This window comes from Letharia columbiana (genome assembly GCF_014066305.1).
Source record: "Letharia columbiana isolate WasteWater2 chromosome Unknown Sc0000064_s0, whole genome shotgun sequence".
NCBI lineage: Eukaryota > Fungi > Ascomycota > Lecanoromycetes > Lecanorales > Parmeliaceae > Letharia > Letharia columbiana.
The window spans coordinates 159,430-231,518 of record NW_023501108.1 but is presented as its reverse complement, the minus strand read 5'-3'; the positions used below and the strand labels follow the sequence as shown (position 1 = coordinate 231,518).

The 72,089-nt window shown below is 22.7% G+C and overlaps 3 protein-coding genes across 3 annotated transcripts; 1 reads left to right on the top strand and 2 right to left on the bottom strand.

The window, feature by feature from the left end:
- Positions 1-32,535: 32,535 nt before the first annotated feature.
- HO173_011584 (uncharacterized protein) lies at positions 32,536-33,602 on the bottom strand (the record flags this gene model as incomplete). Its single annotated transcript, XM_037313464.1, has 3 exons — positions 32,536-32,717; positions 32,759-33,194; positions 33,444-33,602. The coding sequence occupies 3 exons, from the start codon at positions 33,600-33,602 to the stop codon at positions 32,536-32,538; spliced, it is 777 nt and encodes a 258-aa protein (XP_037159649.1).
- Positions 33,603-49,421: 15,819 nt separating this feature from the next.
- Positions 49,422-53,352, bottom strand: HO173_011583 (uncharacterized protein; the record flags this gene model as incomplete). The annotated part of the gene is made up of 4 exons (XM_037313463.1): positions 49,422-49,779; positions 49,906-50,373; positions 50,429-53,004; positions 53,050-53,352. The coding sequence occupies 4 exons, from the start codon at positions 53,350-53,352 to the stop codon at positions 49,422-49,424; spliced, it is 3,705 nt and encodes a 1,234-aa protein (XP_037159648.1).
- Positions 53,353-54,337: 985 nt separating this feature from the next.
- On the top strand, positions 54,338-55,642 carry HO173_011582 (uncharacterized protein; the record flags this gene model as incomplete). Its single annotated transcript, XM_037313462.1, has 4 exons — positions 54,338-54,628; positions 54,683-55,069; positions 55,122-55,314; positions 55,377-55,642. 4 exons carry the CDS (start codon positions 54,338-54,340, stop codon positions 55,640-55,642), a joined length of 1,137 nt encoding a protein of 378 aa, XP_037159647.1.
- Between the last annotated feature and the right edge of the window lie 16,447 nt (positions 55,643-72,089).

Sequence of the window (72,089 nt, the reverse complement as noted above, 5' to 3'; positions counted from 1 at the left end):
AAACTTCGTATTAAGTTTCTTCTTAATTCGCTAAATCTCGACTTTATTAAGATTAATAATTAAGATATTATCGATATAGAGCGCTATAATAATACCCTCTTTAAGATCTATAAATACGCTATTATTTAATTCAATAGAGAGAAGATTTAACTTCTTTATATACTTCGAGAAATATTAATATTAAACTTAAGAGAATTATTTTAAATTATAAAGTATCTTATTTAGCTTATAGATCTTAATATTATCTTTATTAAAGTTATTAAATTAGCGTATATAAATTTCTTTCTTTATATTATTATATAGAAAAGTAGTTTTAATATCTATTTACTTTAAATCTTAATTTAAAATAATTATAAATACGAAGATTATCTTATAATTTATAGATTTTATTATTAATATAAAAGTATTATAGTAATTATAACTCTTCTATTATTTAAATTCTTAAATAATCTAATATATCTTATAGCGAGTAATTTTCTTATTAAAACTTTATTTTAAAATATAAATTTATTTATCTCTTAAAATATAAGCTTTAAAAGACGCCTAAATAAGATATTAAGTATTATTATTTATAAAAGATTTATATTTATTCTTTATAAAAAATTCTTAATTTATTTAAAATAGCTAGTTAGATATAGTCTACTTATAAATAATAAACTCGAAAATATTCGACTTATTAATATAATTTATAAATAAGATAAATATTATAAAGGCTTTCGAAAGAGGATTAGGGAATAGATTCTATAGATTCGAAATTATAAGATTTGAGTAATTATATAGTACTCTTTAAATAGCGCTTAACTTATAATCTTTATAAATAGCTTATATAACTTCGATAATAGTTAAATCTAAACTTAAGAATAATAAATTTAAGTCTAAGAAAATTTCTTATATAAATATTATAGATTAAATTATTAATATAGATATAGATATAGTATTTAATCGAGTAATCTATATTAAAGATATTTAAATTAAAGACTCTCGCGTAATTAATTAAATTTATTATATTAAAAACTCTTATATAGATCTTCGCGAAGACGCTTACTTATTAGTTAATTAGAGAAAATTTAATTTTAATCTTATAAATATTAAAGATCTTAAAATTATTAAAGATTTAATAACTATTTTAGTTATAAATATAATATCTTCTAATATTTTTTTAAATTTAATATCTTTCGAAATATTAATAATATATTATTTATTTAATATCTTTTCTATAGCGAATATTAATACTATTAAATATTATTATTTATTTAAAGACTTATAAACCTCGATTTCTTCTTTTAAATTTATAATTAGAGATTATTTTTTTATAAAGTATACGCTATTAGCGCGAATAACTATCTTCTTAATAAGATTATATAGCTAAAAAATATACTCCCCTTTATATCTTAATAATATATACTTTTCGCTTTAATTTATAAGTTTCTTTTAAATTCGTTTTATCGCGTAAATAATAGAATTAATTATATATAAATAGAAAAGAATAAGCTTTTATTAATAGAAGGTTTTAAAAAAGATTATAATAATCTTAATATTAAATAATTATATTATTAAATAATTAGCGATAATAATAATTTTAAATTAAAAGAATTTATTAAGATTAGAGTTTAATAGAATAAGATATATTTTATATAATAAAGTTTATTTAAAATACTTAATTATATTATTTATCTAGAAATTATTAGAGATAATAAATTTTTATTTAATACTTAATAGAGCGAGATAATTAAGAAAAACTTTAGATATATATTTACCTCTATTATTAAGACGAATATAAGAGATTTTATAGCTATATAATTTAAGATAAATCTTAAATTATAAAAATATAGCGAAAATTTTACTCTTATAATAAATATAATAGACTTTAAAGTAAAAGATAAAATTATTTTTAAATATTATAAAGTATTTATAGCTATTAAAATTAATAGAGAATAAAGACTTTATAAAATCGCTATAAATAAATTCGCTTAATTATATATTAGACGTAATAGAATTAATATAAGAGATAATCTTTTAACACCCTATAATATAATATTTATAAATATATTTATTCGCGATATTCTTAATGAAATTTATATCTATTATTATAGCGAAGAGCTTATTTAAATTCTACTAATTTAAATAATCTATATAAATATATTAGAGTTAATAAATCGAGTTTAAAGAAATACTATATATTATTAAAATATTATTTAAATTATTCTAGAGGTTAAAAAAGAATAAATCTTAATTATAAATATTTATAAACTTTAGATTATCTTTAATTAGAGCGTAGTTAGTTTTATAAAAAATAATTATAATATTAAAATTTAAGAGTTTATTAATAAAAAGAAGATTAATATTTATATTAAGTATATATAAGACGTTAAGTAAAGTAATATTTATATACTTATTTTAAATGAAGTAATTTAAACTAATAATATCGCGATTAAGAGATTAAATTTAATTACTCTTAATACCGCGGATAGAATAAGAGTAAATCTTTTTATAAATAATAAATATTAAATAATTAATAAAGAAATAGTAAAAGTAGCTAGAGTTTATTATTATATAAGAGTATAGATTAACGAAGTTAGTAGTTATTAAGTTATACTTTAAATTAAAATTAATAATTATTAAATTAATAACTTTCTTATTATTAATTATATCGAGAATATTAAAATTATTAAAATTAAGATTTATATAATATATAGTTAAATTTAATTCTTTTAGAAAGATATAATTAATATTAAAATACTTATTCTTCTCTAAAATAGAGGTATTAAAGAGTATTTCTTCGATACGCTTACGCTTAATATTAAGATTCTTTTTTATATTATTAAAGTTAATCGCGATAATTTAAGTCTTCTTCTTCTTTTTCTTATTTAATATAAACTTTTTAAATTTTAAATAAGAAAACTTAATTTAATATTTAGCGAAAGAATATCTAAATTTATATTTAATAATCTTATATAGAGAATAAATTTTATAATTAGTTTTCGAATCGCTAATTTTATAATATTTAACGAATTACTTATTTTTATCTTTATTACTATTATTATAAATAATATATATAATAATATTATTATCTTTAAATAATAATAAATAGATTTCTTTATTTATCGCGATATAGATAATCTTATTAAATTTAATAACTTTATTATTATATAGCTTATAAATCTAGATATAAATAATTATAAAGATATTAAAAGAGTTTTTAAGTCTTATAAGAAAGAGTTAAATTAGAAAAGGTTTTAATAGAGTAAGCGATTTATATAAATTAGCGATTTTAATAATAATTTTATAAAAGTTCTTTTTATATTAGCGAATATCTTTTTTAAAAATAAGAATAATATTAAGTAATTAACGAATTAACTTCGTATAGAGTTTAAAGTCTTTAGATTTATAATATTTAGCGATAGCGTTTAATATTATCTAAGAATCTTTATTATTATAATTAATCTCGATAAGTTAATAATTATTATACTCGAGGCGTTAAAAAATAGTTATATAAGCTTTAAACTTTATAATTTTAATAAAGAGTAAAAAATTATTAAATATTAATTAATTTTTAATATCTTATTTTTATTTAATATATCTTATATTAAATTTTAGAATAGCGATAAAGATTAAAGGGAAATTACTCTTATTAAATTAAAATTAAGAGTATTAATTATAAAGCGCTATAACTAATTATTTAAATTTATTATTATTAAAAGATAATCTAGATAAAGATATATAAAATATTAATAGAGAGAGTAATAGCGGCGATAATAATGATAATTTAGTTATTATTTTAAATAAAATAATAAATTTAAAGAAAGATTTTAAGAGTAACTTTAAAGCGAATATAATAGACTTCTTAATATAAAGATTAAATAGCTTAATATCGTTTAAAGAATTAAGAATATCTTCGCTAGCTTCAAATTTAAGATTAATAAAACTATTATTTAATAAAGTAGTAGAAGTAGAATAGATACTCTAATCGTCGTTAGAGTTTTTAAAAATCTTATCGATATTAATTAACTATCGCCTTTAAACTTCGAGTTTTTATATAAAAAATAAAAAGTATTTATATATAGAGCTGTAATAGATATAGATAATATAATTAAAATAAAAAATACTTAATAATAAAAATAACTTATAGATAAAGATTAATTTCTAATAAGATTATATAGAGTATAGTTATTATAGATATATAAATCTCCTTCTTAAAGAGAGATTAGCACTCTTCTTATATTACTTATTTAGAAATTTAGACTTAAAATATTTATATCGCTAGCTACTATCGTAAGACTTCGAAGATTATTCTAGCTTTATAATTATAATAATAGAATATAAATAAATATAGAAATAGAATTCGATAATAAGGCCTTAGTCTTTTTCTTTAAGGGGCTTTTAAAAGCTTAGAAATTAATATTAATAAGATATTCTTATTATTTTAATCTTAATAAATTTATAAGCGTACTAGAAGATAGTAGTATTAGCTTTAAAATACTTTAAATTACGATTAGACTATTAATACTAATATCTAATTACTTTTAATTAATAACTATTAATTTAATAGTTAATATATAATTTTAAAGTTAATATTAATATAAAATAACTCTATTTTTAATAAAGTTAAGTATTCTAACTTAGTAAAAGTTAATAAGATTTAAAAGAGTCTTAATAATATAACTTAATTATATAACGATATAATTATATACTTAATATATTTAACGAGTTCGATATTTCGGCTAGAGGCGGTATATCTCGGCTCGCTTAGGGTAAAGGCGATAACGGCTTTTAGCCTCTTATATTATTAATAAATTATACTCGCTTAGATTTATAACTATTTTAAGAGAGGAAAATACCTCTATTAAGAAGGTTAAAAGAATATCTTTATTACTACTACTATCTTTATATAATAGACTTTAGATATTATAAGATAAATATTAAAAGTCTAAAAGTAGCCGTAGTTATAGAGGCGAATAATAGATATAATATAATAGTTATCGAGTAGAGCTCGGGCTTATAATCTATAGAAATATAAGGTAAGATACTTAGTTGTTTTTCTATGAAGTTACTATGGAGGAAAGAGCGACTAGATATGAATACGCTTAGGCGTATCACGTGACTATGTCACATGACCGCCAAGACGCTAAGAGTTACGTGATCCGAATTTCAATAATATTCTTATTATTTTAATCTTAATAGATTTATAAACGTATTAAGAGATAGTAATATTAGCTTTAAAATACTCTAGATTACGATTAAACTATTAATACTAATATTTAATTACTTTTAATTAATAATTATTAATTTAATAATTAATATATAATTTTAAAGTTAATATTAATATAAAATAACTTTATTTTTAATAAAATTAAATATTCTAATTTAGCGAAAGTTAGTAAGATTTAGAAGACTTTAATAATATAACTTAATTATATAATAATATAATTGTATACTTAATATATTTAATAAGTTCGATATTTCGATTAAAGACGATATATCTCGGCTCGCTTAAAGTAAAGGCGATAGTAACTTTTAGCCCCTTATATTATTAATAAATTATACTTATTTAAATCTATAATTATTTTAAGAGAGAGAAATATTCTTATCGAGAAGATTAAAAGAATATCTTTATTACTATTACTATCTTTATATAATAGACTTTAAATATTATAAAATAAATATTAAAAGTCTAAAGATAGTTATAGCTATAGAGGCGAATAGTAGATATAATATAATAGTTATCGAGTAGAGTCTAGATTTATAATCTATAAAAATATAAGATAAGATACTTAGTTATTAACTATAAAGTTACTATAAAGAAAAGAGCGACTAGATACGAACACGCTAAGGCGTGTCACGTGACTATGTCACGTGACCGCCAAGACGCCAAGAGTCACGTGATCTGAATTTCAACATTATCTCTATTTCTTTCCGATATTTCGATACTTCTTATTATAAGAATATAGTCTTTCTCTATTTTTTATAGATAATTATTATGAATTAATCTTTTATACTTAATATATCTTTCTAATTAGGCCTTAGCGCGCCTCTCTTCGTATATATATATTTATATATTATATAGATTAAATTAATTTTATAGTAGTAAAAGTAGATTAAAAATGTATAGTAAGCGATTAGAGTTCGATTTAATTTAGGGCTAGGGCTAAAATTCGTTTTAACTTAGAAAAATTCAACTTTATAAATTTAATTCATGGGTCTTTACTTGTCTATAATATAAGAATTAATAAAATAGCTTTTCTAAAGTAAATAATAGTAGGTAATTTTTTTAGATTTAGATATAAATATAATAAAATAACTTCTTTATTAGATATTATTAAAATAAGATTATATTAAAATAGTAATAAAATTAATAATTATCTAGAAGATAAGTGGATATAGCTTTTATCTCGAGGGCGTTTTAAAAAATAATAAATTTATTTAGATAAAGAGTCTTAATAAGTTTATTAGCTATTTATTTATTAATAGAAATATATTATATATTTATAATACTATTATTAATCTTTTTCTATATAAAATAATAGATAATATTAATATACTTAATATAAATATAAAATTAAATATTCTTTATGAGAATAATTACGCTTTAATTATTATTAAAAATAATAATAATTTTAAAGTCTATATTATTAAGATAAAGAAGTTAATTAAATAATTTTTTTAATTAAATCGCTTTCTTAATAATTTATATCTAATTAATATATTTTATTTTATAAATAAATAATATTATAATAGCTTAACGCTTAGATAATTAATTAATTATATTACTTTTTATATTAAAGAAATAATTAGATATAAATCTTTAAATCGTATTATTAATCTAATTAAAATCGATATAATTAATAAGCTTTTAAAGAGAGTCTTTATATATAAATTTATAATATACTATATTTCTTAGATATCGAAAGATTTAAATAATTATATTTTAATACGTTAAAGTCGAATTAGCTAAATAGCGATTTATTAATAATATTATATAAATAATATTAGAATAAATATTAAATATAATATATATAAGAGATCTTATCGCGAATTAATAGTTTTTTTATAATTTTCTTAAGATAATATAATTCTTTTTAATAAAAATTAAATAATATAAATCTCTTATTTTAGATGAAGAATATCGCTATAATAATTTCTCTTAATAATTATATTTAAATAGTAGATATATAATTCTAAATTCGATATATAAAACTTTATATTAAATTTCTTCTTAATTTATTAAATTTTAATTTTATTTAAATTAATAATTAAGATATTATTAATATAAAGCGCTATAATAATACTCTTTTTAGAGTTTATAAATATATTATTATTTAATTCGATAGAGAGAAAGCCTAGCTTTTTTATATACTTCGAGAAATATTAATATTAAATTTAAGGAAATTATTTTAAATTATAAAATATCTTATTTAGCTTATAGATCTTGATATTATTCTTATTAAAATTATCGAGTTAATATATATAAATCTTTTTTTTATATTATTATATAGAAAGATAATTTTAATATTTATTTATTTTAGATTTTAATTTAAAGTAGCTATAAGTATAAAGATCGTTTTATAATTTATAGACTTTATTATTAATACGAAAGTATTATAATAATTATAACTTTTTTATTATCTAAATTTTTAAATAACTTAGTATATCTTACGAGTAAAGGTCTATAAATTAAATTTATAATCATTTTTTTGATTAGAGCTATCGAGTAAATAGGTAAGCGATCTTTGAGGAGCGAACTTTGGTGAGCGGGCTGTCCGGCTGTCGAGCGAACTTTAGTGAGCGATATTTGAATTCCTTGCGCTTTAAAAATTATAAGACTAAATTTAGAAATTCATTTTTTATCTAAAATCCCATATTTCGTTCTATAAATTAAAAAAAAATTTAAAATTTTAATAGAAAATAAAAAAGTTATTCTAAATTTAAATAATGTATATCTATTTTTTAATTAGAGCTATTCGACTATATTTTTTAATAATTATAGATATTAATTTATTTACCCGCGATAACTTAGCTAATCTAATTAAAGAGCGTAGATCTAACGAATTAAAATATTAGCTATATATATAAATTTAAGATTTTCAAGCTTAGCTCTATCTTATTCTTTTATATATATTAATAGCGAATAATTTTCTTATTAAAACTCTATTTTAAGATATAAATTTATTTATTTTTTAGAATATAAATCTCGAAAGGCGTCTAGATAAGATATTAAGTATTATTATTTATAAGAGATTTATATTTATTCTTTATAAAAAGTTTTTAATTTATTTAAGATAGCTAATTAAATATAGTCTATTTATAAATAATAAACTCGAAAACATTTAATTTATTAATATAATTCGTAAGTAGAGTAAATATTATAAAGATTCTTAAAAGAGAATTAGAGAATAAATTTTATAGATTTAGAATTATAAGATTTAAGTAATTATATAATACTCTTTAAATAATATTTAATTTATAATCTTTATAAATAACTTATATAACTTTAATAATAATAAATAATAAATTTAAGTTTAAGAAAATTTCTTATATAAATAATATAGATTAAATTATTAATATAAATATAAATATAATATTTAATTAAATAATTTATATTAAAGATATTTAAATTAAAGACTTTCACGTAATTAATTAAATTTATTATATTAAAAACTTTTATATAGATCTTTATAAAAATACTTACTTATTAATTAATTAGAGGAAATTTAATCTTAATTTTATAAATATTAAAGATCTTAAAATTATTAAAGATTTAATAATTATTTTAATTATAAATATAATATCTTTTAATATTTCTTTAGATTTAATATCTTTAAAATATTAAGAAAATAATATATTATTTATTTAATATCTGTTACAATATTAGCCCCTTCGGCTATCGCATAATATATCGCGTATTATTAGGGCTAGTAATTATCAGCTATTATCAGCTATCTATTTTATATATATAAATATCCGTACATCTCATAAATTAATAATCAGTCTTTCAGTGATAATTATTCAATTTCTAATATGTTTAATATCCTACTTTTAACAGGTTATGAGCCCGGAAGCGGGCAGAATAGTATCGAACATCCTTGCACTTCCTAACATGGATATTAAACTAAGTCTTCGGTAATCGTTTATAAATAGATACACCTCATGGCGATAGTCCATTTTTTTAGCCCGTACTCACCGACGAGAGGGCTATCGCTATTTAATCCCTACACAAAAAATATCGAACTAAAATCCTTATTTTATCCGAGGTCTCGAAATAATACGGGCAAACCATCAAAACCCTCAGATCATTCCGAGGTCCCGAAACAATACAGGCAAACCATCAAAACCCTCAGATCATTTCGAGGTTCTGAAACAATACGGGCAAAACATTAAAAACTCTTATATTATTCCGAGGTCCCGAAACGGGTATTCAAAAACCCCGGCACTCTTCCTATTTTCCCTATCGGGGTTTTTTATAGATTTAACGAGGCCAGGCAAATAATCAATCCCGAATACAAAGCGTGGATTTGAAAAACTAATACATATGAAATACGATATACTAAGGTTTAGGGAATTAGCTTCTAGGGCTGTCGGGGAGTATTATAATATCAGCCCCCTTCGGCTATCGCATAATATGTCGCGTATTACCAGGGCTAGTAATTACCAGCCACCATTAGCCACCTATTTTATATATATAAATATCCGTACATCCCATGAATTAATAATCAGTCTTTTAGTGATAATCATTCTTTTCTAACATGTCTGGTATCCTACTTTCAACAATATCTTCTCTATAGCGAATATTAGTATTATTAAATATTATTATTTATTCGAAAATTTATAAATTCTAATTTCTTCTTTTAGATCTATAATTAAGAGTTATTTTTTTATAAAGTATACGTTATTAACGCGAATATTTATCTTTATAATAAGATTATATAGTTAAAAGATATACTCTCTTTTATATCTTAGTAATATATACTTTTTATTTTAATTTATAAATTTTTTTTTAATTTTTTTTATTATATACATCTGCAAATCTGAAAAGTTTCTGCAAAATTTGAAATTGCTGATCGCGCGTTTGTCGCGGAAATTACAAAATCCGCCGGATTAGTAACTCTGATTAGAATCCGCCCAAATTCCGCCGGTTTAGTAACTATCCTAACTTTTTCCGCCAGTTCTATCAATTTAGTAGTAATACGTATAAAAAAAGAAAAGTTTTAATAATCGATGTTGCGACGATAAGGTTCTATAATAACGAGTATCAACGTCAACTCAAATTTGACTACGGAATTAGATAATTTAATAAAATTAGTTACGTAGATAATGCTCTAATATAGCGTATAATAATACGCATATTAATAATGATATATATTGATATTATATATATATAGAATAGTACTTAGAGTATATTAGAGTGCATTACGTAAAATTTTTAAAGTTGCTGAATTTTTTTAAAGTTATTAAACTAATAGAATTGGCGGAAAGGATTAGATATAGATAAAGTTTGCTTAATAGACTAAATCGTGCTAAATCGTGCTTATGGTACGGACCCGGCGGAAATCGTACGAAAATTCACTTTTCAGATTTACAGATATAAGCGATAAAATCGATTATATTAGTATATATAAAAGAATAAGATAGAATTAAATTTAAAAATCTTAAATTTATATATATAGTTAATTATAAATTTAGATTCTATACGCTTTTTAATTAGATCGACTAACTTATCGTAGATAAATAAATTAGCGTTCGTAATTATCAAAATCTCGCCCTCCCGCGCCTTCCTTATTAAAAAAATAGATATATATTATTAATATATAGAATAACTTTTTTATTTTCTATTAAAATTTTAAGATTTTTTTTTTAAATTTTAAAGCGCTAGTTATACTTTTCAGATTTTTAAGAATTTTAAAATTTAATCTTATAATTATTAAAGCGTAAGGAATTTAAATATCGCTTATTAAAGTTCGCTCGACAGTTAGATAGCTCTAATTAGATATATATTATTTAATTTTAAAATAACTTTTTTATTTTCTATTAAAATTCTAAGATTCTTTTTTTAAATTATAGAACGAAATATAGGCTTTTAGAAAAAAAATTATTAAATTTAGTTCTATAATTATTAAAGTGTAAGAAATTCAAATATCGCTTATTAAAGTTCGCTTATTAAAGATCGCTTATCTACTTACTCGATAGCTCTAATTAAAAAAATAACTATAAATTTAATTTATAGACCTTTACTCGTATAAATAAAAAAGAATAGATTTTTATTAATAGAAAACCTCGAAAGAAGTTATAATAATAATTTTAATATTAAGCGATTATATCGTTAAATAATTAATAATAATAATAATTTTAAACTAAAAGGATTTATTAAGACTAATATATATAAAAGAATAAGATAGGGCTAAGCTTGAAAATCTTGAATTTATATATATAATCAATTATTAATTTAAGTTCTATACGCTTTTTAATTAGATTGACTAAATTATTGTAAGTAAATAAATTAGCGTCTATAATTATTAAAATCTCGCCCTTCTACGCCTCCCTTATTAAAAAAATAGGTATATATTATTAATATATAGAATAACTTTTTTATTTTCTATTAAAATTTTAAGATTTTTTTTTAATTTTTAAAACGCTATTTATACTTATCGAATTTTTAAATTTTTTAAAATTTAGTCTTATAACTATTAAAGCGCAAGGAATTCAAATATCGCTCACCAAAGTTCGCTCACCAAAGATCACTTATTAAAGATCGCTTACCTACTTACTCGATAGCCCTAATTAAAAAAAAAATTATGAATTTAATTCATAGGCCTTTACTCGTTAAAGTTTAATAGAATAGAATATATTTTATATAATAGAATTTATCTAAAACGCTTAACTATATTATTTATTTAAAAGTTATTAAAGATAATAGATTTTTATTTAATACTCGATAAAGCGAGATAATTAAGAAAGATTTTAAATATATATTTATCTTTATTATTAAGATAAATATAAAAGATTTTATAGCTATATAATTTAAGATAAATCTTAAATTATAAAAATATAATAAAGATTTTATTTTTATAGCGAATATAATAGACTTTAGAGTAGAAGATAAAATTATTTTTAAATATTATAAAATATTTATAGCTATTAAAATTAGTAGAGAATAGAGATTTTATAAAATTATTATAAATAAATTTATTTAATTATATATTAAGCGTAATAGAATTAATATAAGAAATAATCTTCTAATATTTTATAATATAATATTTATAAATATATTTATTTATAATATTTTTAATAAAATCTATATTTATCGCTATAATAAAAAGTTTATTTAAATTTTACTAATTTAAATAGCTTATATAAATATATTAGAGTTAATAAATCGAGTTTAAAGAAATATTATATATTATTAAGATATTATTTAAATTATTTTAGAGGTTAAGAAAGAATAAATTTTAATTATAAGTATTTATAAGCTTTAGATCGTTATTAATTAAAGTATAATTAGTTTTATAAAAGATAATTACGATATTAAAGTCTAAAAGTTTATTAATAAAAAGAAGATTAACGCTTATATCGGGTATATATAAGATATTAAATAAAATAATATTTATATATTTATCTTAAATAGAATAATTATTGGAATTCGAATTACGTAACTCTTAACGTCTTAGCGATTATATAATATAGTTACGTAATATATCTTAGTATATTTATATCTAATCGCTCTTTTCTTCTATAGAACTCTCTAATTAATATAACTAAGTATTCTATTTTATATTTTAATAGATTATAAGCTCAGACTTTATTCGGTAATTATTTTAGTTATTTTATAATCTATCTATTATCTATCGTAACTATAACTACTTTTAGCGTATTTATTATATTAATATTTATTAAATAATAATAGTTATAATCGCGAAGAATCTCTTTTATTAATCTTTATAATATAGATATTTTTTATTTTAAAATAATTATTCTAATTAGATAGTATATATCGAATATACTTTTAATTAAAAGAATAAGAGTCGCGAGTAAGAAAAGCTATATCGAAATTATTAATATATTAATATATTATATTAATAATTTAATATATAGACTTCTATATCGTCTTTAATATAAGATAGTTTTAAATAAATTAAAGTATATCGCATTTAATCGTATAATATCGAAGCTATTATTAGTATATATCGAAGAATAAGATAGAGCTAAGCTTAAAAATCTTGAATTTATATATATAGCCAATTATAAATTTAGAGTTACTACGCTCTTTGATTAAATTAGCTAAGTTATTATAACTAAATAAATTAGCGTTTATAACTATTAAAATCTCGTCTTTTCGCGCCTTCTTATTAAATTATAGATATACGTTATTCATAATAATAATAACTTCTTTATTTTCTATTGAAATTTTGAATTTTTTTTCAAATTTTAAAGCGCTATTTACGCTTTCCGAATTTTTAAGAATTTTTAAAATTTATCTTATAATCATTAAAGCGCAAGGAATTCAAATATCGCTCATCAAAGTTCGCTCATTAAAGATCGCTCACCTATTTACTCGATAGCCCTAATTAAAAAAAAAATTATGAATTTAATTTATAGGTCTTTATTGGAATTCGGATCACGTGACTCTTGGCGTCTTGGCGATCACGTGATATGGTCACGTGATACGCCTTAGTATATTCGTATCTAGTCGCTCTTTCCTTTTATAGAACTCTCTAATCAATACAACTAAGTATTCTATCTTATATTTTAATAAATTATAAACTCGAGCTTTACTCGATGATTATTTTAATTATTTTATAATTTATCTATTATCTATCGTAATTATAACTACTTCTAGCGTATTTATCGTATTAATACTTATTAAATAATAATAGTTATAATCGCGGAGGATTTCTTTTATTAATCTTCGTAATATAGGTATTTTCTACTTTAAGATAATTATTTAAACTAGATAATATATATTAAATACGCTTTTAATTAAAAGAATAGAGATAGCGAGTAAGAGGGGCTATATCGAAATTATTAATATATTAATATATTATATTAATAATTTAATATATAGACTTTTATATTATTTATAATATAAGATAATTTAAAATAAATTAAGATATATCGCACTTAATTATATAATATCGAAGCTATTATATACTATAATAGGATATTATATATCTACGAGTAAAGGCCTATGAATTAAATTCATAATCATTTTTTTTGATCGGGGCTGTCGAGTAAATTTTGGTGAGCGATCTTTGGTGAGCGGTATCTGAATTCCTTACCTTTAAATATCTATAAGACTAAATTTAGTAATTCTTTTTTATCTGAGACCCCACATTATACTCTATAGTTTAAACAAAAAAAATTAAAATTTTAATAGAAAACAAAAAAGTTATTCTAAAATCAAGTAATGTGTACCTGTTTTTTTTTTTGATCAGGGCTATCCGGCTGTCGAGCGAACTCTGGTGAGAGATATTTGAATTCCTTGCGCTTTAATAATTATAAGACCAAATTTCAAGATTCTTACCTACTTAGTTTCATGAGGAAACGCACAATACTAGGAAATGCGGAATTTTTAAATCCGATAAATCCGACATAGCTGGCTACCACTATCATAGCTACCATTACCACTTATTCAAATGGCTACTGCACCTCCTACGTCAGGCCCACTAAGATTATTATCGTTCGCTTCACTGAGGGCTCCGTCGTAGTCTTTATTGCAGTATCTTCGCAGTAATATATCTAGTAAGGTGGAAGAGGTACGATTTTTACGCGTTGGTAGACCGATAAGGCCTAAAAAATAATGATTTGGGTTCCTCGATGTAGAAGCCTTGATAGAAAGAAAGAACCAGAGTTATTGATCCTTATTATGCGGAGTTGCCATAGAATTTTGGTGAGAAGTAGGCATTTGAGTGTTGGATCGGACTTATCGGATTTAAGATTCCGCATTTCCTAGTATTGTGCGTTTCCTCATGAAACTAAGTATATCTTTTCGTTATATAGTCGCTATAACCGCTAAAATATTATTAATTTCCCTATATTAAATAAAATACGCTAAAAATAAAAGATGATATATTCTTATTCTTATATTTCGCTATATTAAAAGCTAATAATAAGCGATTAGACTCTAATATTCTATTATATAATTTCTATAATAAGAGCTAAAACCTAGTTTAAGATAATAATATAACGCTAAAAGAGAAAATAATTTATATCTCATATACTAAGTATATTAATATATATATATATATAAAAAAATATCGTAGCGATTAAAGAGTAATTATTCTCTATATTTATATAAATAAAGCGATCTCGCGAAGAAGCTTTAATTAATTTTAATAAGCGAGCGAAGTAAAATTATAAGTAATCTTATACTTAATCTTAATTAATTTCTTTAATAGAAAAGCTATTTAATAAATAATATTATATTATAAATATAATAAGAGATAATTAAGATAATCGCGATAATAATATAAGAGATAAAATTTAATTAAATCCCCCTTTAAGTATAAAGAAAGGCGATCTTTTATTAAATTATTATATACAGAGGTCTGCACCGAAAGTCCTGCACCCGCCAAGACTCTTGCGCTCAGACTTCGGATAACGCCCCACCTAAAGGGTTACCTGAACAATGCGTCTAGATTTCTTCGGAATCGCACCTAGCCCTAGCCAGGTTTCGGGGCTTAATGCCCCTATCAAGCCAAGAGAAGTACCTAAAGTCCGCTGTGAGAAGATATTTCTAGGCTTCCCCTCTATAGGGCCGCTTTCCGAAAGTAGGGTTAGGGCTGCACTAGTGCGGGTGCAGGACTTTCGATGCAGACCTCTATACTTATATTATATTTTCTCTTAATATTTATAAATTAAAATTTATTTTTTTAAGATATTATTAATTACGTTATAAATTATAATATAAGATTTTTTTTTAAATAACGCTTTAAATTATATCGAGCTAACTTTAGAACTTAATAAAATTTCCTTTATACGTTTTAAATAATTATAAATATTTTAAATATAAATAATACTAATAGCGAGTATATTCTAATTTCTTATATCGATTCTATTATTATATCGAGTTAATTTACTCTTAAATTATTATTAAAATTAATCTTAAATAAAGAGCTCTTCGAGTTTAGAGCGAAGCTAGTTTTATCGATATTATCTATTTTATTTATTTTATTAAACCTTACTATATCGTAAATCTTATTCTTAAATTTAAACTTTTATTAAAACTTTATTTTATTAAACTTTAAAAATTAAACTAATTTTTTATAAATAATATTATATCTAAATATATCGATATTAAGCTTTCGATTAATTTAAATTAATTTTATTAAATTTCTATACTTAAAAATACTTTTAATTATTATAAATAAAAGCGAGATATATAGAATTTCTTTATATTACTAGATCTTTAATATTATATTAAAATCAATATTATTTAATTAATCTCTTATCTAGCGATTATTATAAGAATAATAATTAATTAGCGATTTATAAGAAATACTTTTAAAATTATTATTAATATAGATATCGTAATATAAATTAAAGCGTATTATAAACTCTATACTATAATAAAGACTCGCTATAAAAATAATTTACGCGATTTTATTAAAAGTTATATTAACGTTATAATTATCTAGAAGGATTTAAAAAAATATAAACTCCGCGAATTAGATATTCTTAGTTCTACTATTTAGAGACTAAAGTCTCTTATTCTTATCGCCTATAAAAATAAGCTATAGATCTATATTAATTAATTTATAAATCTATTATAAGAGATTAATAGCTTATTTAAAAAATATCCCTTTATTATTAATAAGAATTAAAAAAATTATTATTTTTATAAGAGTCTAAATAATTAATATACTTAGTATTATAAGATTTATAATTAGAATTATAATCTTTATAATAAAAACGAATCTTTTAAATTTATATTAATTTATACTAGAATATAATAACTTAATATTATCTTTAATTTTACTATTTTTATTAAATTCTTTAATACTTATATAATAATTATCTATATTAAAATAAATATTTATACTCTTATTTCTATAGCGCTTATATTAGTTAAATATTATATTTAAAATAATATTAATTCTAATAACTCTTATATCTAGATATAAATCTATAAGTATTATATTATTTATAATAAGAATTTTTATTTTATTAAGAAATATCTTAAATAACTTAAGCGTAAGCGCTCTCGCGAAGAATTTTAAATTTTTAAAAGAGATTATAATAGTTATAGCGATTAAGATAAAAGAGATAATCGAAAAAGCGATAATATTAATATTAAATTTAAATTTAAAAAGTTTAAAGAAGAGAAGAATTAATCTTTTAGCGTTAAAGTAGTTATTATAATTATTTAATTTATAATAATACGCTATTTTATTACTTATATCGCTATTATATTTATTACTAATTCTTAAATCTTAAATAATAAAATCTATAAATCTTTTAAAATTAAATTCTTAGATAAAGTTTTTATTATTACACTTTTTATTATAATAATAATATCCTCTCTTTAATTTCGTAATTATATATATACTTAATATATTATTTATAATTTCTTAATCTTTAAGATCTTCTCTAAATTTTAAGAATCTTATTTTATTAATAAATTTATTAATAATAATTATATAACTTTCGACTTTAATAATATTAATCTTAAATATAAGATAAAAAATATTAAATATATTTAAACTCTTAATAATATCTAATATATATCTAAATATAATTCTATTTTTATTTTCGAGAAATAATTAAAAAAATAACGATACTCGCTTTCTTTTATTTTCGACGATCTTTTTATAAAAAAATAGTAGTTTTTCTTTAAATATATTTAAAGTCGTCTTTATACGCTTAATATTTAAAAAGATACTCTCTTAATTTTAATCGTTATTAATAGAGAAATTCTCGCTTATAATAAATTCTCTATTAAGTCTATAAAGCCCTCTAATTAGTAAAAATCTTAAATTTATAAAAAGACTTTATATATATAATATATCTATATAAATTATTTAGATATTTAAAATATTAAAAAGATAGCTAAAATATATATCGAAATAAATCTTTTTAAATTTTTTCTTAACGATATCTATAAGTTGTACTTCGTAATTAATCTTAAAATAAAATTTTATAAACGCTATATTATCTTCGAGAGATAGAAGAATAACTTAATTTATATTAATCTTTAAAGATTATTTAATACTTTTTATAATAGCTATATATTTATAATTATCTTTTTAAATAATTTCACTCTACGCTCTAATATCTATCTTTTATTAAATAAATTTAATAAATTTATTCTTATTATATTTAAGCTTTTTCTTAATAATATAAAATATAATAATTATTATTATACTCGCCTTCGCTCTAATTATAATATAAAATATTAAAATTATAAAATAAAAGTCTTTTATCTATTTAAAGAAATTATCTAAAAAGATATTATATTAAAAAATCTCTAAATAAATAATAAGTTTAAATAATTAAATATTATTATTTAGTATAAAGTTAATATAATATTTAAGAAAAGCGATCTATTATAAAAATATTAGATCGAATTTATTTATATTAAAAATTATTTATATAATTATTAATCTATAATTAAGCGAGATATTACTTCTTTTAAAATTTATATTAATTTTTTTTTCGATATTTCTTATCTACGTATTATTAAATAAATAGACTTTTATTAAATTATATTTAAAGCTATTAGTTAAAAGAAGTATTAAAATTATATAATTAAGAAATAACTTATAAACTATTAAAATTATTTTTATTATATACTCTTAAATAGCGGCGAGATTACTATTATTTTAAATATTAAATAATTTAATAATATTTCTTTTAAGTTTATATTCTTTATTTTAGAAGAGAATATACGCGATAATATTAAAACGATAGCCTATTATAACGATTATCGACTTATTAAAATTATTAATTATCTTAAGAGTTATCTTTTCTCTTTATTTATAGTTTTAGAGAAGAATCGCTAAAAGAGATAAATAACTTTCGTTAAAGATAAAGTTAATAACTTATTTAATTTTATTTAAATCTTTAAAAGAGCTTAACTAATAATTCTAATTAACTCGAAATCTTTAGAAGAGTAATTATCTAATATATTTAATAATAAAACTCTCTTTATAGCCTTTATAACGACGCCTTTTAGATTTATTACTCGCTTTATAAATAATTATAATTTAATTCTAGCGATAAATCGTCTATTCGATATTTTAAGAGTATATAAAAAACTCTCTTTAAATCCTTTAACGCTATTAATAAAAGCCTTCTCTTCTAAATTCTATAAATCTTAAATCTATAAGAAAATTATATTAAACTCTTATTATAAGATATATTAAGAAATTACTATAGAAAAAGAAGTTAATTTACTTATTATTAATAAAACTTAAATTCTAATAAATCTTTTATTAAATATATATATTTTAGAAGATTAATAAATTTATAAGCTTAAGCGTAGTCTCGTAAAGAAGATTATATAATATAAAGCTCGCTAGATTATTCGCGACTTTAACTTACGGGAGCTACTACATATGAATATTTACTATTAATAAAAAATAGATGAACTATTAGCGATAACAATACGATTTGTATAATAGGGACTACACACCGAATACATTTAGATCTTACGTTCTATATAACGTATATCAAATGAAGTTATATAAAACTTTCTATTTATAAAAGATTGAGTTGAATTTATTGTCCATAGATAGTTAATGGATAGTTAATGGATAGTTAATAGAATATAAGAGAGGTATCGATTTATTACTATTTTAATACTACGCTATAAAGTAATATATTAATATACTACTAATAGAGAATTTTTCGAAAATTTCTTTAAGTCCCACAGCCCTATAGGGCTAGAAAACTTACTTATAAATTAAATTTCGAGAAAAATCGAAAAATCGAAAAACAAATCACGTGACGTTGATAAATAGGCTATTATAAGCGAAGCGAGATACCCGAATTAGTGTAAACCTTAATATATAATAAGGGAATTACTAAATAATCATCTATTCATTTTCAATATCGAATAATTTACTATTATAGAAAATTTAATATTAATCTGAAGTTGATTGAAAGTTGACTGAAAGTTATAATCAACATCGAGTTAATGATATAGTCACGTGACATACCCTAATAATGTATTTCCTCTAAGGTAAATAGTAAAAAGAAATCGATTTTAATAAAATCTTTATTTTTATTATTAAGTCTATAAGTTATAAAGTAATCTTTATACTAATAACTACTTTAAATTAAAAACTTAAATAAATAAATGTTAAAACGATTTTTTATATAGCGATATTAAGAAAATAATTTATATTATTTAGTTTATTAGCTTCAAAATTAAAAACTAAAAGGATAAGATATATAAGCTTATTAATATACTTTATAATCTAAAATAATCTCTTAAGATTTAATATAATACTCTTATAATTTATTTAAAGAAATTAAATTTTAAATCTATTATTATTAATCTCTCTATATTTACTAATAATATTATTATTATTACTATTTATATAAATAATATTTTACTCGCGAATCTTAATAAAATTAAAATATAGAGTATTAAGAATAAGTTTAATAAGAAGTTTAAAATAATTAATTTAAAATCTTATATCTATTATCTTAATATAATAATTATTAAAAATTATATTAATTAAATTTTACGTTTTAATTAAAAAGATTATATTAAGAAATTTCTAGAGAAATATAATATATTAAGCTCTACGCTATTATTTACTTTTATTAATAATAATAAGTTTTATATCGTTAAAGATAATTTTTTCTTTATTAATTAGTCTTATTATACTTATTAGTTAATTATAAAATTACTTATATATATAATATTAAATACTTAATCTAATATCGTATTCGCTATTTCGATAATCTCTAGATATATCTTAAACTCGAATAAATCCTATTAAAAGATTATTAAGCGTATCTTTTAATATCTAAATAATATTAAAAACTAATAATTAATATTTAGAAGAGATCTAAAATTACTTATTAGCTATATAAACGCGAATTAGATAAATAATTAAAATACTTAATATTCTATCTCTAATTACGTCTTTAATATAAATAGTATTATTATTAATTAATTATCGAAATAATAATCTATTATAACGTTATTCTCTTATAAAATTAAATATATTAATTAGACGTAAACTATTAAGAAGATAATTTAATTATATAAATTTTTTAATTAACTTAATCTTAGCGCTAAGTATATATAGACTATTATTATCTACTATAATAATTAAGATACTATAACTCTTATTATTAGCGTTGATTTGGTGGAGTTACTCGGTATGGTCTCTCTCTATAAAGACCTTCGCGTGGTTCTCTGGATATATTCGGGCGTGAGTGGTCTACGGGTTCGGGTCCCTGTAGATTTCCAGGTGGGGCACCTCCGTCCAGGCGGCTTTTAGCTATACAGCCGAGTGAAATAAACAACTTTCAAAACAACTATAACTTTTATTAAAAAAATTTAATTTTATATATATACTAAGTATATCGATATTTAATATTACTATATACAAAAATAAGTTACTATTAATATTATTATTCTTAAATATATCTTTATCGAATAATAGATAGTTAATAAACTTATTAAAATATTATTTAAGAATAAATTTAAGAAATTTTATATATTAATTAAATTGGAATATCGTTTATAGTATCACTTATTTAGGGGAGCTAACTTCGACTTCGACTTTAGAGAAGCTATTCTATTAATCTTCGCAGTTTAAGTAATTTATTTAAGTCGCCCGCCAAGCCTCAGACTTAATACTCTATAAACTCGCTATTCTATATCGAAATAGCTATTTCTTTAGCGCTATTACCGCTATCATTATTAAATCTTTAAAACTCTTTTAAAGCACTCTTACCTATATTACTATTACTATTAACTACTATTATTAAAGAATTAAATATCTAGAATAATTCTATAGAAGCCTTACAGCCGATCATAACATATAGAATAGAGAATTTCTTCTAATTATTTTATTCAGTCACCCTCACGAATATTCTCCGGCCTCGAATTAATCGATTTTTAGTGTACACCAGATAGCCTAAAAATAAAATTTCCGAAAACCCGTTTTTTAATAAAAAGTGAAATTTAGAATTTAATATAGTCGTTTTTAGATTTCGACTTTTTACTTTAGTCACTAACGCTAAACTTACTTTAATTATCTAACTCTAACTTTACTTTAATTATTTAATACTAAATTTACTTTAGCTATTCGACTCGAACTTTACTTTAATTATTTAACGCTAAACTTACTTTAATTATTTAATTTAAACTTTATCTTAATTATTTAATACTAAAACTTACTTTAGCTATTTAACTTAAACTTTACTTTAATTACTTAATTTAAACTTTATTTTAACTATTCGATATTAAACTCTAGCGAAAATCGATTAAATTATTTTTATCTTATCTACTCGATTTTAATATTATTAGTATTAAACTTTATATCTATTAGATTTCGCGTATAAAAGAATATATATAAAGGGGAATATTGAAATTTAGATTATATAACTCTTGGCGTTTTAGTAATTACGTAATATAATCATATAACACGCCTTAGTATATTTATATCTAGTCGCTCTTTTCTTCTATAGAACTCTCTAGTTAATATAACTAAATATTCTATCTTATATTTTGAAAGCCTTTACTCGTACGTTATAATAAGATATTATATATCTATATCTTTTTATTATATAACTATTATAACCGCTAAAATATTATTAATTTCCCTATATTAAGTAAAATACGTTAAAGATAAGAGATAATATATTCTTATTCTTATACTTCGCTATATTAAAAGCTAATAATAAGCGATTAAACTCTAATATCCCGTTATATAATTTTTATAATAGAGGCTAAAATCTAGTTTAAGATAACGGCGTAACGCTAAAAGAGAAAATAATCTATATCTCGTATACTTAATATACTAATATATAAAGAAGAATTATCCTCTATCGTAGCGATTAAAAAGACGATCTCGTGAAGAAGCTTTAATTGGTTTTAATAAGCGAGCGAAGCGAAATTATAAGTAATCTTATACTCGATCTTAATTAATTTCTTTAATAGAAGAATTAATTACTTTAAGATCGATAGAGAGATTTTACTAATCATCTCTAGAGAGTCTTAGTAGAATTATATATATAGAATATTTCGACTTATATTAATAAGATATAGGATATAAGTAGCTATAGTGTAAAATAATATCGTATTTTATAGAGGTCCTAGGAGTATTTTTAGATTCTAGAAGATTTCTCACTCAGGACATCTCTAGATTAGAAGATCTTCTCGATCTTACCGCTAATGACTAAGCTATATTTTACATCTTAGCCTAATACTACTATAACCTCTTATTAGCCTATCTTACCCTAGTCTACTCTAGCTTAATTTATCTTATTCTAGCCTATTACTCCCCGTAAGGATCCCGAGAATAACACTCCCGCGAGAACTTTAGCTAAATCGCTTAAATCTAAAGTTAGAAATAAAAAAGTATAAATATAATTTATAATAGTTAGATTTCGAAAACGAGGCTTAATATTTATACTTATAAAAATATTTATAGAAGACTCGCTTTCTTAAAAGACTTTTAAAAGACTTTTTAAGTTACGATATTATAATATTAAAATATATCTAATATAAGAGAATTTTATAAGAGAATTTTAAAGTAGATATAATAAATCTTATAATAAATCTTTATTTATAAATAGTATATATAATATTATTATTATATAACTAGTTTATATAAATTATTATAAAAAAATCTCTATCGATCTTAATATAATAGAAGATATTATATTATAAATACGATAGAGAATAATTAAGATAATCGCGATAATAAGGTAGTATAAGAAATAGAATTTAATTAAATTCCCCCTTAAATATAAAGAGAGATAATTTTCTATTAAATTAATATATACTTATATTATATTTCCTCTTAGTACCTATAAATTAAAGCTTATCTCTTTAAAATATTATTAATTACAAGTAAAGGCTTATGAATTAAATTTATAAAGTTAGATTTTTCTAAGTTAAATCGAATTTTAGTCTTAGCTCTAAGTTAAATCGAACTCTAATCGCTTACTATACGTTTTTAATCTATATATAAATATATATATACGAAGAGAGACGCGCTAAGATCTAATCAGCAAGGTATATCAAGTATAAAAAATTAATTCATAATAATTATCTATAAAAAATAGAGAAAGATTATATTCTTATCATAAGAAGTATTAAAATATCGAAAAGAAATAAAGATAATATACTAATTAGTGGTATAAATCTTATATTATCTTCTATTATAGTAAAATCTTTCGAATAATAAAATAGCTATTAGAATAAGATATCGAATAATTTTAATTCGTTTAAATATATATCGTTCGATATTTCTTCTATAGAGATTTAATTAACTATAGTTATTATAGTAAATTCTTCTCTTATAACGTTATTATAGTAATATATTATATTAATATAATAAGAATAATAAGCTAAGTTATAGTAATATTCTTCGCTTATTAAGTAATAATTTAATATAAAATCGTAAAGAGTATATAATATGCGATCTTGAAGAGCTAAGTCGTGTTCTTAACGATAATAGTCTTATTGCCGCTTAATTTCTCCGTAGTATTCTCCGTAGTGTTCTCCGCAGTGTTCTCCGTAGTGTTCTCCGCAGTATTCTCCGCATTTATCTATTATAGTTTCTTCTCTTACGATATTTCTTCTATAGAGGCCTAATTAGTATATATAAAAGAATAAGATAGAATTAAATTAGAAAATCTTAAATTTATATATGTAGCCAATTATCAATTCGGGGTTATTACGTCTTTTGGCTAGATCGACTAAATTACCGCGAGTAAATAAATTAGCGTTTATAATTATTAAAATCTCGCCCTCCCGCGCCTCCCTCATTAAAAAAATAGGCGTATATTATTAATATATAGAATAACTTTTTTATTTTCTATTAAGATTTTGAGATTTTTTTTTAAAATTTTGAAACGCCGTTTGTGCTTTCCGAATTTTTAAGAATTCTAAAATTAAGTCTTATAATTATTAAAGCGTAAGGAATTCAAATATCGCTCATCAAAGTTCGCTCGACAGCCGGACATGTTACAATATTAGCCCCTTCGGCTATCGCATATATATCGCGTATTACTAGAGCTAGTAATTACCAGCCATTATTAGCCATCTATTTTATATATATAAATATCCGTATATTTCATAAATTAATAATTAGTCTTTTAATTATTCTAATATATCTAATATTCTACTTTTAATAGATTATAAGCTCGAAAGCGAATAGGGTAATATTAAAATATTCTTATACTTTCTAAGAGATATTAAACTAAGTCTTCGATAATCGTTTATAAATAGATATATCTTATAGCGATAGCCTATTTTTTTAGCTCGTACTTATCAACGAGAGGGCTATCGCTATTTAATCTCTATATAAAAAATATCGAACTAAAATCCTTATATTATTTCGAGGTTCCGAAATTAATATAAGTAAAATCCTTATATTATATAAGGACCCGAATTAATTAAAAAACTCTTATATTATTTCGAGATCTCGAAATAATATAGATAAACTATATAAAACTTTTATATTATTTTAAAATCTCGAAATAATATAAGTAAAATATTAAAAACTCTTAGATTATTTCGAGATCTTAAAGTAATATAAGTAAATTATTAGTCTCGAAATAATACGGGCAAAATATTAAAAATTCTTATATTATTTTAAGGTCTTAAAACGGGTATTTAAAAGCCCCGGCACTCTTTCTATTTTCTTTATCGAGGTTTTTTATAGATTTAACGAGGCCGGGTAAATAATTAATCTCGAATTTAAAGCGTAGATATGAAAACTGATATGAGATATAATATATTGAGGTTTAGGGAATTAGCTTCTAGGGCTGTCGGAGAGTGTTATAATATCAGCCCCTTCGGCTATCGTATATATATCGCGTATTATCAGGGCTAGTAATTACCAGCTACTATTAGTCATCTATCTTATATATATAAATATTCGTATATCCCATAAATTAACAATTAGTCTTTCAATCATTTCTAATATATCTAATATTCTACTTTCAATAGGATAGCCCTAATCAGATATATATTATTTAATTTTAGAATATCTTTTTTCTTTTCTATTAAAACTTTGAGATTTTTTTTTAAATTATAGAATAAAATGTGGGCTTTCAGATAAAATAATAATTACTAAATTTAGTCTTATAGATATTTAAAAGTAAGGAATTCAGATATTATTTATTAAAGATCGCTTATCAAAATTTACTCGACAGCCCTAATTAAAAAAAATGGTTATGAATTTAATTTATAGGCCTTTACTCGTTAACTATAATTATTATAGTAGATTCTTCTCTTATAACGTTATTATAGTAATATATTATATTAATATAATAGAAATAATAGATTAAGTTATAATAGTATTCTTCGCTTACTAAGTAATAATTTAATATAAAATCGTAGAGAGTATATAATGTGAAATCTTGAAGAGCTAAGTCGTATTTCTAATAATAATAATTTTATTAGCGCTTAGTTTCTTCGTAGTATTCTCTATAATATTCTTTATAGTATTCTCCGCATTTATCTATTATAGTTTCTTCTCTTACTTTCTAATATAGTAGAGATAATAAACTAAATTATAATAGTATTCTTCGCTTATTAAATAATAATTTAATATAAAATCGTAGAGAGTATATAACGTAAGATTTTAAAGAGCTAAGTCGTATTCTTAATATTAAGAGTTTTATTATCGCTTAATTTCTTTATAATATTCTTTATATTCGTCTATTATATTAACTTCTCTTATACTAGCTAAATAAATTAATATAAGATTATAAAGAGTAAGTCTATTATATTATTACTGCTAATAATTATCTTTATAATATTCTCTATAATATTCTTCGTATTCGTCTATTATAGATTCTTCTCTTATTTAATTAAGTGCGAGAGTATCGAGAGTAAATATATTTATATTAATGAAATTAATAGAATTAATAGAATTAATAGAATTAATAGAATAATAAAAGAAGAATAATTATATAAATAGATGAAAGAATTATTATTCGATCTCAAACGCGTCTAATATAATTATAATATTTAAATATTAATTTAACTTATTTATCGCTAACTTAAAAAAATATATAAAAGAGAATATATTCGTTTAAACTCTTTTTAAGAGTTTTCTAACGCGTTTATAAATAATAATAAATAGCTATTAAGCTCGCTTACGGCCTCGATTATTAATAATAATAAATTTATTAAGAAGTAGTCTAGAGGCGTTAATAAAGGCTTTAAGAACGGGTAAAAGAGATATATATATCTAAAGCGTTTGATAACGTTTCCGCGAGAAGTATTAAGAATAATTATATTTATATTAATAAATTAATAAAATAATAAAAGAAGAATAATTATATAAATAGATAAAAGAATTATTATTTAATTTCGAATACGTCTGATATAACTATTATAACTATTATATTTAAATATCTATTTAATCTATTAATAGTAAATTAAACTTTATAATTTTTATAGCGTTAGAAAGTATAAAGCGAGCTTTATAATTTAAGAAATTATAAAGTAATTATATATATCGTAGACTAAGTACTTTAAAGTATAAGACTTTTATATATAAATTTTTAATAAGAGAAACGCGAGAGAGCTAGCGGGCTAACTTAGATAGTCTAATTAAAAGATATAATAACCTCGAATTTATAATTAACTATATATATAAATTTAAGATTTTCTAATTTAGCTCTATCTTATTCTTTTATATATATTAATATTATAAATTATAATATAAGATCTTTTTTTAAATAACGCTTTAAGTTATATTAAGCTAACTTTAGAATTTAGCGAGATTTCTCTTATACACTTTAAATAATTATAAATATAGATAATATAGATAATATAGATAATATAGAAAAAAAAAAGATAATATAGATAATATTAATAGCGAGTATACTTTAATTTTTTATATTAATTTTATATTAATTTTATTTTATTTATTTTTAAATTATTATTAAAATTGATTTTAAATAAAAAGCTTTTTAAGTTTAGAGTAAAGCTAATTTTATTAATATCGTCTACTTTATTTATTTTATTAAATTCTATTATATTATAAATCTTATTCTTAAACTTAAGCTCTTATTAAAGCTTTATATTATTAAAAATTAAATTAATTTAATTTTTTATAAATAATATTATATTTAAATATATTAATATTAAGCTTTTAACTAATTAAAATTAACTTTATTAAATTCTTATATTTAAAAATACTTTTAATTATTATAAATAAAAGTGAGATATATAGAATTTCTTTATACTATTAGATCTTTAATATTATATTAAAATTAATATTATTTAATTAATCTCTTATTTAGTAATTATTATAAGAGCTATAATCGATTAATAATTTATAAAAAAATATTTTTAAAATTATTATTAATATAGATATTATAATATAAATTAATATATATTATAAATTTTATATTATAATAAAAACTCGATATAAGAATAATCTATGCGATTTTATTAAGAGCTATATTAACGCCATAATTATCTAAAAAATCTTAAAAAAAATCTCGCGAATTAGATATTTTTAGCTTTATCATTTAAAGACTAAAATCTCTTATTTTTATTATCTATAAAGATAAGTTATAGACTTATATTAATTAGTTTATTAATCTATCTTATTATATAAAATTAATAATTTATTTAAAAAATATCTCTTTACTATTAATAAGAATTAAAAGATTTATTATTTTTATAAAAATCTAGATAACTAATATATTTAATATTATAAAATTTATAATTAAAATTATAATCTTTATAATAAAAATAAAAATTTTAAATTTTTTAAATTTATATTAGTATATATAAAAGAATAAGATAGAGCTAAGTTTAAAAATCTTAAATTTATATATATAATTAATTATAAATTCGAGGTTATTACGTCTTTTAGCTAGACTAACTAAATTAGCTCGCTAGCTCTTTTAAGCTTTCTTATTAAAAATTTATATATAGAAGTTTTATACTCTAAAATAATTAGCTCTCTATAGATATTATTTTTTTATAATTTCGTAAATTATAGAGCTTAATATACGCTTTTTAACGTTATAAAAATAATAAAGTTTAATCTATTATTAATAGATTAAATTAATATTTAAATATCGTAATTATATTAAACGCGTTTAAGATTAATTAATAATTCTTTTATCTATTTATATAATTACAAGTAAAGGCCTATGAATTAAATTTATAAAGTTGGATTTTTCTAAGTTAAATCGAATTTTAGCCCTAGTCCTAAGTTAAATCGAACTCTAATCGCTTACTATACGTTTTTAACCTACTTTTACTACTATAAAATTAATTTAATCTATATAATATATAGATATATATATACGAAGAGAGGCGCGCTAAGGCTTAATTAGAAAGGTATATTAAGTATAAAGAATTAAATCCGTAATAGTCCGTAATAATCACTTATAAAAAATAGAGAAAGACTATATTCTTATGGCAAGAAGTATCGAAATATCGAAAAGAAATGAAGACAACGTGCTAATTAGTGGTGTGAATCCCACAATATCTCCTATCGCAGTAAAATCTTTCGAATAATGAAATAGCTGTAGACATCGGACGGTTTTAATTCGTTTAAATATGTATCGTCCGATATTCCTCCTATAGAGGCCCAATTGACTGTAATAGTAGATCCTCCTCTTATGACGTTATTGTAGTGATATACCATATTAATACAGTGGGGAATGACAGGCCAAGTTGTAGTGGTGTTCTCCGCTTGCTAAGTAATGATTTGATGTGGAACCGTGGAGAGCATATAACGTGGGATCTTGGAGAGCTGAGCCGTGTTCTTGACGATGGTGGCCTTGTTACCGCTTGGTTTCTCCGCAGTATTCTCCATAGTGTTCTCCGCAGTGTTCTCCGCATTTGCCTGTTGTAGTTCCTCCTCTTACTCCTTAATACAGTGGGGATGACAGGCTAAGTTGCAGTGGTGTTCTCCGCTTGCTGAGTGATGATTTGATGTGGAACCGTGGAGAGCATATAACGTGGGATCTTGGAGAGCTGAGCCGTGTTCTTAGTGCTGGGGGCCTTGTTGCCGCTTAATTTCTCCGCAGTATTCTCCGCATTTACCTATTATAGTTCCTCCTCTTACTTCTTCTCTTATAGAGTATTAGACTAAGTGGCTAGCTGAGTGGCTAACTAAGTGGATAACTAAGTAACTGGCTGACGATCTGACTAAGTGGATTACTGAGCTAATAGAGTAAGTAGTATTAATTAAGCGGCTAATTGAGTAGTATATAGGGAAAAACGATGGCTGTAAATCCGTTCAAGCTCTTTTTAAGGGCTTTCTAACGCGTCTATAAGCAGTAGTAGATAGCTATTAAGCTCGTTTATAGCCTCGATTACCAGTAATAACGAATTCGTTAAAGGTGGCCTAAGGGCGTTAGTAGAGACTCTAAGAGGCGGGTAAAAGGGGTATATATGCCTAAAGCGTTTAGTAACGTTTCCGCGAGGGATATCGAGAATAATTATATTTATATTAATGGAATTAATAGAATTAATAGAGTAATGAAAGAATAATAATTACACAAATAAATAAATAGGTAAAAGAATTATTATCTGATCCCGAACGCGTTTAATATAACTACAATATTTGAATATCTATCTAATCTACTAATAGTAGATTAAACTTTATTATTTTTATAGCGTTAGAAAGCGCACACTAAGCTCTATAAATTACGAAATTATAAAGAAATAGTATCTATAAAAAGCTAATTATTTTAGAGTATAAAACTTCTATATATAGATTTTTAATAAGGGAGCTTAGAAGGGCTAGTAGACTAACTTAGTTAATCTAGCTAAAAGACGTAATAACCTTAAATTTATAATTAACTATATATATAAATTCAAGATTTTCTAGTTTAGCTCTATCTTATTCTATTATATATACTAATATTTCTTCTATAATTCTATTAATTTATTAATTATAAATAAATTCGCCCTTAATACCCCTCGTTTAAATATTACTAAATATTTAAGATATATATTTCTTTTCCTTATCTTTTAAATTTCTTATTAACGTCTTTAAACTATTTTTTAATAAATCTATTATTATTAGTAATTAAGATCATAAATAAATTTAATAACTATTTATTATTACTTATAAACGTATTAAAAGATTCTTAAAAAGAGCTTAAATAAATATATTCTCCTCTATATACTTCTCTTAAGTTAGCGATAGATAAATTAAACTAATATTTAAATATTATAATTACACTAAACGCGTTTAATTTAAATATATATCTCTCTTTTATCTACCTCTTAAAGCCTCTATTAATATCTTTAAGCTATCTCTTAACGAATTTATTATTATTATTAATAATTAAGATCATAAGTAAGCTAGCTAATAGCTATCTATTACTACTTATAAACATATTAAAAAATTATTAAAAAGAGCTTAAATAAATATATTCTTTCATTTTTCTAAGTCAAATGGAGTTGGATTTTTCTAAGTCAAATCGAATTTTAGCCCTAGCCCTAAGTCAAATCGAACTCTGATCGCTTGCTGTGCGTTTTTGACCTACTTCCACTACTATAAAATTGATTTGATCTATGTGATATACAGGTATATATGTGCGGAGAGAGGCGCGCTAAGGCCTAATTAGGAAGGTGTATTAAGTGTGAAGGATTGATCCGTAATAATTGCCCACAAAAAATAGAGAAAGGCCATATTCTTATGGCAAGAAGTATCGAAATACCGGAAAGAAATGGAGACAACGTGCTAATTAGTGGTGTGAATCTCACAATATCTCCTGCCGCAGTGAAATTTTCGAATAATGAAATAGCTGTAGACATCGGATGGTTTCAATTCGTTCAAATATGCATTGGAGAGCATATGACGTGGGATCTTGGAGAGCTGAGCCGTGTTCTTGGTGCTGGGGGCCTTGTTGCCGCTTGGTTTCTCCGCAGTGTTCTCCATAGTGTTCTCCGCAGTGTTCTCCGCATTTGCCTGTTGTAGTTCCTTCTCTTACTCCTTAATGCAGTGGGGATGACAGGCTAAGTTGCAGTGGTGTTCTCCGCTTGCTGAGTGATAATTTGATATGGAACCGTGGAGAGCATATGATGTGGGATCTTGGAGAGCTGAGCCGTGTTCTTGGTGCTGGGGGCCTTGTTGCCGCTTGGTTTCTCCGCAGTGTTCTCCGCATTTGCCTGTTGTAGTTCCTCCTCTTACTCCTTAATGCAAGTGGGGATGACAGGCTAAGTTGCAGTGGTGTTCTCCGCTTGCTGAGTGATGATTTGATGTGGAACCGTGGAGAGTATATGATGTGGGATCTTGGAGAGCTGAGCCGTGTTCTTGGTGCTGGGGGCCTTGTTGCCGCTTGGTTTCTCCGCAGTGTTCTCCGCATTTGCCTGTTGTAGTTCCTCCTCTTACTCCTTAATGTAGTGGGGATGACAGGCTAAGTTGCAGTGGTGTTCTCCGCTTGCTGAGTGATGATTTGATGTGGAACCGTGGAGAGCATATGACGTGGGATCTTGGAGAGCTGAGCCGTGTTCTTGACGATGGTGGCCTTGTTGCCGCTTGGTTTCTCCGCAGTGTTCTCCGCATTTGCCTGTTGTAGTTCCTCCTCTTGCTCCTCCTCTTGTAGAGTATCAGACTGAGTGGCTAGCTGAGTGGCTGACTGAGTGGATGACTGATATGACGTGGGATCTTGGAGAGCTGAGCCGTGTTCTTGACGATGGTGGCCTTGTTGCCGCTTGGTTTCTCCGCAGTGTTCTCCGCATTTGCCTGTTGTAGTTCCTCCTCTTGCTCCTCCTCTTGTAGAGTATCAGACTGAGTGGCTAGCTGAGTGGCTGACTGAGTGGATGGCTGACTGAGTGGATGACTGAGTGGATGACTGATATGACGTGGGATCTTGGAGAGCTGAGCCGTGTTCTTGACGATGGTGGCCTTGTTGCCGCTTGGTTTCTCCGTAGTGTTCTCCGCATTCACCTGCTGTATTGACTTCTCTTGCACTGGCTGAGTGGATTGGTGTGAGATCGTGGAGAGTAGGCCTGTTGTGTCACTGCTGCTGATGACTGTCTCCGCAATGTTCTCCGCAGTGTTCTCCGCATTCGCCTGTTGTAGATCCTCCTCTTATTCAACTGAGTGCGAGGGTACCGAGGGTAAATGTGTTCATATTGGTGGAATTGGTAGAATTGGTAGAATTGGTAGAATGGTGGAAGAAGAATGGTTACACAAATAGGTGGAAGGATTATTATCCGATCCCGGACGCGTCTGGTGTGATTATCATATTTTCAGGAGCTGGCTTGGGAGGAGTATGTAGGGGAGGACGTATCCGTTCGGGCTCTTTGAGGGCCTTCCAACGCGTTTATGAGCAGTAGTAGGTAGCTGTTGGGCTCGCTTGCGGCCTCGATTGCCAGCAGTAGCGGATTCGCCGAGGGGTGGCCTGGGGGCGTTAGTAGGGGCTCTAAGAGGCGGGCAAAAGGGGTGTACATGCCTGAAACCGAAGACGATTGTGTTCATATTGATGGAATTGGTAGAATTGGTAGAATGGTGGAAGAAGAATGGTTACACAAACAGGTGGAAGGATTATTATCCGATCCCGGACGCGTCTGGTGTGTGGCTACCATAACTACCATATTTGAATGTTCATTTCATCCACCAATAGTAGGCCAAACTTCATTATTTTTACAGCGTTAGAAAGCGCATATCGAACTCTACAATTTACGAAATTATGAAGAAATAGCATCCGTAGGGAGCTGGTTATTTCAGAGTGTAAAACTTCTACACACAAATTTTTGATGAGGGAGCTCGGGAGGGCTAGCGGGCTGACTCAGTGAGTCTAGCTAAAAGGCGTAATAACCCCGAATTTATGATTGGCTGCACATACAAATTCAAGGTTTTCTAGTTCAGCCCTACCTTATTCTATTATAAAAAAGATAATTAAGAAAATAATAATAATAATATTAAATTTAAATTTAAAAAGTTTAAAAAAAAATTAATTTTTTAGCGTTAAAGTAGTTATTATAAATAATTAATTTATAATAATACGCTATTTTATTATTTATATCGCTATTATATTTATTATTAATTCTTAAATCTTAAATAATAAAATCTATAAATCTTTTAAGATTAAAGTTTTAAATAAAGCTTTTATTATTATACTTTCTATTATAATAATAATATTCTTTTTTTAATTTTATAATTATATATATATTTAATATATTATTTATAATTTCTTAATCTTTAAAATCTTCTCTAAATTTTAAGAATTTTATTTTATTAATAAATTTATTAATAATAATTATATAACTTTTAATTTTAATAATATTAACTTTAAAATTAAAAATATTAAGCGTATTTAAACTTTTAATAATATTTAATATATATTTAAATATAATTTTAATTTAATTTTTAAAAGATAATTAGAGAAGTAATAATATTTACTTTCTTTTATTCTCGACGATCTTTTTATAGAAAAATAATTTTTTTTAAATATATTTAAAGCTATCTTTATACGCTTAATATTTAAAAAAATATCTCTTTAATCTTAATTATTATTAATAAAAAAAATCTTATTTATAATAAGTTTTTTATTAAATTTATAAAATCCTTTAATTAATAAAAGTTTTAAATATATAAGGATATTTTATATATAATATATCTATATAAATTATTTAAATACTTAAAATATTAAAAAGATAATTAAAATATATATTAAAATAAATCTTTTTTTAATAATATTTATAAGTTATATTTTATAATTAATTTTAAAATAAAGCTCTATAAATACTATATTATTTTTAAAATATAAAAGAATAACTTAATTTATATAATTTTTTAAAAATTATTTAATATTTTCTATAATAACTATATATTTATAATTATCTTTTTAAATAATTTTACTCTATATTTTAATATTTATCTTTTATTAAATAAGTCTAATAAATTTATTTTTATTATATTTAAGCTTTTTCTTAATAATATAAAATATAATAATAATAATTATACTCGCTTTCACTTTAATTATAATATAAAATTATAAAATTATAAAATAAAAATCTTTTATTTATTTAGAAAAATTATTTAAAAAGATATTATATTAAAATAATTCTAAATAAATAATAAATTTAAATAATGAGATATTATTATTTAGTATAAAATTAATATAATATTTAAAAAAAGTAATCTATTAAAGAAGTATTAAATCGAGTTTATTTATATTAAAAATTATTTATATAATTATTAACTTATAATTAAATAAAATATTATTTCTCTTAAAATTTATATTAATTTCTTTCTTAAGATTTTTTATCTATATATTATTAAATAAATAAATTTTTATTAAATTATATTTAAAACTATTAATTAAAAAAAGTATTGAAATTATATAATTAAAAGATAATTTATAATTTATAAATTATTAAAATTATTTTTATTATATACTTTTAAATAATAATAAAATTATTATTATCTCGAATATTAAGTAATTTAATAATATTTCTTTTAAATTTATATTTTTTATTTTAAAAAAGGATATATATAATAATATTAAAATAATAGTTTATTATAATAGTCGTCGACTTATTAAAACTATTAATTATTTTTAAACTATTTTCTCTCTTTATTTATAATTTTAAAGAAGAATTATTAAAAAAGATAAATAATTTCTATTAAAGATAAAGCTAATAATTTATTTCATTTTATTTAAATCTCTAAAAGAGCTTAATTAGTAGCTTTAATTAATTTAAAATCTTTAGAAAAATAATTATCTAATATATTTAATAATAAAACTCTCTCTATAACTTTTATAATAGCGTCTTTTAGATTTATTATTTATTTTATAAATAATTATAATTTAATTTTAGCGATAAATCGTTTATTCGATATCTTAAAGATATATAAAGATTTTTTTCTAAATTCTCTAGCGCTATTAATAAAAGCCTTTTCTTTTAAATTCTATAAATTTTAAACTTATAAAAAAAATTATATTAAACTCTTATTATAAGATATATTAAGAAATTATTATAAAAGAAGAAATTAATTTATTTATTATTAATAGAATTTAAACTCTAATAAATCTCTTATTAAATATATATATTTTAGAAGATTAATAAATTTATAAGCTTAAATATAATTTTATAAAGAAAATTATTTAATATAAAGCTCGTTAAATTATTTATAATTTTAAATAATAAAAAGAAATTAACTTTAATAAAATTTTTATCTTTATTATTAAATTTATAAATTATTAAATAATCTTTATTTTAATAATAATTTTAAATTAAAAATTTAAATAAATAGATATTAATTTTTTTTTATATAATAATATTCAAAAGATAATTTATATTACTTAGCCTACTAGCTTTAAAACTAAAGATTAAAAAAATAAAATATATAAATTTATTAAGGTATTTTACGATTTAAAGTAACTCTTTAAAATTTAATATAATACTCTAATAATTTATTTTAAAAAATTAGATTTAAAACTTTATTAAAATATGAAGGTAGGATACTTAGTTATATTAACTATAGAGTTCTATAGAAGAAAAGAGCGACTTAATATAGACGCGCTAAGGCGTATTATATAACGTAATTATATAACCATCAAGACGCTAAGAGTTACATAATTCGAATTTCAATACTCCCCTTTATACGTATCCTTTTATAAGCGAAATCTAATAAATATAAAGTTTAATATTAACGATATTAAAATAGAATAGATAAGATAAGTTAGTATTAAATAGCTAGCGTAAAAACATACCCCTCTTATCCCTCTATACCCTTATCCCCCCCCTTATAAATTAAATTAAAAAATATAAGATTTAAAGTTCGCGATATTTAAAATAAGATAGATAAAGTAAAAAGTCGAAATCTAAAAATAATTATATTAAATTATAACCCTACTTAAATATAATCTAAATTTTACTTTTTATTAAAAAACGATTTTTTAAAATTTTTATTTTTAGGCTATCTAATGTATATCAAAAATAGATTAATTTAAAATTAGAGGATATTTATAAGAATAGCTAAATAAAATAATTAAAAGAAATTCTCCTAGTTATATATCGTCGATTATAAGATCTCTATAAGATTATTCTAGATAATTAATTCTTAGTAATAATAGCTAATAATAATAATTTAAAGATATAATATTTAAAGTATTAATAACGAATAGATATAAATTTCTTAAAAGAGCTTTAAAAGTTTTAATAACGATAGCGGTAATAGCGTTAAAGAAAATAGCTATTTTAATATAAAATAGCGAGTTTATAGAGTGTTAAACTTAATATAATAACTCGAGTTAATTATTTATAATATAAAGATTAATAAAATAGCTTCTCTAAAGTAGATAACTTCTTTATAATAAAGTTATAAGCGATATTTTAATCTAATAAATTAATAAAATCTCTTAAATTTATTTTTATTAAAGGCCTTAATAAGACTATTAGCTATTTATCGATTAATAAAGATATAATCTAAAGCGATATTCTTAGCGATAATTTATTTTTATATATAATAATATTAAATATTAATATATTTAATATAAATATAAAATTAGAAGTTTTTAGCTAGTACTATAACGCCTTAATTATTATAAAAAATAATTATTACTTATATTTATTTATTATTAAAATTAAACTAATTTAATAAATCGCGTAATTAAATTATTTTCTTAATAGCTTATATTTAGTTAATATATTTAATTTTATAAATTAAAAATATTATAATAGATTATTACTTCGATAATTAATTAATAGCTTCGCTATCGATATTAAATATATATCTAAATATAAAGTAATAAGTATTTTAATTATTAATTTAATCGATATTAATATAGCCGCTTAAAGATTTTAAATCTCTTTTAAAAATAAGTTAATAGTTAACGATTTATCTAAAATAGCGAAAGATCCGCTTAATCGCTTTTTAATAAACTTCGTTAAAGTTTAAATTATATCGAGATATTATTAAGATTATAAATATAATATCTAATTTTATATCAAATATTATATATATTAATAATTTTATTATTAATTAATACTCGATATAAAAGACTTTAAAGATTTAAAAATTCTCTTTAAATATTTAATATCTTTCGATATCTATAAAAATAGATATATCTTTAAATTTCTATATATTATATTTAATAAAAAACTTTTTAATATACTCTATTTAATTAAGTCGAATAATATAATTAATATAATCTCTAATAATAATTATATTTAGATAATAAATATATAATTTTAAATTAGTTATTTCGAAATAACTACTAAGCTTATCTTTAATATTTTAAATTTTTATTTTATTAAGATTAATTAAAAGAATATTATTTATATAGATTATAATAATTATAATATTATTAATAAAAACTAAGAAATTAATCGTAATAGACTTAAAGTCTAATTTCTTTAAATATATAAAGAGGATATTATATTAGACTTTTAAGAATTACTTTAAATTATATAGCGCCTTCTTTAATTTATATATCTTATATTTATTATTAATTTTAAAGTTTATAGATTATATTATATAGATAATTTTCTTTATATTATTATAAAAAAAAGTAATTTTAATATTTATTTACTTTAATTCTTAATTAAGAGTTATTATTAAAATAAAAATCGCTTTATAACTTATAGACTTAATTATAAAGACGAAAGTCTTATTAAAATCTACGCCTTCGCGCTATTTAAAATTATAAATTATTTATTAAACTTTATATCGTATAATCTTTCTAATAAAATCTCGCTTAAGTTTATAAACTTATTTACTATTTAAAATATATATATTTAAAAATAAATCTATTAAGATTTAAGTATTATTAGCTATAAAAGAATTAACTTCTTTCTATATAATAAGTTCTTATTCTATTTTTCGATATTTATTCGCTATTATCTCTCGATATATTTAAGATTTAAATAATTTAAAAGCGTTAGCTTTAGCTAAAAGAGCGAGTAAATCTAGCGAAAAATCGCGATAAGCTCTAAAAACTTCGTATCTATTGAAATTCGGATCACGTGACTCTTGGCGTCTTGGCGGTTATATGACTACGTTACGTGATACGCCTTAGTATATTTATATTAAGTTACTCTTTTCTTTTATAAAACTTTATAATTAATATAACTAAGTATTTTATCTTTATATTTTAATAGATTATAAATTTAAATTATATTTAATAACTATTTTAATAATAATATAACTTACCGCTATAGCTATAATTATCTTTAGATATTTATATTTATTATAATAAAGATAATTATAATTATAAAAGACTTTATTAATTTTTTTAATATAAAAAATTTCTATTTTAAAATAGTTATTTTAAATTTAAATAATTATAATTTATTTATAATTCGAAGATTAAAAACTATCGCTTAAACGCTTTTACTTTTTATTTAAAATAATATAAAGCGAGTTAAAATATATCGTATTTAGTTAAAATTATCGAAATCGCTATATAATTAATTAAATTATATTATTATTAAGATCTTTAAAATATTATTAACTTCTTTATATAAAATACGCTAAATAAAGAAGTAATACGCTTTTATTTATATATTATAAATATTAAAGAATTAGATAGCGAGTATCTAGATTTTATATTTATTTAATTATAAAATATTTATAATAGAGATTAAAAATTAGTTATTTTAGTTATCGCTAGAAGAAGTATAATTTAAAAAAAAATCTAGTTTTAATATTAATTATATAGTTTTTAATTCTTATTAATAGAGATATATTAATTAAAAGAGTAAGAATCTTAATCTCGAAAGTAAAAGAGAAAAGAAATCTTTATCGTTATAAAGAAGTCTTAATATAAATACTTATCTTAGAGATAAAATATCTTAATAATAAATAAATAATCTTATAATTAGTCTCGATTTTAAACTTTAATTAAGTTAATTTTAGAGGAGATAATTTAAGAGCTTTTAACTATTAAGATAATTAGTATAATCTTAATAATATAATATTATATCTATATATAAGAGATAAATCTTTATTATTACGATATTTTTAAATTACTTTAATATCTTTATTATTTATTAATTATTTAATTTTCTAATAAAATATTATTCGCTATTTCGAGTATTAATAAATAATAAATCTTTATAAATAAAGATTTAAGCTATATCGAGCTAATTTTAAAATTTAATAAGATTTTTCTTATATATTTAAATCTCTAATATATTATAAGAAATATTCTAATAGCGAGAGTAAGTATATATTAAGCTTTTTTATTAATTTTAATTTAATATTAGAGTAATTAATTTCTAAATTTTTATTAGAGTTAATATTTAATAAAGATTTCTTTAATTTTTAAACGCGCTTAATTTTATTAATATCGTTTATTTTAATTATTTCTTTAAGCTCTATTAATATATAAATTTTATTTTTAAACTTAAACTTTAATAAAGCGAGTTTATTTAATTTATTTAATTTATTCTTTAATAAAGAGAGCTTATCGAGTCTCTAAGTACTATATTTTTCGAGAAATCTAAAATTTTAATTTTTTTAAATTATCTCGATAATATTAATAAGTTTAAAAATATTTTTAATTATTAAATTTAAAAGTAATAATTTAAGAATAAATTAAAGCTATTTAGACTATAGCGCTATATTAAAAAAAATTATATAAAATTAATTATTAATATTATTATTATTAAAGTTTAAATTAATAGCTAATTATAGATATAAGATTAAATCTATATTATACTAAAATCGCGTTATAAAAAAAACTTATATTTTAAGATTACTTAAGAATAAAATTAATATTAAAATTTTTTAGAAGATTTTAAATAAATTTAAGCTCTAAAATTTAAATATTCTTAATTTTATATTTAAAAAAATTAATAACGTTATTTTTATAGAGTATAATAATAATCTCTAATTCTACGTTAATAGATTTATAAAGATTTTAAACGAGTTTAATAACTTATTTTTAAAGTTAAAATTTAATAAAAATTAAAAGATTTATTATTTTTATTTAGATTTAAATTCTTTATATAATTTATATTATAAATAATATAATTAAAATTATAATATTTTTAAGAATAATAATATTATAAAATTTAATCTAGATTATATAATTACTTAATTTATTAATATTATAATTAATTTTATTAACTTAATTAATATTAAAGTCTATATACTAATTATATTAATTAATAAATTCTTTATATATAATTTATAAAGCGTTATTACGTTAATTATTATTAATAAAACTATTAAATATAGAATTTAATAAAAAGTCTATATTAATAATTTTTATATTTATATTTAAATTTATAAGTATTATAATTATTATAAAAAGAATTAATATAATAATATTAAATATATTATTTTATATCTTAAATTTAAGAAATAAAATAGTAATAATAATAGAGAAAGTTATAATAATCGCGAAGGTCGCGATAATTATAATAATAAAGATAATAATAAAAGAAATAATAATAATAATTTCTCTAATTTAAATAATAAAGATAAAAATATTTAAAATAATAAGTTTATTATTAATTATTAGTCTAGTAGTATTAAGATTATTATATATACTTAGCTAGTAATAATATATAGTTTTATAATATATATTAATTCTAATTTAAAGAATATTATATATCTTATTATTAATTCTTAATTCTTATAAAATTAAGTCTATTATTTCTTTATTAAAAAGAGCTTAAAGATTATAGTTTAAACTTCTTCGATATTTATAATTATCGTATTATTATATTTATAATTTATTAATAATATTTATACTTAATATATTACTTATAATTTTTTAATTTTTTAAATCTTTATTTTATTTAAATTATATTATTTAATTAATAAAGTTAATAACTTAGCTATAGCTATTAATTTTAAATATATTAAATTTAAATATAAGAGTCTTAAAAGTAAATAAATCTTATATATAAAAGATATCTAATATATTCTTAATAGTAGTTTTAATCTAATTTCTTAAAAATAACTTAAAGATTAAAACTATTCGTTTTAATTTATATTTAAGAGTATTAAAGTAAAGAAATATAATATTATTTTTAGATATTAGTATAATTATCTTTATACGCTAAATATATAAATAGAGATCTTTATATATTTAATAATTATTAATAAAAATATCTCTATTTATAATAAGTTTACTATATCTATATCTATATCTAAATTTAAATTCTTATTCTTATTCGCTAATATCTTAAATTCTTAAATTAATAAAAAAATCTTATATATATAATACGCTTATTACGATTATTTAGAATATTAAAATCTAAAGAAATTAATTAAAATATATATTAAAATAAATTTATTTATTTTATCTTTAGAAATATATATAAATTATATAATATTATTAATATAAAAATTAAATTATATAAGCGTTATATAACGCTAGATTATTAAAAAAATAATTTAATCTATAATAATCTTTAAAAATCTTTCTTTATTTTTTATAATAATTATAAATAAATAATAATTTTTCTAGATAATAAAACGCTTTATTTCGCTATATTCTTATTTTCTAATAAAAATAATTCTATAATTCTTATAGTATTTAAGTTTTTTCTAAATTAAATCAAGTATAAAAATTATATTTATATTAGATTTTATAGTAATTATAATTTCGAGTATAATAATTATAATATATATACTTTTTAATTTATTAAAGAGATTATTTAGAAAGATATTATATTTAATAATTTCTAAATAAATAATAAATTTAAATATTTTAATTAAATAATATAATATAAGATTAGCGCTATATTTAAAGAGAGTAAATTATTATAAAAGTATTAGTCGAAATTCGCGTAAGCTTCTAATTATCTATATAATCTATAATTAATATTAGAAAGAAATATTATCTCTTATAAGACCTTTATAAACTATTTATCTAATATTTCGTATTTTTAAATTATTAAATAAACTAGTTTCTATTAAATATATCTATTAAATATCGATTAGATTAAATATAAGAATTATATTTATAAGAGACGCTTAATTAATTATAAAGTTAATTAATTTTATTATATATTAATATTAAATAGTAAAATTTAGATTTATTTAAATATAATTTAAATTAATAATATTTTTTTTAAGTTAATTCTATTTAAGCTTAATCTCGCTAAAAAAGAAAGATTAATAATTAAAACTTATTTAAGAATAGAAATAAGCGCTATATAAATACGCTATAAAAGACTATACGCGAGCTATTAATCGCCTTTTTAATATTAATTTTAAAAGAGAGAGCCTCGAAAAGAATAAGATAAGAAATATCTATCGAAGTAATAATTATCTTAATTATTATCTTAGCTAAAGCCGTTAGAAGAGAATTTATTATTATTATATAAATTTCTATTAGAAAAGTATCTTTATAAGTATCTTCGTTGTAGATATCGTTATAGATATCGTTATAGATATCTTTATAGATATATTTAAAGGGAATAGAGTTAGAATTACTCGAAATTCTAAGCGAAAATACGCTTACGAAATTTATCTCGATAGTTATATAAGTCTTAATAAGATCTATAATTAGATTTATAATTAATTAATAGCTTCTCTTAAAATAATCTAAATAATATAAAGTTCTTAAAACTTATCGCGATCTTTTATTAGATTTATTCGTCTTTTTAACTAAAGCTAATACTCTTAAATTATTTAAATTTTAAATATATCGAGAGATAATAGTAAATAAATATTAAAAAATAAAATAGAAATTTATTATATAGAAAGAAGTTAACTCTCTTATAATTAATAATACTTAAATTTTAATAAATTTACTCTTAAATATATATATCTTAGATAGTAAATAAGTTTATAAACTTAAGTAAGACTTTATTAAAAAGATTATATAATATAAAGCTTAATAAATAATTTATAATTTTAAATAACGCGAAGGCGTAGATTTTAATAAGACTTTTATTTTTTTAATTAAATTTATAAATTATAAAGCGATCTTTACTTTAGTAATAACTCTTAATTAAAAATTAAAGTAAATAAATATTAAAATTACTTTTCTTTATAATAATATAAAGAAAATTATCTATATAATATAGTCTATAAGCTTTAAAATTAATAATAAATATAAAATATATAAATTAAAGAAGATATTATATAATTTAAAGTAATTCTCGAGAATCTAATATAATACTCTCTTTATATATTTAAAGAAATTAAGCTTTAAATCTATTACGACTAATTTCTTAATCTTTATTAATAATATTATAATTATTATAATTTATATAAATAATATTATTTTAATTAATCTCGATAAAGTAGAAATTTAAAATATTAAAAATAAATTTAATAATTACTTTAAAATAACTAATTTAAAATTATATATTTATTATCTAAATATAATTATTATTAGAAATTATATTATTTATATTATTTAATTTAATTAGATAAAATATATTAAAAAGTTTCTTATTAAATATAATATATAAAAATTTAAAGATATATCTATTTTTATAAATATTAAAAGATATTAGATATTTAAAAAGAACTTTTAAATCTTTAAAATCTCTTATATCGAGTATTAATTAATAATAAGATTATTAATATATATAATATTCGATATAAAATTAGATATTATATTTATAATCTTAATAATATTTTAATATAGCTTAAACTTTAACGAAGCTTATTAGAAAGCGATTAAGTAAATCTTTCGTTATTTTAAATAAATTATCGATTATTAACTTATCTTTAAAAAAGATTTAAAATCTTTAAATAATTATATTAATATTAATTAAATTAATAATTAAAATATCTATTATTTTATATCTAGATATATATTTAATATTAATAATAAAATTATTAATTAATTATTAAAACGATAATTTATTATAATACTCTTAATTTATAAAACTAAATATATTAATTAAATATAAATTATTAAAAAAGTAATTTAATTACGCGATTTATTAAATTAGCTTAATTTTAATAATAAATAAATATAAGTAATAATTATTTTTTATAATAATTAAGGCGCTATAGTATTAATTAAAAATCTTTAATTCTATATTTATACTAAATATATTAATATTTAATATTATTATATACGAAAATAAGTTATTACTAAGAATATCGCTTTAGATTATATCTTTATCGATTAATAGATAGTTAATAATCTTATTAAGACCCTCTATAAAAATAAGTTTAAAATTTTTTATCGATTTATTAAATTAAAATATTATCTATAATTATAGCTTAATAGTCTTAATATAGAGAAGTTATCTACTTTAAAGAAGCTATTTTATTAATTCTTATATTATAAATAATCTATTTACGCTACTCGTCGAGTCGTTATATTAAATTTAATACTCTATAAACTCGCTATTTTATATTAAAATAGCTATTTCTTTAGCGCTATTATTACTATTATTACTAAAACTTCTAAAACTCTTTTAGAGAATCTATATCTATTCGTTATTAATATCTTAAATATTATATCTCTAAATTATCGCTATTATAGCTATTATTATTAAGAACTAATTATTTAAAATAACCTTTATAGGAGTCTTATAGTCGGCGATATATAGCTAGAAGAATTTCTTTTAATTATTTTATTTAATTACCCCTATAAATATCCTTTAATCTCGAATTAATTAATTTTTAATATATATTAAATAATCTAGAAATAAAATTTTTAAAAAATCGTTTTTTTAATAAAAAGTAAAATTTAAATCGAATTTTAATAGGGGCTATAGTTTAATATAGTCGTTTTTAGATTTCGACTTTTTACTTTACTTATCTTATTTTAAACGTCGCGAACTTTAAATCTCGTATTTTTTAATTTGATTCGTAAGAGGGGGGTAGAGATATAAGGAGTAAGGGGGGTATGTTTTTACGCTAGCTACCCGGCATTAACTTACCTTATTTATTCAATTTTAATATCGTTAGCGTTAAACTTCGTATCTATCAAATTTCGCTTATAAAAGAATATATATAAAGGGGAGTATTGAAATTCGGATTACGTGACTCTTAGTGTCTTGGCGGTTATATGACTACGTTACGTGACACGCCTTAGTGCGCTCGTATTAAGTCGCTCTTTTCTTTTATAGAACTCCATAGTTAATACAACTAAGTATTCTATCTTTATATTTTAATAGTATCGCTTAAATTACTCTAAAGGAGGCTATTAATTAATTATAGATCTAATTATAAGCCTTATTAAGACTTATAAAGCTATCGAGATAAATCTTATAAGTATATTTTCGCTTAGAGTTTCGAGTAATTCTAACTCTATCTTCTTTAAATATATCTATAAAGATATCTATAAAGATATCTATAAAGATATTTACGACGATATCTATAACGAAGATATCTATAAAAATACTTCTTTAATAAGAATTTATATAATAATAATAAATTCTCTAATAACTTTAGTTAGAGTAATTACTACTTCGATAAATATTTTCTATCTTATTCTTTTTAAGACTTTCTTTTTTAAAATTAATATTAAAGAAGCGATTAGTAGCTCGCGTATAGTCTTTTATAACGTATTTATATAGCGCTTATTTCTATTCTTAAATAGATTTTAATTATTAATCTTTTTTTTTAGCGAGATTAAGCTTAAATAGAGTAAATTTAAAAGAGATATTATTAATCTAAATTATATTTAAATAAATTTAAATTTTATTATTTAATATTAATATATAATAAAATCGATTAACTTTATAATTAATTAAGTGTTTTTTATAGATATAATTTTTATATTTAATTTAATTAATATTTAATAGATATATTTAATAGAAATTACCTTATAGGGGCCGGTAGTACGAAAGACGATATATCTATAGATAGTGTATATAGCGTAGATGACTGGTTTTTGATATCGATCGTCCCCACTATCCAGTCACAACAGGCAAATCCTCGGCTAGTTGACACACTGTTTTGTGTGACATATGTTCTCACGGTCAGAGAGTCGAATTGGCTGTTTTCATAAACCTTCTGTTGAGATAAATAACTCGTCTCGAACAACTCTCCGTTTGATTTGACTCTATAATTTATATAACCCTATGTCCAAATGATAGTTATCGACTTGTCGCATGCCATCAAAAATCTATTACTCTGAAGATCTGTTGGAGATCTGTCGGAGATCTGTCGGAGATCTGTTAGAGATCTTTCAGTTCTATCCCCGCAGGTATCGAATTATTTCAACTAAGTGCCACTTTTATTTCACATAATGAACCAGATCTAGGTAGTCGATGCTAATTCATGTATGCATCTCACATATTGATAATTGCTATTGTTTATAAAATACATTGTGCAGGTGGAAGCAGTTACCTACCCTCTCCGCATCCCCTCTGGTCTTATCCATCCCATCCCCCCATACGCCTTACAAAATTTACCTAATCTCCAGCTATCGTAAGTCAATTAGCAATCTTTCATTAGCAGGATGCTTGTAGAGCGATGCACTAGGGTTGAGAAGCGATACATACCTAATAACATTTGTATACTTCTTGTGTCCACTAGATTAAGTAGTTAGCGATGCCAAAGCATATACAATAGGAGCGTAGATAAATTGCGTACCTTGACTATACCACATCATCTACGTTAGATAGAATTTTGTCTATAATCCAGTCGCGTCATGGTTAGCACACCTCTTCTATTTGTGGCATCAACTTACCACATGTTGGGAGGCTCTTCAAGCTTTGAATGAAGGCGCGCTGAGGATGAAGGGACGAAAAGGGATACATGATAGGAATGTGGCACTGTTGGATAGGCGACATGCTGCTGGAGAGGGAGCTGATCTAGGGGATGGATAGTTTGATGTCTCCGCCTCGTCCGTCAGCTTGATTCTCGCTAATAATGCGAAAGAATATACCTACTTTCAAGTGGGTAGAAAAGAGAAGAAAAGCTGACCTATTCATAATGCGAGATCAGCCATTCAGGTTATCATGTCGCATGGGCATTTTCAGCATACCTGTAAACCAGGCTCACAAGTTGCCTAATGTCGTATGGGCATTTCCAGCGTACCTGTAAACCAGGCTCACAAGTTGCCTAATCCATAGAATTGTAAAAGTTGCCTGCGTCCCCTGCATCCCCGTTGTAATCGACCCATCGCTATCATGTAATCTAGGACAGGGGGCACTCACACACAAGTCTATTGACGCATCGATGCTTGCCGCTGTAGGCATGGGTTGTAATGGCTGGTTATCCCTAGTTACCGCCAATCGGGGAGAAATGTCAATCCAGGTATGATGATGAACGATGTAAAAGCTAAAAGCGCAAGGACGCCATGTAGCCGTTAGCAAAATGTGAAAACACTGCCACATAAAAGAGCGCTGCTGGCGAATGCGGAGAGAGCATGAGAGAGCGGGGATGGAAGAGATGCCTTGGGGATGACTTGGGAATAACTTGCCATGCGTTGGGGATGCCTCGCAGCTGCTTATTGCATTCACCTGTACAGCCAGATTGCGAATTGGCTGCACCTGGTCACTGCTGTCGCAATGTTAGGGAACCTGGAGAAGAGGCAGCTCATCCCCCTAATGTCTCCTGTTTTAATCCACGTCAGGACCGTTACATGGCTGTAGTATTCTGTGATCTACCACCTTCTGACCAGATAGTTTGCTTATTCTCAACCCTATCTGATGACATACTGTACTCCCCGTAGGTTTCCAGATGATATCCTTATGTCTGAAGATGATTAGGCTGAGGATGTCCCTGTTGGAGTGTTAGTGTTCTATTTTAGGGAAGCTCTCTTCAAAATAGACTGCGTAGACTTATAGTTCCTGCGCTCTGACTACCTTGAATAAGCTCTTCGCTGCTATTCTTTAGATGATTGTTAGAGGTAAAATTAGTGGTGGGATAGAGGCTGATGGATGGACTTTGTAGGCAGGGTGGAGAGCCGATGGTCTGATGCTGTAACTCTGTGGAAATAATAGCTGTATTCTGAAGATGCCTGTGTGTATATATATCTAGAGAGATAATGAGTCTAGTTTGTTAATTATGTAGAGACGTTGATGCTGTAGTAGCTAGCTTTTTGAAAAAAGAAATATCTTAGGAAGTCGCATTGCGCTCTCCGCACATCTGGTGGAAAACCACTTAAAGTTGGCTCTATCCCCATGAGTCTAATATTTTAAGCCTGCTTCTCCGCTAGATCAGCCAGTTCATAGCAGACAAAGTGTAAATATGAGATAGAAACATAGAAATTCAATGAAGGGCTTATTTATCTGTATTACTTAACTTGTAAGATACCCAGAAAACCCAGCAACTCCCATCTCCTCACCACCCCCATCTCCGAGATACCCTGCTTAAAATAAAGCATCGCCTACGTTAACAGCTAATCAAAACATCTAAGAACAAAGCATTCAACCCGCATATCAGTCTAAAAGCAGGTTTATTAGCTTACATGAATTGAATATCGTAGTTGCAGTTCAATAAAAGGGCCTGACCGCCTCTCTCCAAGCCCCCTTTGGTCCCATCATTACGCTCTTTGCGACTTACATGCAGAACATAATGCTTCCTTGTGCCGATACCTGGAAGCCCAACGATCTGCACTGTCTTCGATAGTTTCTGATAAGGAACTTTGAGGACAGGGTCGAGCTTTGGTTCTCTGAAGTCCTGCACCATAGTCACTCTGGCAAACAGTCTGATGCGTCCCTTGGAGAGCTCATGCAAGAAGACACCATCAACTCGAGCTAAGTCGGAGTTTCGAACAGTAATGAAATCTCCGATACTGAACACAATCCGATGCTCAGACACCCTGTCGTAATCTGTCAGTAACTGTCCATTCTATATAGCGGTTCTTACAGCCATCATCAAACCTGTATACGCAGATGAACGGCAGAGACATAAAAGCTATCAAAGGGAGGAGAGTCAGATATCTTACCGATCCGTAAAGCTAAGCTTTTGGCACCATTGCAACCCAACGCGTCTAGGCGGAATGACATTGGGCTCTCCGTAGTCTATCTCGTAGGCATGTTGTAACAGTATTGAGAATGGATCATCGAGAGCAAGCTGACCAGGCCATAAAGGCCATCCCAAATCCTTCGCAACATATCCACGATCTAGGCATCCCAGCGCCAGCGGCCTTTCATGAGCTGCATCTCCAGTGATTGCCATCTGAGATTGACGTGAGTCATTCTCTCCAGTGCCTAGCTCAGAGTAGGGCAGCAAGTCAGTCAGGAGAGTAGGGCACTTTGAATGTATTCTCATCATCTCCGCAGTCAATCTAGGCTCAGTAGATGCATGTGAACCGGCGAGAACAAAGCGTAGAGTTTGATGTAAGCTCTCTTTGCTGAGTAGAACCTTTTCTACATCTCGAAAGTTGGTTTGAGTCACTGCTTTCTTGAAGAATCTTTTCCACTGGGTTAGCGCAGAGGCGGCAAATGAGGCGAATTCTATACACATACCTGTGTTTGTCCTCACCGCTAAGAGTGGTGCAATTGTTAGGAGTGGCGTACTCCGTAGCTACGTCCTCGTAGTGTAGAGCAGCGTGTACATTTGGGCGTGCCATGACGTTGCGAAATGCTGCTGCTTGCTTTGCAGCACCGCCCTCAATCTCGAAAGTCTCCGCCAAATGTTCATACTCTGAACGACCCAAGTGCTGTAACTCGCTATCCTCAAACGTGCTTCCTGCTTCGGAATCATCGTCTGAGAGATTGACTGGTGTTGTTTGCCTGGAGGAGATAAGATGATTACCGCGCTTGAAGTTCTTGGAGCAGGCGAGAGCAGCGCATTGATAGAGTCTCTGAAACGCCTTTCTTGATTGTAACAGCAGCGACATCATATTCTGTCGATCCATTTGGCTCATGTTCTGCGTTAGGACCACGGTGTTGCTTTTGGCCATAGCAGCGTAGCACGCAACGATCGAATCAACGCCATTGAGATTCAACGCCGGAGACATTGTTGCTTCTGCGGCTTTTAGATACACAGGATTAATCCACTTAGGTTGTAGCCAGGTCCGTAGAAGTAGAGGCGTAATGATTGAGAGTCTACCGCATTCTTGCATCCGATAACTAGCGAGATGGTACTTAGGTGACTGCAATCGGCCCCAGCTAGGTGGGAAGGGAAAGTGCCGGAGCTCGGCGCAGTAGGCATTGGCACCAGCGTCAGTGAGTATGGCAGCGAATAGCACATGTTGCGCTTGTTTGGCAATCCCAGCGTATTCCGAATGTGCCACATCCCCAGGCCGGCTGCGTATGATATCCAGAGATGGCGCGATAATGATCAGCGGAGTCTGCTCAGCTCTCATCCCCATGCTTTGAAAGAATTTAGCACTATCCACAGACGCGTCGCCTTTGATTCGCTCATATAGGACCCGATGATGATAGCGAGCATTGAGTATAATGTTGAAAGTCAAGTCCGCTTTTTGCTTCTTTGTAACCAGGCATTTCGAGCATCCCCTATTAGCAATCGGAGACATGAAGCCAGAATTCTCCTGCTGCTGTTTCATGTCTCCTGTGAAGGCCATAGTGTAGACGCATACAAACGTATCCACGCCATTGAGGTTGATTCTGATGCCACGATCCAAAGCTGCCAACCCAGGCTCTAGAATCTTGATCACATCTCCGAAGTCGCTGGCATGTGGACCAAGTGCTAAGGGTAGTACATTGGCTCTCCGTTTCCTCTCCCGCCAACTCAGGCCAGCGATTGTGACATAGACCCCCATCAGAGATCGGTACATATTCCGGTACAAACCAAACGCATCAATGAAGGTAAGAAGAGGAATTGAAAGGCACGGAGATGTGGCAAAGCTAGCTAGATGTGCACGCCCGTATGTGCTCAGCTCCAATGCTCCACGAATAGGTGCGGAGAGCTGTAGTGGACGAGTGCTTTTGTTGTTAAGCTCGAAGATTTGACGCACTACAAATCTTGATCGGTACGCCGATGCATTCCTGCTCAGTCTGACATCTGACCCCTCGTAGCGATAATCAAAATGCACATCGGCTTCTCTGGCATGGACTTGTTCTCGGCTCAAATGAAGAGATTCCTGTTCTGAGAGAAACAGTTCTTTAGCTGTTGAGTGCGCCGGCATCGGAAAATCTGATTCTTTCAGTCCAAAAGCGCTCGCAACATAGAGCGGATTTGCGAGAATTCTGACTTGATCAATTGTTTCCCCAGTGGTCGTTTTGTCTCTACCAATCGCAGCGATACGAGCCATGTGATATTTACGCCCATTTTGGCAGAAACAGTCCTCTTTCTTGCAATGATAGTAGACGACATCAGAGGGGAAGATCGGAGTTTGATCGGGATAGAACACGTATTCTCCCGAGCAAGACTTGATAGAAGAAGCCCATGCCAAAGAGTGATAGAGCTCAGAGGGTTGATCAACAAAACATGCCATCCCCGTATGAATCTTGGCGCGAAATTCAGTCGACGAAAGCACAGTCTTGAACAGCTCAATGGGATCGAAGAAATGCATCATACTCTTTACGACCCGGACTTCCTTCTGCTTGCTTTGTGTCGGGAGCTGCTCCTGTACTACGTCTATCTCCTGACGTCGTAGCCGCATTAGTGGTAGCTGCGCATTAACGTATTTCTTGAGGGTTGTGACAGAGCGGGGAAGATCTTTGAGCGTCTGCAAATCCTCGAGGAGATCAAATACCTCTAGCAAACTCTGGTAGTTTTGTCGAGTGATGCCAGATGTCTCACACCACAAGCCTAATGCCATTGGAAACGTCTTCATCTCCCAGCTAGCTCGCTTGTGTGGCACTTCTTCCGATAGATCTACCACCGAAGAACGACGTGAAGGTGGCAGCATACTTTCGTCAGGAGATATAGCAAGCTCGTCCTCAGCTAGCTCATCGAAGTCATCTGAAAATTCTTGCTGAGGAGGTTCGGGAGGTAAGGGGAGACTAGGTAGCGTGCTGGCAGAGATCTCTGAGGACGGAGAGTCAAGATCGTTGGCCAGAGCTTCGTGTATGGGATCTTCCGCTTCCGCATTCTCTATACATTCAAGCAGATTATTGGTGACAGAGATAGCGTTCTTAAAAGTCAGTAAAAGCGTGCGCATTAACACTGGAGAACTCACATTGAAGCTGCTATCAGCAACAGTCTCAAGCAGTGCAGGCATCTCATCTTGCGGCACAATCTTTACAGACTCCACAGACTCCACAGACTCATCAGACTCCACAGACTCATCAAACCTATCAAACATGCCACCATCATATTCCTGCCCTTCGCCCTCGTTCTCCCGCTCAGGATCATTTAGTCGTTGTCGCTTGACAGCGTCGGATCTAAACCTTGGGGCAGAACGACGTAACTGGAGTCGTAGATCCTTGCTTGATGTCGTAGGCCGGGTTTGTGCCCTCTGGAAACTCATGCTTGTACGCATGGTAGCAACAAATCCTTAAGATGAAGAATCGTAATTGTAGAAGCGAAGCCCGAGCAAGTAGCACTATTGGAATCACTGGAAAAGCTGTATAGGATATCGAGAAGGCTTGAGATAGCGGAGAAGACTGGGGGAGATGGGGCGAGACAGAAGATTTCGGAGATGCCTTGGGGAATGTTGGGAAAAGCCTGCAGGCAGCTGGGCTGTGAATCAGGATGCTGGATGCATGCTATGGATAGACACTGTCGCAATGCTGTCAGCCTATGCCTGATGTTATTGCGGCATTAGGGGAAGCAGAGAAAGCGCAGCTCCATACCCCAGTCTCCAGAATCCAGAGACACTCATATTCCGTTTCATGACTGTAGGAACCTGTGGTATCTGACCATTCCTACAGCTATCCTACTCATTATTGACCTCTCATGATTGTATTCTGTGTACCTGGTGTCTCTCCTGATGGTAGGTCTAGAATAATAGATGGTGGGGATGATTAGGTTCTTGTGATTCTGTCTGGGAGATAGGCTTTTGAAGCCTGCGTATAGTAGTCATACGTAGGCTGCTAGTATGGGCGCTCCTCTGCTCTTTGAATGTGTTAGATCTTGCTCTCTTTAGATGTGTGCTGGATGACAGAAGGTAGCGTTCTTGGTGGAGAGCTGATGGGATGTTAGAGAGCTGATGGGATGTGGTTGATGACTTGTATGGGAGCGTTAGATAGCGCTAGAATGGGAGAATAATCTAGACGCTGTATAATGGTAGCATTGGTGATATAACTGCGATAGGTAGGAAGATGTTGGCGCTGTCAGATATGAGAAAAAGCTGATTATGCGTTTGCGTTCGGACCTGCCAAGGCAAAAGTAAGTGGGGAATATTCGAGTTTCCCCGCCTCTCTAACTTCTCAACTCATCATCTCCGTTCTTTAGGCAGAGCTCACGTCACTCGTTTGTGCATTCAAAATCCAGTATATAAGATCTTTCACTGTCTCTATCTCAATATGCCTGTGGCTTCAAGCACATCAGCAAGGAATACAGCAAGAAAGAACCTCACCCAACCTCAATCCCAGTCAAATCTCGCCTCCTCCAAATCAACCCCTAACAAGAGGCGCCAGGAGGATACGCCTAAGACCAATGCGAAGAAGCAGAGAACCCAGGCTCTAGATCAGGAGGATAGACGTTCAGTTTCGCAAAGGAATCATCGTGTATCTCCGTCACCTCGCCAGCAGGAGATAGATTCTGAGGACGAGAATGACGATAATGGCTTTGAGCGTACGCTCCGGAATTCCACTGTGAGCTGCTCGATTCAATTGCGTCGTTGATGAAGACTAATCCTAGATATCTAGAGTCGTAGCACACTGTCAAACGAAGGAGGGGACGATGAGCTTGATGAGTTTGAGGCAGAGGCCGCTCTGCTGAAAGGCAGCTCTACTACCCAACCTCCAGCATCTGTCTCCAAGCCTGGGAAAGCGAGTGCCCCCAACGGTCCTTCTGAAAAAGCATTGGACAGAGCCAGCAGCATCTCCGCTGATACACGTACAACTTTCGATGAGCTTGGGATTCGTTGTCGGCTCGTGTATCTAGCAAAATTCAGGATGGCTCCTCATGCTTCCATCATCAGGGCTGTGTGGGGAGATGGCATTACGAGACAGAGCTGGGAATGGGAGGAGAGTAATAACAGGATCAACTGGAATGGAAGCAATTGGAAGATCCGCTCCATTCAGAACATGCAGGTATGATTCTCAGCTCTGTACTTACTGTGATGCCTATGCTAATGACTCGTAGGTCAAGATCCGAGATTACATCAAGAATGACAAGAGTCACGCTCTCGAAAGCATCTCCGAGTATACGCCGCTTGCCAAATTCTTCGCCTCCAAGTATTCTCCCAGTGCATTCAGTTGGGTCTTCGACTTTACGAATGGATGTATTGATGTCACGGAGTCTGATACGAAGCCAGCACTTCATTTCTACTTCAAGAGTAAGTTCTTTTATTCTGTTCTCTGCTTCTCCGCTGCACGTCTGTTTCTAATGTATCTCAAGACATATGGGTCAACTTCGCCACAAGAGTTAAGCTCTATACGGACTGGGCAGCAGACCCACAAGCCTTGCACAACTCTGAGCATAGTCGAAACTCCCTTTTGACGTGGGTCCCCGTCATGGCGAAGTCTGAGAAGTATCATGTCGACATCAAAGACTTTGTGCGCATTGAATCGAAGGAGCGCCGTCCTAGACACGGATCTGCTGGCCCTGTCGAACCGGATAGGGATGCTAATTATCTGTTCCTGGGGACTCCGCCTCCGGAATGAACGTGCCTGCTTGCGCTGTGAGCTCTGTCTCAGTCTGAGAAGTGTGCGATCTCTGTTTCCCCCATCTTCTGTATGACTCTATCTGCTTTCTTGCTATGATTCTGCGAGAGCATTATACCCTGTTGCATGTTGCTATTCTACTGGGTTGGGAGGATGCTAGATTTTTGGCGGAGATGCAGTATCACGGGATCTATGATATGTGGCATTTGCTTTGCGAGGCAGGCATTTCTTGGGATGTGTATCTAGGTATATCTTGGGCGGGGTTTAGTTTTACGATACCCACTTAGCAAAGCAAGCTTACAATGTATATAGAATCAAGATATCAAGATATCAATCCGGAGAAAGAGCTACTTTCGGAGAGTGTTTTTACGGATCGATTGATTCTCTTCTGTTATCTGATATTATGTCGCAGGATTATGTTTATTGCGGGCTAATTGACATGGTGAGATATATAATTATCAGATCTTCTCAGGGTGAGACTGCCGGATATATCCTAGCTGCCACGGGATTACAGAGAGCACTCGTTTGATATCGCGCCAACCGATGCGGCATGTTTAAGCAGCGAGAACGTCCTTTGCAGCAGTGATGCATCCTACCTCGCTGCCGTTACTGCAGGATTATATCTAATATCTATCAATCTTATCTATCAATCTTACCTATCATACTTGCTCGAGTCTCATCTTCAAGCTCTAATATTCTCTATGCGTTTCTACAGATGTTGGATTTCTTTTTCCTACATAAAAAGATGTGGCACAGATATCAGAGGAGTATATGCTATTGTGCGTTTCAACTCTATACTGAGAGTGCCATCCGTATCTCCACCTACTCTGCCTGCCATCCGTATCTCCACCTGCTCTGCCTCCATGGAATGAATGCTGTGGCTTCAGGTAGGAGAAAAAATAAGTATAAAGTTTTATAATTTCTTAATTATAATTTATTAGTTATTTAATAATTAATTATTAGATTTAATATTAAAGTTAATAAAGTACTTTTTAAAGCTATTTATAATTATAAATAATTTAATATAATATTTATAGATAATATAATTTATCGAAGTCTTTAATATATATAATTATACTCTATATAGATTAAAGCTATAGTACTCTCTATATATAATATCTTATTATATTCTTCTATAAAGTCTTAAATTAATATTAAAATATATAGTATTATATTAAGAAATAAATATATATTAATTAAAGTTATAAATAAAGTAATAGATAATAAAGTTATAGATAATAAAGTTATAAATAGTAAAGTTATAAATAGTAGAGCTATAGATAATAAAGCTATATATAAATTATTAAAGCCTTTAATATATTATTATTAATCGCTATTATTATCTTCTTTATTATTAAAAATTATTTTATTATTCTTTTTATTATCGTCGATATCTAATATCTAATTCTTATTTATATTAATATTAGATTCTTCTATAATTATATTTAAGTTTTAATTAATATTAATCTTTAAGCGTTTCTTATATTATACGCTATAAGATATTATATATTTAAAATAAAAATTAAGTAATTAATATTTAAATTTACTCTTTTAATAAAGAGCGTTAAATAGATTTAAAAAATATTTATATATATACTTTATTAATAATAAATTAATTAAATTTTTAAAATATAGCTTCGTTAAATAAGAATATATAATAAGCTATAAAAAGATATCTAGATAGTAAAATAATTAGTTATTATATTTATAATAAACTTTAATAGATCTATAAATAGATATAATAGAAAACTTATATTTAAGAAATCTTAGTCTATCTTCGATAATCGCCTCGAAATCTACTACTTTAATTTTAAATCTAAATATACTCTTTAATTATTTAGAATTATACTTCTTATAAATCTTCGTCTTAATATTTATAAATATTGATAATTTTAAGTATAGCGCTTAACGCTTTAGATCTATAGTACTCTTAATTTATCGCTATATTTACTATAGCGCTTATTTAAAAATCTTATTTTTTTATATCTTATATAAATATTAAATATAATATTTAATCTTTTTATATACTTAATAATTACTTTTTATATTTAAAAAGATAATTTAAATAAATTTATTTATATAAGTATTTAATAGAAAGATAAGAAAATAGCGTTTAGTTAATAGATTTAATTAAAAAAAAATCTTTATTTTAAACTTTAATAAGTATATAAAATCTTTAATTCTTCTTTTTATAGTGCTGAATTAATTTATAATAATATTATATTTATTTATCTAACTCTATAAATTACTTTTAGATATTAATATTATTATCGAATTACTTTAACTTCTCTCCTCTCTATTAAGAGTCTTATTATCTTTTATACTTATAATATATTATATATTTTTTATTAAAATCTTTAAAATTATATTAATAAATTTAATAATAGAAGACTTAATAATAACTATAGTAGGCTTTATATATAAAAATTTAAAAGTCTTTAATATAAACTACGTAATAGTTATAAAAAGCTTTATATATAAAATCTTTAAAGCTTTCGATATAGACTATATAGTAGTTATAAAAGACTTTATACGTAAAATCTTTAAAGTTTTTAATATAAACTATATAATAGCTATAAAAGACTTTATATATAAATATTTAAAAGTCTATAATATAATCTAGATATTAAATTTCTTAATCTAAAAAAATTATTAATTTAGAGCTATAAAAGTATTAGATAATATATTATTTTAATAGAATTACTATATAAAAATATATTATTAATCTCTTCTATATTTAATTCGTTAAGAGATTATTTATATTAATATTTATTATATTAAAATATTATTCTTACTAATTTATTTCTAAACTCGCTATTTTAAATAAGAGATCTCTTAAATATAATATTATATATTCTAGATCTAGACTTAGACTATTAAAAGAATTTAATATAATTATTTAAAGAGCTTAATATCTATAATAAACGCTAGATAATTAATTTACCTATTATTATAAAAGTAATTAATAAAATATTTTTATAATTATAATAATTAAAGAAGAGAGGAACTTAGATAAATTATATATTATAATATAAAAGATATTATAAAAGAAGTATATCTCTAGATTAAATTAAATCGCGATAGACTTTAATATTAAAACTTATCTAATCTCTTTATCTCTCTTATAAAATATCTAAATATATTTTTATATCTTTTTTTAATTTTTGTAGTTTTAATTATAATTTAAGAAAAATAAGTAAATTAATAAATAATAATATATTTAAAAATATAAATCTTACTATAGAAGATTACTATAAAGTAATCTATCGATTAAATTAAATATTATTATAAAATTATAAAAATATAATTATAAACCTCTCTCTATATATATAAAATAAGAGTTATTATTTATTTACGCGTTACTTAATTTCTATATCTATCTTAATTATAAATTTACTCTTTATAAAAAAAATATAAAATAAATTTTATTAGTTCTTAAAATCTTAATTTTATAAATTTTTAATTATCTTACTTTAATATTATTATTATAACTTATCTTATATAAGATTATAATCTAATTTAATTAAAGTCTTATATAAATAAATAAATACTTTATAAGTTAACTCGCTTATTCTATTATTCTATATCTAAAGCTTTCTATAATTATAATAATATTTTTATTAATCGAAATTTATAAGAAAGAGCTAGCTTTTTATAAATATAAAGATCTTTATATAAAATTAAGATTTATAAATATAAATAAAATAAAACGCTTTATTAAAAGTAATTAATTTAAATTATATTTCGAAATCTATATTTATATCTAAATATTATTATAATAAAAAATTATAAAATATATAAATATATCTTATAAATAAGGGTTATAATTTATTATAGTTAAGAAGTATATATTTATTAAAAAATAATTAAAATCTAATAAGTTTTTAACTCTATATTCTAATAAATCTAATTAAAATTAAATAAATTATTATATCTATATAATATATAATATTTATTATATTAATATTAAGAGTATCTTAGAATTATCCTTTAATAAAGAACTTTTATTAATATAAATTAATTTAAGAGTTTAATTATTTATTAAATATAAGAAGTATAATTAAGCTTTCTTTAAACGCCTCTTATTAGAAGATATATAAAACTCTTTTATAAAAAGTAAATTAAAGCGTTTAATAAGTATCTAGCTATTATAATCTTTAGCGAGTATTTATTTATATATAAACTTTTAATTAATTTATAATAAATTAATAATATATTATAATCTTCGAATCTATTAGATTATTTAATAGATATTTATTTAATAAATATTTTTAGAAAGTACTCTTTTATAGATATATTAACTTCGAGTAAGATAATATATTATCGTAGTCTTCTATAATCCCTTCTTAACTTACTTCTCTATCGCCTTTATTTTTTAAAAATAAATAATTTATCTAAATTAGATTTATTATTAATTTTTTATCGAGTACTATTTATAATTAAGAGATAATATAATTTAATAAGTAGATTAAAGTTATATAGTTAAATAATTAGAAGTTTAAATTTAATTATAATATTAATAAGAAGAATAAAGATAATATTAAGATTAAGATTTTAATAAATATTTAAATAATAGTAATTAAGAATAAAGTTAGAAAATTTAATATTAAAAAATGATTTTAAAAAGTATAGTTTATTAATAAGTTAATTTAAAAGAATAATAATATAAGAGCTTTTAAGAAAAGTCTTAAATTAATTAAATAAATTATTACTTATATTATAAATTATAATTAAAAAATTTAATTTAATAAAATTATATATAATTAGAAAATAAATATTATTTAATATTAATTATAAGATAATATAGTAGCGACGAAATTTAACGCGTAGTAGTTATACTTTAATAATAAAAACTATTAATAGAAAGATCTTAAAAACTTATATTATTTATTTTATATATCTTAATATAATAATAAAACTATCTTTTATATATCTAATATAAATTTATTTTAATAGCTTAAGTTTTAATAGTTAATAGCGATAAAGATAATTATTAAATTTTATTTATAATCTTATTTATAAATCTATTTTCTAATAAACTATATCGATTTAAAAAAAATATAAATTATTATTAACTATCTCTTATAGATAAGCCTCTTTTTATTAATATATATATTTTATTATAGACTTTCTATTATAGACTTTCTATTATAGACTTTCTATTATAGACTTTCTATTATAGACTTCCCGCTATAGACTTTTCGCTATAAACTTTTATAGATAGACTTTCGTTATAGACTTTCGCTAACTATTAATCTAGCTTTAAAAATTCTATAAGAATATTTCTATTAAAAATTAATCTTTTATAAAATTAATTTTTATTTTAATATTTAAAGCTCTTATATTATAGTAAATTAAAGCTATTAATCTTATTATTTTAAATATCTTTAAAGTATATAAATATTATAGAAATACTCGATATTTAAAGTCTATTATAAATAAGTATATAATTATAAAAACTCTTTATTATATATACGAGTTATTTAATAAAAAAAAATAGTATTTTAAAGTTATAATTATAAGTAATTATATAATATTCGCGATTTACTATAATTTTATAATTATTTAAAAATATTAAATTAATAAATTAATTATATTAAAGATAAAGATTAATAAAATTCGCTTTAAAGTAAACGCTCTTTAAAAAGAAAGCTTAGAAAATTACTTTAACTTAATAATTAATAATAAATATTATCTATTAAAATCTCTCTCTATTAATATCTTTAATTTAATATTATAATTAAATACTTTACGCTATATTATAATTAATATTACTTTTATTTCTAATAATATTAATAATTAATTAAATTATATATTTTTTATTAAATTATTTAATATTAATAAATAATAATTAAAAAGATTATTTATAAAAATATACTTTAGAAATAATAAAGATTTATTTTTTATTTTTAATAAGTATATAGTAGCTAAGCTATAGCTTATTATTTACGCTATAAAAAATTAAATTTTTATTTATTAAATAGATTTTATTAAGTAAAATTTTTAAATAATTAAGATATAGAAAAAGCTAGTAATTCGCTATATTCTATAAAGTTAAATTTCTTTCGAAATAGATTATAAGATTATTAATTCTCTATCGCGTATTAAAGCTATTATTATTAATTATTTATTTAATAAAAAAAAGCGAGAATAATATATTAAATTTAAGAAGAAACTTACTAATTAGCTTTTTATCTTTAAAAAAGAAATAAAATTAATAAAATAATCGCTAGCGATATAGTATAAATTATTATTATTAATAATATAAATTAATCTCTCTAATCTAGATAAGATTTAAAATTTAAAATTAATTAATATAAAGAGAATTTTTAATAAAAAGTGTTTCTTTTTTAAGTAATTTATAATTTATATAAAATCGAGTATAAAGAATTTAAGTTTATTACTTTAGAAATTACTTAAGAATATATTAAAGCTATATACTTTACTTCGTAATATTTATAGTTAGATATATATATACTTTACTATTTCTATAAATATATAATAAACTTTCTATTATAGACTTTTATAATAATCTCTTATAGATATCTCTTTATAATAGTTTTTTATAAATATTAATTTTATTATAAATTATAAGAGATTAAAAGAAAATTTTAATCTTCTATTAATTATTAATTATTATAATACTTCTTATTATAATCTTTTAACTTCTTATAATTAATTATATAATTCTTAATATTTATTAATAAATAGAAGAGCGCGATATTATTATTATAATATTTATTAAATATATTAATTAAGTTTAAATTCTAATTATAATATATATAATAAAATTAACTAATCTAAATCTATAATAGATATATTAGAAAATTTATATAATTAAGTATATATATAATTTAAATATTTAGGTTTAAGTTCTCGGATATATAATATATATAAAAAACTTAAGCGCGGTAATATAAATATATAAATATTATATCGCTAATAATTTTAATAATTAAATAATTTAAAGAAATATTAAAAAGATTATATTATAGATAATAGCGAAGTTAAATTAATAAATCTTTAATAACGAAGATAATATAGAAGACGTTATCATTAATCTCGAAGAATAAATATTTAAAAAGAGAGAGATAATAAGATATAATTAAATTAAATAAAATAAATAAGATAAATCTTATATCTTATTACTATATAAGATATTTTAATATATTCTATTATAGCGAAAGAATAAAGAAATTCTTCTTTAAATATATTAAACTTCTTTTATTAAAAGCTTTTATTCTATTAATTTCTTTATTTATAAATAATATATAAAAGTTTATAATATAAAGTCTATAATAGAAAGTATACTACGATAATATCTTTAATTAAAAATATAATAATTACTTAATTATAATATATCTTTAAAGCTTCTAATAGAGAGATCTTTTTTTTCTTTTTACGATTTATAATTATAATTTATATATTTTAATAATAATTAAAGATTACTATAATAATCTTTAAAGAGAGAGTTAATAACTCTAATATAGATTATATTAAATTCTTATTATATATATATATAGCGGTCGTAAAGATATAAGCTTAATTAGAACTTTTTATACTTATAAATTTATTAATTAAGTTTAAGAAATCTATATTAAAAATATAATATATATTATTTAATATTATATCTAAGAAGCTTAATAATTTATATAATCTATCTAGATTAATAATTAATATTTCTATTATAATTAAATATCTAATTAAAAATTATAAATTTAAATTATATATTATTATTAATAGCTTATCGAGATATATTAAGACTTATTTATAAAGTTTATATAACTCTTTAATAAGATTATAACTCTTTAATAAAATTACGTCTTTTAATTCTATAATCTTCGAAATCTTTAATAAATTTATATTTATTTAGAATTATCTATTAAAAATTATTCTATTAATTTCTTATTAAAGAATAATATCTCGATCTTATAAGATAAATTAATTATAAATACTTAATTAAAATATTAATAATAATAATTAATCTTTATTATCTTTAAATTTAAATTTTATTTATTATATTCGCGATAATATAATTAATAATAAGATATCTACTAGCTTTTTTAATAATCTTCCTTCTATTAATAATCTTTCTTCTATTAATAACTTTACTTCTATAAATAACTTTCCTACTAGATATTTTTAAGATAATTAAGATTTCTTTAAATAGTCTAATAAAGGCTTTTATAATAAGATACTTTTATTTATAATCTCTAGCGATTTCTTTAAATAGTCTAATAAAGACTTTTATAATAAGATACTTTTATTTATAGCCTCTAATAATTACGAGAATAATAAGTAGATAAATAACGATATAAGTATTAATTTATTATCTTACGATTTCGATAGAGAGATATATAAATAGAGATAGAGATAAATATATATAGTTATAGATAGTAATAAGAATTTAGATAATAAAGATAATAAGAATCTATTTATTATATTTAATTTTTTAAGATATAATATCGTTATATTAATTATTATATAGTCTATTAAAGAAGTTAGTAGAATATCTTAAAAATCTTAATTATTTATCTTTTTTAAATTATTTAAAGATTTTAATATCTTTAGCGATAAGAATAAATAATTAGCTTCTTTATTATTAAGTCTAAAATCGTAGAATCTAAAGCGAATATTCTTATTAGTTCTTTCTTATTAAGTTTAATTATCAACTCTCTTCTTAATTTTTTTATTTAAAATAATTATTTAATAAAATAAAAAAGATATCTTATCTTTATTATTATATCTAATATTAAATCTATAATTTAAGAAGTTAAATAAATCGCGGATAGACTATATAAGATTATAAGAGGTTTTTTAGCTATTAAAGTCTTTAATAATAGAAAGCTTTATAATTAAGAAAAAAAATAAAAACTTAAAATTAGATATATTTTTTTATTATTAAAGCTAGATATATTAAAACGATAGATTTATTAATATATTCTCTTATTATAATTATTATAAAAGTCTTTTATAGTTATAATTAAGAAATAGTTATTATTATTATAATAAGAGAAGAATATATAATAATAAAGTATTAAATATTAAGTATAATAATATTAATATAAACTTTTAAATCTTATATATATTATACTATTAGCGATATATTTATATAAAAAAATATTTTTTAAAATAATATAGTATATAAATAAGTTGATAGAGCTTTAATAATTATATATATAAAGATTTTTTATTTAATTAATATTAGAGAAAGTTTATTATATTTAAAAAAGAGTATTTATTATTTCTAAAGATCTAATATAAATTTATTTATCTCTATATTATATTAAATATATAATATTTATTAATCGCGATTATTAATAAGATATAATAAAATATATTATTATAATATTATAAATAGTTATAGATTAAAAAGTATTTATTTTTAATAACTTCAATTTAAATCTAGATAATAAATATAAACTCTTTTTTATAGAGAATATTTTATTAGAGTAAACTTTATAATCTATTATTTAATATCTTAATATCTATTATAATTATAACTTTAAAAAAGATAAAGAAGAGATTATCTATTTAGACGATTATCGCTTTATTTAAAAAATTTTTAATTTTAATTTATCTATTATATAATCTTTATATTAATTATATTTAATTTATAATGAGCTTAAGATAGTATATTTTAATTATAATTATCTCGAAGTTATTATTATAAAATCTTCTATTAATTTTCTCTATTTTCTCTTTATTAATAATTTTAATATTTATAAAAATATATATTATATATTTAAAGTATTTTATTTTATTTTAATATATTTAAACTACGCGAAGCGTAGAAAACTTATAAATATATTTACTTTATTTTTAGATTTTTATAATATTAATATTAAGAATATAATAAAAGTCTTTTATAAATTTATATAAAATCTAAATTATAGAATAAAGCTTAAAATTAATAGCGTTATAAATATATTTTAAACTTTTATCTTAATCTTTCTTAAAAATATATCTTAATAGATAGATAATAATAACTTTATAAGATATATCGCTATTATAAACTATTATACTTATTATTATTTAAAAAATAAAAGAGTAAATTTAAATTTTAATATTATAGAGAATAATAGATATTATTAAAAGATTATTTAATAATGCGAATTTATTAAAGATCTCGATAATATTAAATTTAAGAAGTTTATTTAAAATATTGATTTATAATTTAATATCTCTTTAATCGCGAAGCTAGCGCTATTCTTAAATCTTATTTAATTTAAAATCTATAACACTTCTTACTCGAAGTAAAGAGGTTTAAAAAGAATTCTTTAAGGATTTTTAATAATTATAATTCTTATTAAGCGTAAATCTACTATTTATTTTAAGATATTTTAGAAATTTTACTTTTCTTCTAGATGAAAGCGTATTTAAAGTTTAATATTCTATATTTAATTATAATTACTTTTAAAGATAAATAAAGCTACTTTATTAACGCTATTAATTTTATATAATAAAATAATAATTAAATAAATTTATCTTTTATTTTTATAGATTATAAAAAAAATTATAATCTTTAAAATAACGCTATTTTAGACTATTATATAAATATTTAAATTTATTATTTAATCTAATATTATTATTAATAATTAAAGATATATTAAATTAATTATACTATATTAATAAATTTTAAATATATATAAAACTTATTAGAAGCTAATTATATATATAATATTTATTATAAAAAACTTTAATAACTCTAATAAGAATAAGAATAATTTTAAAGATAAAAGCGTTTTAAAGAAAGTTCTTTCGAATATAATATATAATAATTTAAAAATAAATATATTATAATATATATCGAAGTCTAAGTTAATTAAGATTAAGAGAAAGAAAAAGAAAAAGAGAAAGAATAAGAAATAAAGAAAACCTCTTAGTAATAAATTCGAGAAGCTTTTTAAGCTTTCGAATATTTATATAAATCTTTATCTTATAAATAATATTAGAGATTATATGATAATTATAAATTTAAATATTTTAGCGAAAGAATTAAAGTATAAGTTATTTATACTATTTTCTCTATAATCGTAATTATTAATAATCGCTCTTAGGGTTTTTAAAGATATAATAAATACTATAACGCTATTAAATTTAATAAATTATTTATTTATAAAGAATATAATATAATAATTATTATAATTAAACTTAATAGATATTTAAAATTATAATTATTTAGATATAATAAAAGTATTTAAATTATTTAATAATTAGTATATAATATTAATATAAAGCTTTTTTTTAATTAATAAATAAGATCTAGATAAGAGTAATATAAAAGACTTTTATAGCGTTATAAAAGATAGCGAGTATTACTCTATATAGATCTCGCTTAAAAAATTTATATTTAATAAATTCTTTTATATTAAAATAATAATTAATTTAATAAAACTTAATTTATAATATAGCTTTATTTAATATTTTATAATTATCTATAAAAATAAAAATAATTTTAATATATTAAACTTTAATATAACTACTTTAAAATAATATCGTAGAATTATTTATATAAATTTATAAGTAAAATATAATATATACTTTTTAAATAGATTAATAAAGTCTTCTATAAAGCTAATTAACGATATATATATAGTATTAATAACTATATATAGATTAATATTAGAAAAAATTAGTTATTATAATATTTTATATATATCTATTATTAAAAGAAATACGCTTTTCTTATTATATATATTATAATAAAGCTATATTAAGACGATTTAGAAAATATTAAAAATAATTTAATATTAAATATAATATTAAATCTTTTAATATATAAACGATAGATAAATTAGTATATATATAAATTATTAACTTTATATTATAATATTATTTATATAATTAATATTTTTAATAAATTAGACTAGTTAGATAAATCGTATTATTTAAAATATATATAAAAAGTAATATATTTATAAAAGCTCGATAGATAAGCTTACTTATATTACTAAAGGCTTCGATAGAGTATTATATATTTATATATATATAAAAGTAAATAAATTATTAATTATCTATAATAAAAGAGATTATAAGAGATTATAATATTAATATACGATATAAATACTACGATAGATTATATAATTATAATTAATTATATAAGAATAAAGACGATTATTCGCCTATTAAATAATCGCCTTTATTTATTTTTTAATAGATAAATAATTAAAAATATTATTAAGATTATTTAATCGCTAATAATTTTAAAAGAGATAATATAAATTTTTTAACGATTAATCTATAGTTAAAATTTTTTAAGTAATAATTATAAAATTAACTATTCTATAGTTATTTAATCGCTAATTAATCGCTATTTAACTACTTAATTATTATTTAATCGTTATTTAACCGCTATTTAATCGATATTTAATTATTACTTAACCGCTACTTAGTTAAATCTTTAACTATTAATTACTTAAAATAAAACTCTATAAAAAATAATATTAATAAATAAAAAATTAATTATAATATTAATAAATTAAATAATTATATAATTTAGATTAAATTTTATAATATTATTATCTTTAAAAGCGTTATAATTTTAATTATATTATTTATAATATAAATTATATAGAGAATTTAAATCTAAATAAAAGCGATAAATCTTCTAATTCTTATTAAACTTTAACTTTAAGAATAAATTATTAAACTTATTTAGAATCTTTATAAATCTATTAATATAGAATTAAAGATTATTATTATACTCTATAAGAATAATATTATTTATCTTTTTAAATATAAAATTAAGAATATTTAAATCTCGAGATTTAAACTTATTTAGAGTCTTCTAAACTTTTTTAATATTAATTTTATTCTTAATTTTAAAATATAATTTTTTTTTATAATATAATTTTAGTATAATATAGATTTAATCTTATATCTATAATTAGCTATTAATTTAAATCTTAATAATAATAATATTAATAATTAATTTTATATAGTTTTTTTTAATATAGCGCTATAATCTAAATAGCTTTAATTTATTTTTAAATTATTACTTTTAGCTTTAATAATTAAAAATATCTTTAAACTTATTAATATTATTAAGATAATTTAAAAAAATTAAAATTTTAAATTTCTTAAAAGATATAATATTTAGAGACTTAATAAGCTTTTTTTATTAGAGAATAAACTAGATAAACTAAATAAACTCGCTTTATTAAAGTCTAAATTTAAAAATAAAATCTATATATTAATAAGATTTAAAGAAATAATTAAAGTAAACAATATTAATAAAATTAAGCGCGTTTAAAAATTAAAAAGATCTTTATTAAATATTAGCTTCGATAAAGACTTAGAGATTAATTATTTTAATATCGAGTTAGAATTAATAAGAAAGCTTAATATATATTTACTTTTACTATTAAAATATTCTTTATAATATATTAAAGATTTAAGCGTATAAGAAAAGTTTCGCTAAGCTTTAAAATTAGCTCGATATAATTTAAATCTTTATTTATAAAAATTTATTATTTATTAATACTCGAAATAGCGAATAATATTCTATCGAGAAGTTAAATAATTAATAAATATTAAAGATATTAAAATAATTTAAAAATATTATAATAATAAGAATTTATCTCTTATATATAGATATAATATTATATTATTAAGATTATATTAATTATCTTAATAGCTAAAAGCTTTATTTATCTTCTTTAAAATTAACTCGATTAAAGTTTAAAATTAAAATTAAAATTAAAATTAATTATAAGATTATTTACTTACTATTAAAATATTTTATCTTTAAAATAAATACTCGCGCTAAGACTTCTTTATAATAATAGAGATTTCTTTCCCCTTTCGCTTTTAAGATTAAAATTCTTATTTTTTTAATTAATATATCTTTATTAGTAATAATTAAGAATTACGTAATTAATATTAAAGCTAAAAAAAAAATTTAAATTATATTTCTTTTAGCGATAGCTAGAGTAACTAATTTTTAATCTCTATTATAAATATTTTATAATTAAATAAATATAAAATCTAAATACTCGCTATTTAATTCTTTAATATAAGTAAAGGCCTATGAATTAAATTTATAGAGTTGGATTTTTCTAAGTTAAATCGAACTCTGATCGCTTGCTGTGCGTTTTTAACCTATATATAGGCACATATATATGAAGAGAGGCGCGCTAAGGCCTAATTAGGAAGGTATATTAAGTATAAAGGATTGATCTATAATAATTGCTTATAAAAAATAGAGAAAGGCCATGTTCTTATGGTAAGAAGTATCGAAATATCGGAAAGAAATGGAGATAATATGCTAATTAGTGGTGTGAATCCTATATTATCTTCTACCGTAGTGAAATCTTTCGAATAATGAAATAGCTGTTAGAGTAAGATATCGAACGATTTTAATTCGTTCAAATATATATTGTTCCGGAGTGATGATTTGATGTGGAACCGTGGAGAGTATATGAGGTAAGATCTTGGAGAGCTAAGCCGTGTTCTTAGATGATGGTGGCCTTATTTCCCGCTTAGTTTCTCTATAGTATTCTTCGCATTTATCTGTTATAGTTTCTTCTCTTACTCTTTAATATAGTGGGGATAATAGGCTAAGTTATAGTGGTGTTCTTCGTTTACTAAGTAATGATTTAATATAAAATCGTGGAGAGTATATGATGTGGGATTTTGGAGAGCTGAGCCGTGTTCTTAATGCTAGGGGTCTTATTTTTCCTTGGTTTCTTCGTAGTATTCTCTATAGTGTTCTTCGTAGTATTCTTCGTATTTATCTATTATAGTTTCTTCTCTTACTTCTTAATATAGTGAAGATAAATAAAAAACTAAGTTATAGTAAAAAAATTAAATAAAAATATATTAAAAAAAAAAATACAAAATGTTTATATAATAAAGATTTTTTCTCTTATTCAAGAAGTAACTACTTATAATACTAAGCTAAGATTCTTATTAAGATATCTTCTTAATAGATATAAAGATAGATAAAATTATATATCTATATAGTTACGATAGCTTACTATAATAATATATCGTTAATAAAAAAGTATAACGACCTCGATATATATATAAGTAAAGAGTATAAGTAAAAAAGTAAAAGTAAATATAGTAGTAAGTCTTATATAATTAATTTCTTTTTCTTCTCGATATTATAATCGTAATAGCTTTCTTTATAATAGACTTCGAAGGTTTTATTAATATAAAAGACTTCTATAATAATATATAAAGTAGTAATAGAATATAGAAAGAGCTTTTATAAATAATAGCTTTAATAGCGAAGATAATAATAAATAATAGCTCTAATAGCGGAGATAGTAATAGTATAATAGTCTAATCGATTATAAAAGACTTTTATAAATTTATTATTAATAGCGGAGATAGTAGCTCTAATAGAGGCGATATAGCGATCTTATAGTCTTTTATTAATTTCGAAGTATCGTCTAGCTATTTAATATTATATTATTAATTATACTTAAAACTATATTCTTTTTAATATATTAGATATTTAATTAAATAACTTTTATTATAACATCTAATACGCTTATTAAGTAAAAATTATAGTTTATATAACTTATAATTATTAATATCGCCTTTTATATAAATAAAATAATTTTTTTTTAAATAGTAATTTATAAAAAGAGTTAATATTAGCGAGCTATAATTCTAGCTATACTATTAAAAATATAAAATAAACTCTTTAATAATTAGATATATCGAGGCGATACGCTTATTTATTTATTTTAATAATAATTTTAAAAGAGTTAATATAGCGTTAATTAATTTTATTTATTTTAATAATATTAATAGATTATAAAATAGAGTAATCTTTATATAAATATAAGAGTATCTTATCTTTCTTTCTAAAGTATATAAACTAATACTTATAATTATAATAAAACTTTTAAGATATTTAAATAAAGCTTATTATATTAATAGCTTTAATTTTAATAATAGTATATATCTACTATAATAATTCGAATAATATAATAAAATTAAAAGTCTTATTTAGAGAGGAATTTATAGAAAAGCTTATTCGATAACTTAATTATAATAATCGATTATATATTATTAAGAAGTACTTATATATATAAAAGAATAATAGATTATATTAAAGGCTTCTTTAAGATATATAAATAGAAATATAAAGTAATTTTAGCTATCTAATTAATATGTTTATTATTATTATTTATTTAAGAATAATAAACGATAAAGTATAATAGTTTAACTCTTAATTTATTAAATATAGCTTTTTATAACTTTAATAGAAATTTAAGATCTCTATTAAATAGTAAGATCTTTAAAAAATCTTAATTATCTATATCGAGGCGATCTAGTAATATAATAATTCACTCTTTAATATCTTAAATAGATTTATTAGAGATATAAGTAATTCGCTTTATAAATTTATTTATAACGATTATTATATAATTAAATTTCTTATTAAATAATAATATAATAAGAATAAAATTAAGTATTAAGATATAAA